This window comes from Trematomus bernacchii, unplaced genomic scaffold (genome assembly GCF_902827165.1).
Source record: "Trematomus bernacchii unplaced genomic scaffold, fTreBer1.1, whole genome shotgun sequence".
NCBI lineage: Eukaryota > Metazoa > Chordata > Actinopteri > Perciformes > Nototheniidae > Trematomus > Trematomus bernacchii.
In genome coordinates, this window is record NW_022987577.1 from 824,022 (window position 1) to 895,674 (window position 71,653).

Sequence of the window (71,653 nt, forward strand, 5' to 3'; positions counted from 1 at the left end):
AAGAAGTCTCAGCTTATCACACCATGATCCTTTTAATAAACTTAATTAATGATGACGGGAATAATGTTCGACAATTATCATTACCTCTAGTATTGCAAATGAGGACAAAATGGCCTGACATTCTCGAGAGCAAAACGTCACAGATTACCCATCATGCCTTGCTGTCAGAGCATAGAGCATGCGCAGTTGAGTTTCCCATTAAGCCCCGCCCCCGATCTCCCGCTCTCGGCTCAGAAGAATGAGGCCCCGTCCACACGGAGATGATACCGATTTCGAACCGAAGTCGATTTAAAAAAAGTCTTCCGTCCACACGGAATCGGCTCAAGAAATGTGTCCGTCCACACGAGACCGCTGGAGACGCTGTAGTACATATGCCGGGCCTGTAAGTGGCGCTGTACTTCCGCCACAAAATACACCAAAAGCAGCGAAGAAGACCCCCCGAGCATGGGCATAAAGAAACAAACAAACAAGGTAGAAGATCTCCATGTCCACTTGTTGCTGATGGTTGTGGTAGAGGAGCACTAACATCTGAAGCATGGTCAGTAGCGTCTGGAGCACGAACGCAACCCTGTGATCCGCCGTTGTTGTTGTTGGGCTCCGTGTGTACGCCCTATACCAGGGGTGCGATCGACTGGTTGGGCACCCCTGGTACACACAGAGCGCCCAGGAAGTGCGCCGGACTCTGTGCCCAATATTCGTTGTGTCCAAACGGCGGTACTACAATTTCCGTGTCAGTCCATGATGTCCCCCGGCCCAGAAAGACTTTTCCCCATTGACTAACATTGGGAAAGAGACGTCTGTAAATCAGTGGATACTTTTTTTTAACTAAATAAAGTGCCCAGTATGAACTATCTGATAGCCCTTATTAGAATCATTCGGTCCTTAAAGTTGTAAAATGCACTAAAAGCCGAATCTAGATTTATTTTCTCTCTCCATTAATTCTAGTGAGCCGAGAGTGGGAGCCCGGGGGCGGGGCTTAAGGGGCAACTCGACTGCGCATGCTCTGAGCGCACATACGGGTACTTCTGTGTAACGGGTAATCTGTGACGCTTCGCTCTCTCAAAGGTTGGGCCATTTTGCCTTCATGCGCCAATGAGCAGCTCTCATAGGAAAGAACGAGTACACACGGAGCCGCAAGCGTTTCATCTCCAGACCTACCGGGGCCGTGACCACAGGGTGTCGGATTCGGGCTCCGTGTCGGCCTCGTGTGGACAAACCGTCTATACGATAAAGAACTTTAGCGGATACAACTGAAATCGTCTCCGTGTGGACGGGGCCTGAATTAAGAGAGAAAAATACATCTGGATTCAGCTTTTAGTGCATTTTACAACTTTAAGGACCTAATGATTCTAATAAAGTCTATTTAAGTGCTGGGTAGTTTATTTAGTTTTGATTTACAGACGTCTCTTTCCCCATGTTAGTCAATGGGAAAAAGTATTTCTGGCTCCAGTGACGTCACGGAAGTTGTAGTACCGCCGTTTGGCCACTACGAATATTTTCCTCAGAGTCCGGAGCACATAATAAACAATAATAAACAATAGCTTGAACTGCCCCCTTGTGGCATAAACATGCATGTGCAGGCAGACAATTAACCTTACGGCTGCTACAAATGCAATATTGATGCTTCCTTTAAATCCTAACCTCCCTTCACTTCTTAAATCCTCCTCCTTGTCTTCCCTCTCCGTCCTGTTTCTCCTGCAGGAGGTCTTGAACATGCTGAAGGAGAGTAAGGCGGACATCTTTGTTGACCCCGTCCTCCACACCGCCTGCGCTCTGGACATCAAACACCAATGTGCCGCCATCCCACCGGGCCGAGGGCGCCGTGAGTCAACAAAACAAACGCACCTCAGCTGAGAATCACATAAAACATATTTATTTACTACGTGAAATAGAAAGAAAAACAGGAAATCAGATATTATTAGTTTGGTTTTAGATGATTTTTAAGGCTAGTTTCTCTGAGATAGAACTGTATTTTTATGTATTTGACCAAAAAAAATAGTATAATCTTCCATGATTTGGACATTTTGCTGTGTTTTTTTTTAATTTAATATTCTTTATTGGGACGACTGTAAGATGGACTTTTATGCAGATGCATCAAGAAAAATGAAGATTGTGTGTGTGTGTGTGTATATGTATATGGAAAGGTACTTTAGTGATCCCAAATTAGCATAGGGTGTAGATCACACAGTGCAGACCCCACCTGAGATGATTTACTTTGCTTCCTCAGAGATGTCGTGCCTGATGGAGGCTCTGCAGGACAAGAGAGTGCGTCTGCAGCCCGAGTGCAAGAAGAGACTCCAGGACCGCATCGACATGTGGAGCTACGCTGCCAAGGTAACTCCACCCGTCTGAACACACTCTGAACACACTCTGAACACACTCTGAACACACCTGGAAACACTCTGAACACACTCTGAACACACCTGGAAACACCTGGAAACACTCTGAACACACTCTGAACACACCTGGAAACACTCTGAACACACTCTGAACACACTCTGAACACACCTGGAAACACTCTGAACACACTCTGAACACACCTGGAAACACTATGAACACACCTGGAAACACTATGAACACACCTGGAAACACTCTGAACACACTCTGAACACACCTGGAAACACTATGAACACACCTGGAAACACTATGAACACACCTGGAAACACTGAACACACCTGGAAACACTCTGAACACACTCTGAACACACCTGGAAACACTCTGAACACACTCTGAACACACCTGGAAACACTATGAACACACCTGGAAACACTATGAACACACCTGGAAACACTCTGAACACACCTGGAAACACTCTGAACACACCTGGAAACACTCTGAACACACCTGGAAACACTCTGAACACACTCTGAACACACCTGGAAACACTATGAACACACCTGGAAACACTATGAACACACTCTGAACACACATGGAAACACTCTGAACACACTCTGAACACACCTGGAAACACTCTGAACACACTCTGAACACACCTGGAAACACTCTGAAAACACTCTGAACACACTCTGAAAACACTCTGAACACACTCTGAACACACCTGGAAACACTCTGAACACACTCTGAACACACCTGGAAACACTCTGAACACACCTGGAAACACTCTGAACACACTCTGGAAACACACCTGGAAACACTCTGAACACACCTGGAAACACTCTGAACACACTCTGAACACACCTGGAAACACTCTGAACACACTCTGGAAACACCTGGAAACACACCTGGAAACACTCTGAACACACTCTGAACACACCTGGAAACACTCTGAACACACCTGGAAACACCTGAAAACACTCTGAACACACCTGGAAACACTCTGAACACACCTGGAAACACTCTGAACACACCTGGAAACACTCTGAACACACTCTGAACACACCTGGAAACACTCTGAACACACTCTGAACACACCTGGAAACACTCTGAACACACTCTGGAAACACTCTGAACACACCTGAAAACACTCTGAACACACCTGGAAACACTCTGAACACACCTGGAAACACCTGAAAACACTCTGAACACACCTGGAAACACTCTGAACACACCTGGAAACACTCTGAACACACCTGAAAACACTCTGAACACACATGGAAACACTCTGAACACACATGGAAACACTCTGAACACACCTGGAAACACTCTGAACACACCTGGAAACACTCTGAACACACCTGAAAACACTCTGAACACACTCTGTTTCCAGGTGTGTTCAGAGTGTTTCCAGGTGTGTTCAGAGTGAAAACACTCTGAACACACCTGGAAACACTCGAAAACACTCTGAACACACCTGAAAACACTCTGAACACACCTGAAAACACTCTGAACACACCTGGAAACACTCTGAACACACCTGGAAACACTCTGAACACACCTGGAAACACTCTGAACACACATGGAAACACTCTGAACACACTCTGAACACACCTGGAAACACTCTGAACACACCTGGAAACACTCTGAACACACTCTGAACACACTCTGAACACACCTGGAAACACTCTGAACACACTCTGAACACACCTGGAAACACTCTGAACACACTCTGAACACACCTGGAAACACTCTGAACACACCTGGAAACACTCTGAACACACCTGGAAACACTCTGAAAACAATTCCGGGGCCTTTTGACGTCACTTAGTCCAAATGGACCAATTGGCACACAGCTATAGAACAATAGGCACACCCTCTGCCAGGGTGGACTCCCGAGCAGCTCAGGAGTCCACCCCGCGGACAGTGAGGTGGATTTCCCGCTGGAGTTCCACACACACACACACACACACACACACACACACACACACACACACACACACACACACACACACACTTGTTACATGTATTGATGTACAGCACTTTGGTGAACTCTGTTGTTTTTAAATGTGCTATATAAATAAAGTTGGATTGGATCCTCCGTCCAATCCTGTCCTAACTTCCCGTCGTCCTCACTTCCTGTCCTCCTCACTTCCTGTCAGGTGGCCCCCGCTGAGGGTTTCTCAGACCTCGCCATGCAGGTGATGACGTCTCCGTCCAAAAACTACATCCTGACGGTGATCGGTGCCGGCGTGGCGCTGCTCTTCGTGATGGGTTTGCTCTGCGGACGCTTCACTAAACGCGTCACTCAGGAGCTGAAGGACAGGTAGACTCCGCCCCCTTTGGGGTCAGGACACGCCCACAGGAGAAACAAACAACCAACCAACAACACCGCTGAAAAATAAGCCCCACCCCCCTCATTTACATACCTCCTCCTCTACATTTCATTTTCTACCATCGCTGGAATGACATTACCCACAATCCTGCAGAACAAAAGTGGGCTTGATCAGCTTTGTAAGCCCCGCCCACTCCTCGAGAGGCCACGCCCACTCCTCGAGAGGCCACGCCCACCTTCTGCAGTTTCACCTGATGCAGTATTACTACGCCCCCTCCTCTCTTTGCAGTGAAATGGGAGGATTGGGAGTAGGGGGCATTCAGATCGTAAGGATTTTAGGGTTCATAGGTCAAAATATGGGGCGCGAAGAAATCATATTAATAAGTGTAAATGTGTAGAAAGTGGGATGGGAAATGCTCATGTATAGAGCGGTTAAATGACTCCAGTATTTTAATGATTAAAGTGTGTGAGTGAGAGAGAAAAGGTGTGTGAGAGAGAGAGAAAGAGTGTGTGTGTGTGTGTGTGAGAGAAAAAGTGTGTGTGTGTGAAACTGTCTTTCCACCATATTGTTCTCGTCTGTCCTGCTTAAGGGTTTTTGGGGGGTTTGTTTTTTGCTCTGGATATATCTTCTTTTTTTTTGGATGTGTGTTAGTTAGATTTGATCGCCATGGGACTGCCAGGCGGGCGGTGCTAACCAACCAGCCCTCCACCGAGCAACAGATACGATAACAAAAAAAATAAGAGGGCGTAGGAGGAAACTAAACACTCCCAGCCGACATCGCCCACAAAAAATGTCTCGTGGATAATTTTTTTTCTGAAACCTGGCAATGCAGTTTTTTCCCAGCCAAATGAACGCACCACGAAATTGAGGACGCTTGTTTCGCTCGCCTTGACTGATTTTTACGTCCGAAGTCATTTCAGTTTCACCCTGAAGAGACAGTGGAGCCGACGCTGGGATTTATTACTTTTACCCTCTGATGGTTTCGTACTGGGAGGGTAAGAAACCTGCAGGATAATAAATAAATAAAGAAATGAAAATATTCTAGATTATTATAGAGATGTGAACATTTGTGTAAAGATGATACTGGAATCATTGCACATTTCTTTTTTTTTTTTATATATCTATAAATATATATATATTGTTTTGTCATAGCCTTATTTATTTGTTTACTAATGTTTTGTTTTTTTATATGATTTGAATGTTCTCTGGTTGCCTTTTCTCCAGTGAGCGAGAGGACGAGGGGGAAAGATCAAAGGTTAGGGCATCAACCTGCCTCTGGGAGATGACTGATTTTTACCGTAGGGCAGTGAACGCCTCTCTGGTGGTTTAGATTTCTGAAAGACGGCAGCTGTTAAACTCTGCACGCTTTGTTCCAGATCAGAGAAGAGAGGCGATGTCCCTTACCTTAAAGGACCTTATTTCGGAAAAAATATGTACATTTTTGTTAAAAGTGGTGCAGGAATGAGTCCTAAACCCTGAAATGAGTCTGCATTTGACCACTTCCTGTCACCTGGTGTGGAAGTCAATGGTTTTTAGAATGTGTTTTTGGTCTAAAATAAGGCAGTGATTATGTTTTTTTTGCGGTACAACAAAAATGAAGCTATCCTGAGTCTTTAACCCTGAATGAGTCGGCATTTTTAGCTCTTCCTGGTTTTGGTCGTTAGCTTAAATCAAGGTCTGTGGTTAACACGAGCTGAAGAGATTTTGTTCTACGACATAAAATACATCAGAAAATACCCCACTGGTGGATTTAAAAACGTTGGTTGCTAACAAGTGTTTAAATGAGACGACTAAACGTCATCACGGCCAACATTAGCAACCTTTAGCTTAGCCACAGTTCCGTTATAGCCCAACATTAGCCGCCTTTAGCTTAGCGGTGGTGACGTGAAGTCATGTGACCGTGCTGTAGTTCCTTTATAGCCCAACATTAGCCACCTTTAGCTTAGCAGTGGTGACGTGAAGTCATGAAGTACCTGTGTGACTTAATCTCGGTACCGAATACAAGACTTTTTGGGTGTAAAGTCTTTCCTATCAGGTCTTTTCTCACTGTGTTATACTTTACGTTTTTTCCGAAAATAAGGCCCCGCGGGAAAAGGGGGTTTTTGCTTCTCTTTAGTGACAGAACTGAGTTGTAGTTTTTGAATCGGTGCATCGATATCTGTAATGTGATGATACTTTGGGGATGACCACTGGTGCGTTCATGCACCGTAAACGCTGATCAGTGATGAGGATATGAACAGAAAAAGGGTTCAGAAAACAGTTCATGCAGCCTTCTGAATATGTGACTATCACAATCGTACTTTTCACCACTTAGCCTGAACATGAGACGTGTTAGAAGTCAATGTTTTCCCCCCAAAATGAACCAAACTGCAGGTGTGAAAGCGACCTGAGAGAAACCAAAACTCAACATGTCTGTCTCATGTCTCAGAAAGTCATTGTTGTTTCTGTCTGCTTCAAGTCAAATGATCTTGGATGTGAGCCGAGGAAAGAGAAGCACGCACAAAACAAAGACCGGGAAACACAAACTGGATAACGTTACTGAATCATTTACTCTCTAGGTCTTTGAGGTCTCTGACTGCTTCTTCTCCGTTTGACGTCTGTATGAACAGAAGGGTTTATTGGCCTGCAGGTTGATGCCGGAGAGAAAAGCGTTTGAGTTTTTCGGGTGGAATCTTCCGTTGGGGTACGGAAGCCCTGAGAGGCAAGTTTGTGATTAAAAAAATATATATATGAGGATAATCTTTCTAAGTTGCTTAAAGAATGAAAAACAATGTGTGAAACTTTTGGGGAAATTATGTTTTGTAGATTTCCTTTTTTCCATTTGCGAAAAACAGATTTTTGTTTAAAATGTAGGTTTTAATATTTGGGTTTCAGTCGTCTAAGTTTGTCTTTAGATGGAATATTTTCCCACAATTTTTCGCCAATTAATTTCTAAACTGATCGAGTGATTTGTCTAGAAATTGCAGATCAAATTCCTCAATTCTGTCTTATTGACATTATGGTAAACAACTGTCTATGTACCTTATCTGTAAAGGAAAACAGGTCGACTAAAACGTCTCTAAGAGAAATGCTGTTTGCAGGTGAAAAAAATGTTCTTTAAAGAATTGTTTTGCCCATTGTCTTGGATCCTAAACGGGTGTAAACGATCCTGGTCCTTACGGTACACAACTCTCTATGTACCTTATCTGTAAAGGAAAATACACAAAGAATTTTTGCTAAATTGTCATTAAGAAAAATGCTGTTTGTAGGTGGAAAAACGTAAAACGATCTCGACAATTCACCTGTTTTCACGAAAGACCCCCAAAAAAAGTAGAAAAATAAAACATATTTTCCCCGTTTCACACATTTAGTTTCCCTCCTGTTCTCCACTCTTAAACACAGGCACATCAAACATATCCAGACTTTATGAAACTGGCCTCTCAGGGCTTCCGTATCGAGGGGTGATGTCGAGCTTTTTGGTCTCGTCGGAAACAGAAATTTGTTTTATAAAAAGCTACTTCACGGTGTCTCTCCTCTCTCTTCTCCAGCACGTGTTCTTTACTGAGTGACGACATACTGTAAACAGTTTCATTTCTTATCTATCTGTTGAAGCTTGCTGTGGTGAGTGCTAACCCCCCCCCCATGCTTGTAAATGACACGTCCTGATTCGTTGATATGCCTTCGCTTGTTTCATTGTTATTTTCGCAATCTTAGGTTATTTCTTTTTTATAAAAGCGTGCCTATTCGCCGTCCCATCGAGGGATTCCTGCTGTAAAGGTGTGTGTGTGTGTGTGTGTGTGTGTGTGTGTGTGTGTGTGTGTGTGTGTGTGTGTGTGTGTGTGTGTGTGTGTGTGTGTGTGTGTGTGTGTGTGTGTGTGTGTGTGTGTGTGTGTGTGTGTGTGTGTGTGTGTGTGTGTGTGTGTGTGTGTGTGTGTGTGTGTGTGTGTGTGTGTGTGTGTGTGTGTGTGTGTGTGTGTGTGTGTGTGTGTGTGTGTGTGTCACACACCCACAGATTCTGGACGGCGAGTGCAAACTTCCTCGTTGTTCTTCTTAGTTTTGTGATGAAGATCTTTTTGTAAAATGTTCCACGGAGCTCCTGATCATCTGATTTATTTTTCTCCCCACTTTGTTGCTTTTATTATTGACTTTGTCTTTTTGTTTTGTTGTTGTGTACAGATGAAAATTGGACAGTTTGTTAATAATAATAATAATAATAAAGTCTGCAAGGTTTCTATCCTGTCGTCCGCTCTGTTGATTTCTCCATCGAGCTTCACTTCACAGAGACCAGTCTGCTCTGATGTTAGCCTCTGCAGGAGGCCCAACAGCGCCTCTTTAAAGAAACTAGTCTAACTATAGTTGGCAGTAGTTTGCTCGTTTATCAAGAACATTCATATTTGTATCGACATTAGTAATTTTATTGCCAATTTTGTGAAGTTAACTACAGAAACTGACAAATATTTAGTGCCTTAAAGGTGGGGTAGGTAAGTTTGAAAAACCGTCTCGAGTGCGCTAGAATTTGAAAATACACAACCGGAGAAAATCTGCCACTTCCTTACCGAGCCCCTCCTCCAACACACACGAACGCGCACATGACCAATGAGGGCACGAGATAAGTTTGTGCCCCGATGGAAGGCTGACAGGCAGGTAGGCCATCCAATCATCTGAGCCGGGCCGGCTCAGATGATTGGTCGTGCTTTTTACAGTACTACGGCTTCCACAGATGACTTTTCTTTATGGATTTTTTGTCAAAGCACTTAAAGTGGACCTATCATGCTATATTTGAATAATATAGTGTAGGACCATACCTATATAAGGCATATTTATACTTTTTTTTTTTTCAAAATACCAAACAGATCATGCATTTTAGCCATGCCTCATTTCGCTCAATTTGACAATTTCTAGCTCTGTTTTTGCAAGGGCAGATTCAGTGAGAACAGCACCATCTACAGGCCTGGCATATGTACTACAGCGTCTCCAGCGCTTTCGAACGGCAATGGCCGTGGCTGTCTCCTCCTGATTGGTGGAGTTGGCCCAATAGCCGTAGCGCCACCGTCCTGACGTCAGGACAGTGTTCAAATCTGGATCAGTTTTTATCAGATCCGTTGCAGCCCCTTTTTTAGAGATTTGGGTATGGAGGAAAATAGAGAGGGTTGTGTTTTCTGACACTTGGTGAGTTCCCTGGAACACCGGGGACACATATTCATGTAGAAAAGACGTACAAAAGTGCATTTTGCATGATAGGTCCCCTTTAAGATATTCATTGCTATCGGGATGTTAAGAGCATTCCATGGAATATAACAAAAAGTGTATCTCGAGCCGGTTTCTCAAACTTACCTACCCCACCTTTAAGAGTAAAATAGTTATTTGATATCATTATTAGTCTTTGACCAGCCATGCTATCAACTATATATTTAAGAGATGGAGCAACATTGTTTTTGGGGATTTTATGGCCTTGTCGACTAAATATCGCATCTTTTAGTGATTGCTTTTTATTAAAGGTATTCTATATCTTCATATCCATCTGTTATGGACTCCTGCCTCGGTGAGTGCAATGGTTTTGTTCCTATTTATTCAACTGTGCAATCATCTTTTTAATAACTCAACACATTCTCCTTCCCTCTCAGATGGGTTTCATCCTCGCCTCCGATATGTCTAACTTCAGAAAACGAGCAACACACACAAATAAATCCAGACGCTGTTATCCTGACTCAGTGCAAAGCTTCCTGAAGGAATTAAAGGACACGTCTGTTAACTACAAATCACATGACACACACACACACACACACACACACACACACACTGTGGTCGTCCTTCCTCCCTGCTGCCAGTGGTTCAGTATATTTAGGAGTGCTATGATAATCATCTTGCATTTCAAATTTGACAATAACAACAATAAGAAGACAATATTTAATTTATATATAATATTTTGTCAGAACAACTCAACACTAGTTTGCTTAACGTTCCCCAAAATTGCACACAAGTTAGCATCTAAGATAACATGTTTGCATTCAACGTCAGGGCCAAAAGTCTCAAACAGAAAAAATAGTTTTGCTCTAAAATCATAAACTCTAATAATGCACAACCTTTCTGAACATATCAAGTTTAAATATAGGATTTGATTTTTTTCCACGTACATTTGGACACGTTTAGCTTGAAAATATTACATTTTCCACATATTGTCTGAGCATTTTCTGATATACAGTGTTTCCTGTATTTTTCACATATTGTGTGAGATTTTTATTAAACTATACAAATAATTGTACATGTTCCGAAATGTTTCCCCAACAATTCTGAAACAGTTTTTCACAATTTTTCTAATATTTTACCTATATTTTCTGTTGTTTTTAGTGTGTGTGTGTGTGTGTGTGCTTGTCTGTGTGCTTGTCTCTCTCTCTCTGTGTGTGTGTGTGTGTGTGTTCCATAACTCCTCACACACACAGGTGAATGTTTTAAGTGAAGCGATCTTACGTCACGGTGTGTGTGTGTGTGCTTGTCTGTGTGTTTGTCTCTCTCTCTCTGTGTGTCTGTGTGTGTGTGTGTGTGTGTGTGTGTGTGTGTGTGTGTGTGTGTGTGTGTGTGTGTGTTGTGTGTGTGTGTGTGTGTGCGCGCGCGTGTGTGTTCCATAACTCCTCACACACAGGTGAATGTTTTAAGTGAAGCGATCTTACGTCACGGTGTGTGTGTGTGTGTGTGTGTGTGTGTGTGTGTGTGTGTGTGTGTGTGTGTGTGTGTGTGTGTGTGTGTGTGTGTGTGTGTGTGTGTGTGTGTGTGTGTGTGTGTGTGTGTGTGTGTGTGTGTGTGTGTGTGTGTGCTTGTCTGTGTGTTTGTCTCTCTCTCTCTCTGTGTGTGTGTGTGTGTGTGTGTGTGTGTGTGTGTGTGTGTGTGTGTGTGTGTGTGTGTGTGTGTGTGTGTGTGTGTGTGTGTGTGTGTGTGTGTGTGCGCGCATGTGTGTTCCATAACTCCTCACACACAGGTGAATGTTTTAAGTGAAGCGATCTTACGTCACGGTGTGTGTGTGTGTGCTTGTCTGTGTGTTTGTCTCTCTCTCTCTGTGTGTCTGTGTGTGTGTGTGTGTGTGTGTGTGTGTGTGTGTGTGTGTGTGTGTGTGTGTGTGTGTGTGTGTGTGTGTGTGTGTGTGTGTGTGTGTGTGTGCGTGTGCGCGCGCGTGTGTGTTCCATAACTCCTCACACACAGGTGAATGTTTTAAGTGAAGCGATCTTACGTCACGGTGTGTGTGTGTGTGTGTGTGTGTGTGTGTGGTGTGTGTGTGTGGTGTGTGTGGTGTGTGTGTGTGTGTGTGTGTGTGTGTGGTGTGTGTGTGTGTGTGTGTGTGTGTGTGTGTGTGTGTGTGTGTGTGTGTGTGTGTGTGTGCTTGTACTGTGTGTTTGTCTCTCTCTCTCTCTCGTGTGTGTGTGTGTGTGTGTGTGTGTGTGTGTGTGTGTGTGTGTGTGTGTGTGTGTGTGTGTGTGTGTGTGTGTGTGTGTGTGTGTGTGTGTGTGTGTGTGTGTGTGTGTGTGTGTGTGTGTGTGTGTGTGTGTGTGTGTGTGCGCGCATGTGTGTTCCATAACTCCTCACACACAGGTGAATGTTTTAAGTGAAGCGATCTTACGTCACGGTGTGTGTTTGTCTCCACATGGACAAACTTTCTGTGTGTTTTCTGTCTTGTACGTGTGTGTGAGAATGTGTGTGTGTGTGTGTGTGTGTGTGGACATACAGCTCAATCACATGTCTGCGTGTGTGTGTAGTGTGTTTTTGAAGCGTGTGTTCTGTCTGGTGTGTGGAGGCTGGCGGATACGTGTTAAATTCTTCAGTCCGACGCACCACAACATGTCTCAAAGTGTCTCAAAACATCCAGAGACGTCCGATTGACAGCTTCAAACATCACACAGTCGGGTCAACATGTTTATTATGTGTTAAACAGAGTCATGTCTGCAACGAGATAAAACGCAAAGCACAGGCACAGAAAATACAAATGGAAATACACTCATATATGAGGGAGACTCTTTTACCAAGAACACATACTACTACTGTTTGAAAATACCCTTATTATGGATTAATGACTCCTAAACATACCTAAAGTACTCAAACTAAAAGTATGGATGTGCAGTAAAGAAATGTGTATATTATATATATGGTGTTTCTTGATTTATAGTCTACTGCTGCAGCAATGTGTATTTTGCATTTAACTGTATCTTACAGGCTGTTGCTGGCTAGTTTATTCTACAGCAATGCATCATATTCTATACGTTTGTGATTTCATACATTTCTCACTTAAAGTCTGGAAGTTCCTTCAATAACATTTTTTAATAAATGCAATAATTTTCACATACTTATCTCAAAATGTCCACACGATACAGATTTTGGTAACACTTTATATTAAGGTACACAAATCAACCATCAACTAGTTGTTAATTAACATGCATATTAGCAGTATATTGGCTCTTTATTAGTCATTATAAAACACTTATTAATGCCTTATTCTACATGACCATATTCTACAAGTAATAAGCCATTAGTTGAGAGTTTTTTCCCAATAACCGTCTAATTAGTGCTTATTTATTGCAAGTAAGGAAGTTGTTGTTCATGAGTTTTGGTCTTAATATGCTCTGCTCAATATGGGCCTAATAAGGCAGTACCACCACAAGAATAGTAATTCTCCCATAATAACACTTAACAAATATGATCTATTCTTATGTAACAAGACATGAAACGGTAAGTGTTAATTGTGTCTAAATAACCCTAATCCACTGTAAGGATTAGTAACATGTATTGTGTTTATGTGATGACATTTGGAGATGTTTAAACACAATGAGAAAATGCGTTAGCATTCGCGCTAACGTTAGCATACACGGTATTGTTAGCATACATGCTAGCGTTAGCCATACTAGCCTGTATACATGCTTATTGCACAGCTAGCATTAGCTATATTTACCTTGTTTACACTTAGTGGTCTTATGTGTTAATCTGTGTATGTTACACTTGCATGAATGAGATCATTAAGTGCCTTGTAACTTCTTGTTTTATAGTTTCACTCAGTTTGAATGTCAGTGGACTGCAAATAAGTCAATAAAGGAGCATGGCTGCTCATTCCCTGGCCCTCAAAAGAGTTTGGCTGGCTGTCTAATCTATGTTCACACTGAGACAGTACAACACATAGAGAGAACAGTACACCTAGTGTGTAAGTACATACAAGCAGGTCGCACAGTATGCTCACAAATACATACAATCTGTTTTTATTAAAAAGTACAGGCTGCATGTGTTCTCAGCCTTGGAGAAACTTGACATGTTTTGGTATGTGTCTGAACTTCTCTTTAGTGATTCATTAATAAAACAGATATTTCAACGTGTGCCTACTTTGTTCTTGTACTGTTGAGGTTCATTTCAGTAGTTGTGTGCTATAATGTATTTACAAAGTGTGAAGAGGAGGCAACTTTAGAATAGGGAACCTGTTCAGGTCAATTAGAGTCAAACTACTAGCTTATTGGTTATGAACAAGACTTCACTTTAAAATAGGGAACATGTTCTGAGATAGAAATACCTAATTTTGAGTTATTTAGACACAATTAACACTTATCGTTTCATGTCTTGTTACATAAGAGATCATATTTGTTAAGTGTTATTATGGGAGAATTACTTTTCTTGTGGTACTGCCTTATTAGGCCCATATTGAGCAGAGCATAGACCAAAACTCATGAACAACAACTTCCTTACTTGCAATAAATAAGCACTAATTAGAGGGTTATTGAGGAAAAAACTCTCAACTAATGGCTTATTACTTGTAGAATATGGTCATGTAGAATAAGGCATTAATAAGTGTTTTATAATGACTAATAAAGAGCCAATATACTGATAATATGCATGTTAATTAACAACTAGTTGATGGTTAATTTGTGTACCTTAAAATAAAGTGTTACCCAGATATTTTTTGGAATATTTAAAAAGTGAAACCCAACAGAACAGATTTTTTATTTTTTTATTTAGCAATATTATATACAGAATCATAATTTTACAGAAACAGTAAATTACCAGAAACACTCAGTGGTTCGACACCCCCTCCCTCGTCAGCTTTATAAATGAAGGTCTGGCTCCTGCTCTCACATTCATTACAAAACCTTCTTTTCGCACCAACCCTGATGAACCTTACCCACCCACCCCCCCCCCCCCCCCCCCCCCCCCCCCCCCCCCCCCCCCCCCCCCCCCCCCCCCCCCCCCCCCCTACATACAAAATTAATGGTGTCTCCCGCTACGAATTACTATTCGTAGTATAAGATCAATGTTTTTGATCTTTTTAAATAAATATTTTGTTTATTAAAAACTCCAAACTCTGGTAAATACTGACAAACATTGAACGCCCCCAAAATGAATGTTTCCTCCCTCTAAAATGTGTACGGAGAGACGAACAGCGTGACCTTGGTGAGGTATCGCCCCAGCAGCTGGTTCCTCTCCAGTTCGCTCATCTCCACTTCGGCCTCCAGAGTGGATGGACCCTCGATGGGTGTCACCAACAAAAGGGTCCCCGTCTGTCTTCCTGAGCGCTGGACGCTGAAATGACCTCGCCCTCGACCGCCAGCCAACCCGAAACGAAGCGTGTCGCCAAGGACTCGAGCCGCCGACACACGGAAGAGGACACGGGGGGCGGCCATGTTGGAAACCACAGACAGGAAGTGGAAGGAGATGGAGTTCGGAGCCTGAGAGCACGACTTGTCTCCGGACATGCAGGGGTTCCTCTCACAGCGCCTGAGGAAACAAGATGAGATAAGATAAGAACATCAGCAGGAGAGGACTCTTTAAAGTAGAGACACTATATACTGATATACACCTGAACATCAGCAGGAGAGGACTCTTTAAAGTAGAGACACTATATACTGATATACACCTGAACATCAGCAGGAGAGAACTCTTTAAAGTAGAGACACTATATACTGATATACACCTGAACATCAGCAGGAGAGGACTCTTTAAAGTAGAGACACTACATACTGATATACACCTGAACATCAGCAGGAGAGGACACTACATACTGATATACACCTGAACATCAGCAGGAGAGGACTCTTTAAAGTAGAGACACTATATACTGATATACACCTGAACATCAGCAGGAGAGGACTCTTTAAAGTAGAGACACTACATACTGATATACACCTGAACATCAGCAGGAGAGGACTCTTTAAAGTAGAGACACTACATACTGATATACACCTGAACATCATCAGGAGAGGACTCCTTAAAGTAGAGACACTACATACTGATATACCCCTGAACATCAGCAGGAGAGGACTCTTTAAAGTAGAGACACTACATACTGATATACACCTGAACATCAGCAGGAGAGGACTCTTTAAAGTAGAGACACTACATACTGATATACACCTGAACATCAGCAGGAGAGGACTCTTTAAAGTAGAGACACTACATACTGATATACACCTGAACATCAGCAGGAGAGGACTCTTTAAAGTAGAGACACTACATACTGATATACACCTGAACATCAGCAGGAGAGGACTCTTTAAAGTGGAGACACTACATACTGATATACACCTAGAAATGAACAGAATATGTCCTCTTTAACCTAATTTCTACTAATTCAGTCACAGCTTTTTACTGTTTGTTTTCAAAGATCCTGTCTGGCAGAATAAACTCTAACCGTGACTTTAAAGCTAACGCTAACCCTGCTTTCCCCCCTGGAGAGTCGGCACACATCGCTGTCTCCCTGCATCACCAAAACATGCAATTAAGTTTCAGCTGTGGGAACAAATCAGACTCCAGAAGCACTTTTGTTAGACACGTTTCTGTTTGGACCGCCATCAGCTGATCGGCTGAATGGAGCCGCTAAACCTCAGCGTCTTGAAGCCAAACCTCAGTCTGACTCTCGGCCATGTTTCTGTCAGAGGAGGGACACTAACTGTGGGGTGGAGAGAGGAAGCGGGCGACATGGAGGTAGAAACCATTGTTTTTTAAAACCTCTCTCCATCGCCCAGTCTTTGTGTTTTGTGGTGAGAAGGTTTGTGGTTTCCCCTCCTTCTTGTTTGCAGTTTCATTGTGTTGTTGAGACGTGTTTTCACACTGTATCACGAGGCGGTTCACTCGGCTAATTCAAACTCATGCTGCTGTCTAAAGTTATTTGCAATGCACACAAATTACAGAGAAGCATCATAGATCACTGGCTCTCTCCAACAATGCTCATTAAGTATTTATAATTTAAAAACCTGCATGTAAGAATAGGAATGGTAAATGTTGGTAATTAAAACAACAAAACCATCCAATCAGAGAGCTAAAAATGATGTTCTGTAAGTAGAACTAGCGTACTGATTTAATTTGGGTTTAATCAGCATTGTTCTTAGAAAGGCGCTGACTGTCACTCGACTCTTTACTATCATGTGATTTTCTTGCATTATTTTGCCTTTTTTTTGGGAATCAACTTTTTATTTGGTCAAGTTTTTTCTTGTTTAACTTTTCTTTGGTGAACTTCTTTGCAACATGCAGCTTTTAGTAAATGCTGCGCATGTTTCCTCAAGTTGCTGAATGTTTCCTAAATGCAGCATGTGTTGTCAAGTTGCTGAAGATGTTTCTTCATGTGGAACATTTGGGTTTTTATATCTGCATTGTTTTTAAAAGTGCAGCTAGTTTCTCATAATGGAAGTTTCTTTGGGCCGTTGCAGCGCGTTTGCTCCTGTCGCCAGTGGCGATTCTAGAGTCTGTGGGGGCCCTAGGCAAAAATTCACTGGGGGCCCCTCGAACCAGCTTTCATCACCATCATCTTTTTTTAAATACGACTATTGGCCAAGACCAAGTCGTTTTTATCGTTTGAGGACCTGGAAAGGGTTATTAATGCCTTTGTGAACTCAAGACTGGACTATTGCAACGCTCTGTATGTGGGTATGGACCAGGCGTCAATTAAACGCCTGCAGCTAGTCCAGAACGCAGCTGCACGTCTACTCACTGGCCACAAAAAGCGTGACCACATCACCCCAATTCTTGCCTCACTACACTGGCTTCCAGTTCGGTTCAGAATTGATTTTAAAATCCTTTTATTTGTTTTTAAAGCACTAAATGGGCTGGCTCCGGCCTATATAGCCGAACTCCTCCAGCGCTACACCCCAGCCAGAGCTTTAAGGTCTGCTGACCAGCTGCTGCTGGTAGTGCCCAAGACCAGGCTCAAAACCCGAGGGCACCGAGCCTTCGCAGCAGCTGGCCCTAGGCTCTGGAACACTCTGCCCCTCCATGTGAGGTCGGCCCAGACCCTAGGGGTTTTTAAATCTACTCTTAAGACTCACTTCTTCTCCCTGGCTTTCTAGTCAGAGCGGAGCACGACTCCTGACTTTTCCCTGTGTTTTTTTTTATTTGTATTTTTTAAATATCTGTTGTAATTTATTGTCTTTTATTGTGATTATAGAAATGTGTTTTTTATGTGATTGTAGTTATTACATGTACAGCACTTTGGCCCGACCAAAAATCGCTTTTAAATGTGCTTTATAAATAAACCTTGATTTGATTTGATTTGATCAGTGGCGCCCCAACACAGAGCGGAGCAAGGCAACGAAACTTAAAATAAGAAGCAGCATTTTACGGCGCGCTATGCATGGGGCCGCCTTGAGGGGGTTTCCCGACATGTCGTTGCAGTAAATGAAAGGGTGTTTCATGTTGTCGTAGCTGTGGACCTTCTCAATCTACCTTCTTTGGGGGCCCCCTTCTGGTCTGGGGCCCCAAGCAGTTGCCTGCCTTGCCTGTTCGCAAGCGGCGCCCCTGCCTGTCGGCTACCGTCCCTTTCAGTTATTTGCAGTCTTACATTTTTCCAATATTGCTCTTTAAACTCTGGCTGGTTTGCATTGCCTTTCTATAGAAGATACTTATCATAAATTCACAAGTGGTTGTTTTTCCTTGTTTCATGTATTTACTCCCACCTTTAAGAGTCTTAAAGAAGAGTGTGTACTATCAGGTAAGTTCATATTGAAACTCCACAATCAGCTCTACTTGATTTAAGATGTTCACGTGTGTTTTAACACCTAACCCTTGATCAAATAATGAAGCCATCCTTCAGGAGTGGTGTGTTGAATGGAAATAAAAATGTATGATTCTTACATCGATGACGTCTTGATGTACGTGGCGTTCTTCATTTGAGGACACTCCACCTTCACACACTGGAAACCTCCGAAAGTGTTCACACACACCTGGTCTGCTGAGCAGTTGTGCATCCGGTTCTCACACTCATCCACGTCTGAGGAGAGGGAAAGAGAGGCGTTTAAGAAACAAATAAACCAAAGAAAGTACTCTGAGGGAAAAGTAGTAAAACCACAGTCTTAAAAATACTCCATTACATGTTGAAGTATTAGTAATAGTAATGTTATATGCTTAAGAATTGAAGTATAATCAGCTAAATGTACAAAAAGTACTCATTATGCAGATTGAGTCTTTCAAACTGGTTGTGTTTTTATATAATATTCAGTTTTTCACAAACAAATACTTTTTATGTTGTAATTCGTCATTATGGAGCAGAGTTTAAATATGTTGTGTACTACTGAGTAGGTTAGAAGTACATTTGTCATATGAACACATCATGTTATTTATGCAAAAGGTAACCCTAACTTTTAAATTAATACATGTGTAAATAAAAAGTACAATATTTACCTCTCAGATTTAGTGGTTTCTTTTTATGTATATTCTTTTTATAATTATTATTTACATGTTTTTATTTTCTTTTGTGTTTTTACTTTGAATATTATTATTTTTTTTATTGATTTATATTTTATATTTTCTAATATTAAACTAGTGCCTCGAGAAAAGACTATTTAAGATCCAATATATTAGGATATAGTCTACAAAACGGTAGGTGTGTTCATTTGATTGAATGAATGTTTTGTAAAAACCAAGCAGCTCATAAACATCAGAGCTCGACACGACACAAACATTGGATGTATTTGTTTGTTTTCTTGTTAGTACTCAATATCTTCACTAAACACTGTTTTAATACTGTTTTATTTTGTCTCTATCAGTACTGTCTCTTGCTATAACTATGTACATTTTCCCTCTGTGGTGATAAAGGAATTCTGATGATTCTTCTAAGTGCTGCTGATACGAAACAATAGTTTTAAAGGTCCCCTCTTGTGCAAAATCCACTTGTTCATGTCTCTTCTACATCAACATGTGTCCCCTCTTCTTCATGTCTCTTCTACATCAACATGTGTCCCCTCTTCTTCATGTCTCTTCTACATCAACATGTGTCCCCTCTTCTTCATGTCTCTTCTACATCAACATGTGTCCCCTCTTCTTCATGTCTCTTCTACATCAACATGTGTCCCCTCTTCTTCATGTCTCTTCTACATCAACATGTGTCCCCTCTTCGTCATGTCTCTTCTACATCAACATGTGTCCCCTCTTCTTCATGTCTCTTCTACTTCAACATGTGTCCCCTCTTCTTCATGTCTCTTCTACATCAACATGTGTCCCCTCTTCTTCATGTCTCTTCTACATCAACATGTGTCCCCTCTTCTTCATGTCTCTTCTACATCAACATGTGTCCCCTCTTCTTCATGTCTCTTCTACATCAACATGTGTCCCCTCTTCTTCATGTCTCTTCTACATCAACATGTGTCCCCTCTTCTTCATGTCTCTTCTACATCAACATGTGTCCCCTCTTCTTCATGTCTCCTCTACATCAACATGTGTCCCCTCTTCTTCATGTCTCTTCTTCATCAACATGTGTCCCCTCTTCTTCATGTCTCTTCTTCATGTCTCTTCTACATCAACATGTGCCCCCTCTTCTTCATGTCTCTTCTACATCAACATGTGTCCCCTCTTCTTCATGTCTCTTCTTCATCAACATGTGTCCCCTCTTCTTCATGTCTCTTCTACATCAACATGTGTCCCCTCTTCTTCATGTCTCTTCTTCATCAACATGTGTCCCCTCTGTGGAAAGAGACTCTGAAAGTTTCAGGAACAAAGATTCTCTCTCTTTTTGTCCTGATCCATTTCTATAAAAACCTGTCTGAAAATGAGCTGATCAGAATTTGGCTACTTTATGATGTCATAACGATGTTTTGTCTTGTGTAACCATTAGCCAATCAGCAACCAAGGTAACCCCCCCCCCCCCCCCACCTTATCACCTGAATCTCCTCCTAGAGCACCAATAGGCGCTTTCACACCGGAGTACTTTTCCCAGGAATAGTTCCGATAGTTCCTGGGATTTTGTGTTCACACCAAAAAGATCTGGAACTAGAACCTTTTTTCGGGAACCTTTTCCCCCCTTTTCAGTCCCTGCTAGAGAGATGGTACTTTCCTAGGGAGAAAAAGGTTCCAGTTTCTGATTGGCTGGGCGAATTGCAAACCACGCCCCGTAAAACTCAGAAAAGTTTTGTGAAGCCGCCATTTTATTTGCTCGCATTAGCATTATTAGCATTAGCATTAGCACAGCGCACCAACGGAGAGAGACTAACTTATGGCAACACAAAAGAAAACATGGGAGCGGTGGAGTGATGAGGAGGTGTCGGCGCTTCTGGCGATTTACTCGGAAGGCTTCAGTAGAAGCTGCTGGGAGTCCCAGCAGCTTCTACTGAAGCCTTCCCCAACTCCGGGGGACTCCGGGACTTCGGGTGGCAGTATATGTCGTGAAGTTGTTTGCGGCCTGCGTCAGCGTCTTCATTTGCGTAATCCTCCCTCAGGGACTTATTCCGGTGTGAACGCGATCTACTAGATTGTTCCGGAACTAAAGATTTCCGGGAACTATTCTTGGGAAAAGTAATTGGTGTGAACGCGCCTATTGTGTTATTTTTAACCAAATCTCTCTCAGAGGGGCGTGGGGAGGGGCTCCTTATTTTCATCTAAAGTAACAGACAGAGAATCAGCACTTTGGAAACAGGGCTGAAACAGAGGGGATTATGGGTAATGCTGCAATGATCTGTTTGGTGTTTCAGCCAATCAGAGACAGGCTCTGTATATATCTGAGACCTATAATATATTGATGAAAAACAGTATAATAGGGGACCTTTAAAGGACATTTCGTCCGGACGCTTGCCACTGTTTCCCCCCCCCCTCCACCTTCAGCCTCATTCAGCTGAGAGACTACAGACAGACTTATCACTTCTGTGACCCCCGGGGTGACCTTTGACCTCTGACCTGTGCAGCTGCGAGTGTCTCTGGACAGGTCGTACCCGGCGGGGCAGAAGCAGTGGAAGCTGCCGGGCGTGTTCACACACTGATGCACACACAGCCGGCCGGGCTGAGCCAGGGGGAACAGGAGGCACTCGTCGATATCTGGAACACACACAGGTTCACAGAAGTTAGATTATTCCATATGGATGTGAAACAGAAGCATTGGTACAAGTACACACATCCTTTACTCAAGTGCAAGTACAGATACTCTGGTCAAAGTAGAAGAGACTAAACTTCTTTACTCAAGTAAAAGTAAAGAAGTATGGTCTCCGAAATGTACTTAAGTCAAAAGTACCCATAACTTTGTGTCCCTAATGTTCTGTACTCACTGTTACATGTCTGATATGTTTAATATGTAATGTAAAGCGCTTGGAGCATTCAGGAAAAGTGCTTGAATAAATGTAATGAAACGCAGATTAAAACTAAAGTAACGAACCTGTTTTGAAAATGTAAGAAGTAGAAAGTACTGAAACACACACAGGTACTTTAGAATATTCCATATGGATGTAAAACAGTATTGGTATTGTAACACGTGTGCACAAGGAACAGATGTAATGTGATGTAAGTGTGACAAATACAACTAATTCTTCAAATAAAATACCATGCATACATCTGTAAAGGCTACAAATATATACACAAATACTTCCACTAAATAAATGTACAAATACATTACAGAAGCACTGTGTTTGTAGAGAAATGTTAATTTATCAAACCTGTAGAAAAAAATGACATCAACAAATACAACTGATTCTTCAACTAAAATACCACAAAAACATCAGGAATTACCACAAATATATACACAAATATTTCCACTAAATAAGAAAATACATTAAATAAAATACATCCACAAATTCCTCCACTAAAATACATCCAGAACAACGACGCACAGCCACTAAAATATACCAAAGAATACCACAAATTGCAGCCAAACTGACATGCAGCACCTCTGTCTGAAACCAGAGCCCAGTCTGCTCTGATTGGTTAGCTGGCTGGCTCTGTTGTGATTGGTTAAAGATGTCCCGCCCCTTAGCCTATCACGTACAATGTGTTGGAGCGCTAGCCAATAAGAGTGTGAGTGTTACGTAGTGATGTCACTGTGTTCCGGAAGTAAACAAAGTCGTTGGATGTATTTCTCACCTGTGCAGATGTTGTTGTCTCGGCCTGAAATGGTGAATCCAACGTCACAGGTGCAGCGGGTGGAGCCCAGGAAGTGAGTGCAGTGAGAGGGACGGACAGAGGACGGGGGGGAGGACGTGGGTGAGGAGGAGGAGGAGGAGGGAGGAGGTAAAGATAGTAAGGACGAAGAGGAGGAGGAGGAGGAGGAGGAGGAGGAGGAAGAGGAGGAGGAAGAGGAGGTGGGAGAGGAAGAGGAAGAAGACAGAGCGGCAGAGACAGGGAAGGAGGAAGGAGAAGCAGGAGAGAAAGAGGCCAGAGAGTTTCCACTGACGTTTAAACCTGAAAACAAGAAAAACAAAAAACATTATTAAGACAATAACAACTTCTAATACACGTTATTTTTTACCTAACTTATGTTTATTAAAATATTTTGCTAACAAGTGTCTAAATGAGACGACTAAACGTCATGACGCCCAACATTAGCCACCTTTAGCTTAGCTGTGGTGACGTGAAGTCATGTGACCGTGCTGTAGTTCCTTTATAGCCCAACATTAGCCACCTTTAGCTTAGCGGTGGTGACGTGAAGTCATGTGACCGTGCTGTAGTTCCTTTATAGCCCAACATTAGCCACCTTTAGCTTAGCGGTGGTGACGTGAAGTCATGTGACCGTGCTGTAGTTCCTTTATAGCCCAACATTAGCCGCCTTTAGCTTAGCGGTGGTGACGTGAAGTCATGTGACCGTGCTGTAGTTCCTTTATAGCCCAACATTAGCCGTCCTTAGCTTAGCGGTGGTTACGTGAAGTCATGTGACCGTGCTGTAGTTCCTTTATAGCCCAACATTAGCCGCCTTTAGCTTAGCGGTGGTGACGTGAAGTCATGTGACCGTGCTGTAGTTCCTTTATAGCCCAACATTAGCCGCCTTTAGCTTAGCGGTGGTGACGTGAAGTCATGTGACCGTGCTGTAGTTCCTTTATAGCCCAACATTAGCCGCCTTTAGCTTAGCGGTGGTGACGTGAAGTCATGTGACCGTGCTGTAGTTCCTTTATAGCCTTTAACGTTAGCTTGTTACTTCTAAAATCATAAAGTGGTGTTAATATGTGGAGATTATCCTGCTGAACTAAACGTGTAAGAATCATAAACGTTTGTTTGACACAGAGATAATTTTCTGACATAATACAAAATCACATGCAGAAATCCCATTGGCTTTTTGTGAAGGGAACTAGGGAGATGCTGCCTTCAGGGTCTGTCACTTTATAACCACTCGTAACACTTTACAGTGTGTTATTGTCTTACGTCTGCACATGGGCTGCTGTCCGCTCCACCTCAGAGAGTCCAGACACACTCGTGTTCGCGGGCCAATCAGCTCGTAGCTTGGTTTGCACAGGAAGTGGACCTCGTGTCCGATGCCAAACACCCGACCCAGTCTCCGCCCGTTAGCGGGGAGTTCTGGTTTGGAGCAGGTTGCTGGAAACGAGAGAGAGAGAGACATTTAGCTTCAGAAACTATTTTGTGAGAATATTTAAAAATATTAAGGAAAACATTTCCTAAAAATATGAGAACAATTACTGAAAGAATATGTAAAATGTCTGGAAAACGGTCGGAAAATTCCTTAAAAATTCCAAATGTCTGTATTTTTTGGGGAAATATACAGAACAAACATGCGAACAACATCCAGAATATGTTAGGGTTATAAATGTCAAATGTACAGTGGGAGTTTAAGTCCATTTATCAAGAGAAGCAGAGAGTTCTCTTCCAGCCAGAGGAGATTTGTTGTACAGTGTTATTGCAGGTATTAAAGGTCCCCTATTATACTGTTTCTCATCAATATATTACAGGTCTCAGATATATACAGACCCTGTCTCTGATTGGCTGAAACACCAAACAGATCATTGCAGCATTACCCATAAGCCCCTCTGTTTCAGCCCTGTTTCCAAAGTGCTGATTCTCTGTCTGTTACTTTAGATGAAAATAAGGAGCCCCTCCCCACGCCCCTCTGAGAGAGATTTGGTTAAAAAGAACTCAATAGCCGCGTTCACACCGGAGTACTTTCACCGTACTTTTTGCGTTTTAGTTCCGTGAGTACCCCTTATGTCGCGTTCACACCAAAAATCGTACTTAATCTCGGGTACTTTTACCCCCATTTTTAGAGCCAGCTCAGAGAGCGTACTTTTCTGTGGGTGAAAAGTGCTCCAAAAGTTCCCCAGTGCTGATTGGCTGGGCGAATTGCAAACCACGCCCGTACAACTCTGAAAATGTTGTGTGGAGACGCCATTGTTTTTCCTCGCTACAAAAACACAACGCTCCGTGCGTTGTGTTTGTTTTTGAAAGCAGTTATGGCAAGCATCAAGAAATGATGAGGAGGTGTCGGCGCTTCTGGAGATCTACGCCGAGGACGCGACCCAAGGAATGCTACTGAAGCCAGTTCGGTAGCTTTCACTCGACCTGGGAATTGTGCACAGCCGGCTAAATATAAAGAAACTCAGGACTACAAACGGCGGATTCAGTGGCCAACGATGACTACCACGACGAAGGTAAAATCAACTACATGCACTGGGGTTTTAATCTGCACAATAATGGTCTCAGATGTACTTTTATTTGCTCAGTAGATCAAGCTAGCCATGCTAGCCATAATAGGCTAACACCGGCCCCGGCTAGCTACATCTAGCTAGCTAGATATTCTCCGCTGTATGAAAACGTTTTGACTTGTGAATAACTGTGCAGTGTTTCTGTAATTTGCTTCACTAACTCATGGCACTAATCGTGTGTTTCAGGCGAGGATGGACAACTCTCGGGATTGGAAACAAGTGAGCTTTGCATTCTAGATCACAGCGCCTCGTCCTCCTTACCAGCAACCAAACGCAAAGGTACACACACTGTAACTTTGTCTTGAAAGAACGTTACGCATCGAACTGATGTTCACAATCATGTTTATTTCATAATATTCATCATATTTTATGTTTAACTTGCCTCAACAACATTAAACAAAGTTCAAGCATACATGAAGCACTCTTCAAAAAGGAACAATCCTCCGTGTTTGAACCTCTTAAATCGCTGCATAGCCGATTTATTTGGACTGGATTATCCCAGAGGCCAAACATTCTTTATAACACAGTTTCAGATTTGTGAAACCTTAATTCTATTTGTGAAAATACAAAAAAGGGAGATTTCAGTGCTTTTTTTACATGTAGACCACATTAGACCAGGTCCTGATCTAAAACCACTATACCTAGACTCATCAAATCTGGACTGGATTATCCCAGAGAGTCAAAAGATTCTTTATAACACAGTTTCAGATTTGTGAAACCTTAATTCTATTTGTGAAAATACAAAAAACACATTCCTAGTATGTTGTAAAACTACATGGCGACTAAACAGATCTTGTATATTGCTTATTTCCCCCTCTTAGGAAAGCGGACACGGGATGCGAATTTCTTTGACACCGCCCAGGCGTTGGAGGACCGGCGTGCCGTGGTGAATGAGTCGCTGCGTGGAGATCAGATGGTGCTGTTCACCAAGGCCCAGGAAACGGAGGACAAGATGCTCACCTCGATGGAGCGCCAGGCAGAAGTGTTCAAGCAGCAGATGGAGCGCCAGCAGCACCAGGATGAAGTGTGGGCGCTGCGCCATGAGGAAGCGTCGGCGCAGCGGCAGGATGAGCGACAAACTGCATTTAATAACAGTTTATTTGGTATAGTTTTTGTAAATACTGACACACGACACACAACGTTGCACTAAGGTGTGTATGCTGCTGAGACTATCCCTACACCTGGGACAGTTTATTTTATATTGTTATTACTGTTATGACTTTATTTTATATATAATGTTTACTGACATGTACAACTGACACTTTATTTACATTTAAAATTGTTCTATTTAATGTTATGTCTTGAGAGTGCAATAAAGAAAACCGACATGGCGATTAAGCTTATTTCTCCTGACACTTTATCTTTAGTGACCTGTGTAGCATCCTATACATCACATGTAAGTGATTATTCTGATACCATCATGTTTCATCGGTTATAAACTGGCAAAGCTTTATTTGTCATTTATTTATCATCAATGTTGCAACCTTGTGGGGGAATGGCAGGGGCACATACACAAATATGATAATTTATATAATTTTAAATATTATTTGACCTAAACTTTTAATTCCCCCCCATTTCACACAACACAACATGGAGTCCACTATGGGCCAAAACTAACATGTATGTTTGCATAGTGTTTATGGCAGACGGATGCAGTGGGTCTCAGGAAGATATATAATAAAGGTGGGTTTGCTGCTGAGACTCCCTACACCTGGGAGTTTATTTTATATTGTTATTACTGTTATTATATAGTACAACTGACACTTTATTTTATATTGACAATGTTTACTGACATGTACAACTGACACTTTAGTTACATTTAAAATATTTCTATTTAATGTTATGTCTTGAGAGTGCAATAAAGAAAACCGACATGGCGATTAAACAGATCCTGTATCAGTTTTTCTTCTTCTTCTCTTGTTTTGTAGCGGGTTGCAAACAACTTTAAGGTGCTTACCGCCACCTACTGTACTTGTAATCTTCCCTCAGGGAAAAGTACTCCGGTGTGAACGCGATCTGTACTAAGTACCCTGGGGTTAAAAGCGCCAGGGCTCTTAGTGCCGGAACTAAGTACAGGAAAGTACTTGGTGTGAACGCGGCTAATGGTGCTCTAGGAGGAGATTCAGGTGATAAGGTGGGAGGGGGGGGGTTACCTTGGTTGCTGATTGGCTAATGGTTACACAAGACAAAACATCGTTATGACATCACAAAGTGGCCAAAATCTGATCAGCTCATTTTCAGACAGGTTTTTATAAAAATGGATCAGGACAAAAAGAGAGAGAATCTTTGTTCCTGAAACTTTCAGAGTCTCTTTCCACAGAGGGGACACATGTTGATGAAGAAGAGACATGAAGAAGAGGGGACACATGTTGATGAAGAAGAGACATGAAGAAGAGGGGACACATGTTGATGTAGAAGAGACATGAAGAAGAGGGGACACATGTTGATGTAGAAGAGACATGAAGAAGAGGGGACACATGATGATGAAGAAGAGACATGAAGAAGAGGGGACACATGTTGATGTAGAAGAGACATGAAGAAGAGGGGACACATGTTGATGAAGAAGAGACATGAAGAAGAGGGGACACGTGTTGATGTAGAAGAGACATGAAGAAGAGGGGACACATGTTGATGAAGAAGAGACATGAAGAAGAGGGGACACATGTTGATGTAGAAGAGACATGAAGAAGAGGGGACACATGTTGATGAAGAAGAGACATGAAGAAGAGGGGACACATGTTGATGTAGAAGAGACATGAAGAAGAGGGGACACATGTTGATGTAGAAGAGACATGAAGAAGAGGGGACACATGTTGATGTAGAAGAGACATGAAGAAGAGGGGACACATGTTGATGTAGAAGAGACATGAAGAAGAGGGGACACATGTTGATGTAGAAGAGACGTGAAGAAGAGGGGACACATGTTGATGGAGAAGAGACATGAAGAAGAGTGGACACATGTTGATGTAGAAGAGACATGAAGAAGAGGGGACACATGTTGATGTAGAAGAGACATGAAGAAGAGGGGACACATGTTGATGGAGAAGAGACATGAAGAAGAGGGGACACATGTTGATGTAGAAGAGACATGAAGAAGAGGGGACACATGTTGATGGAGAAGAGACATGAAGAAGAGGGGACACATGTTGATGTAGAAGAGACATGAAGAAGAGGGGACACATGTTGATGTAGAAGAGACGTGAAGAAGAGGGGACACATGTTGATGTAGAAGAGACATGAAGAAGAGGGGACACATGTTGATGTAGAAGAGACATGAAGAAGAGGGGACACGTGTTGATGTAGAAGAGACATGAAGAAGAGGGGACACATGTTGAAGTAGAGACATGAAAAAGTGGATTTTGCACAATACGTGACCTTTAAATATTTTAACCACATTATATATATGTTTTGTTATTCAGTGCCTCCTCTCACCTCCGGTTTTAAAGATGGCCATGGTGCTGTTGTGCAGAGCGCTCATCTTCTTCCTGAGCGAGCGGAGGCCCTGCTGGTACGAAGCCTCGTGGACCGAGAGCATCTTCTCCACCTGACGCAGGGAGGTCAGGAGGTCGTGGGTGGAGCGGCACTCCTGGTGGGGTGAGAGGAGAGGTTACACACTAATACAGGGGTGTACAAACTTTCTTCCCGAGGGCCACTTACAGAAAGATATACGAAGGGCTGGGCCGCTCACTAGAGGTTTATTGCCTCATAAGTTAAAGGTCTCCTACCATGGAACATGCACTTGTTGATGTCTTTTATACATCAATATGTGTCCCCGGTGTGTCGGGGAACTCACGCAGCGTCAGAAAATAAAACCCTCTCTTTTCCTCCGTACCCAAATCTCTAAAAACGGGGGAACAACGGAGCTGATCCAGATTTGCGTCCGATATGACGTAATATCTGAAATGTGGACCCACGGCCCTATCAGAAAGTTGCTATCAGAAACAATGCCCGACTGTTTTGGACGTAATATGGTCGGTGTTTACATTAGCATCGCTAACACTCAGAGCTAACCTGTACTGGAGAGCATGTGTGTGAAGAAGCAGGAAATAAAAAGGAACTCACCTTGTGGTATAACCGGCAAGAGAGAAAGCCTTTGAGCTCCATACTGTTTCAGAAACAATCCTTGATAATCCATGATATGGCGTTTCATCACGGCAGTATTTAGTTTAGACAGTAGCTGCCGGGTCCCGCATGAGCTCAGACCCCTCCTTTTTATTTTTTCAAATGTGGGTAAATGATGCTTGATACTTGAAAATGCTTTAAGAAAAAAAATGCTCACAGCTCTCCAGAGGGTTTACTTAATTTTGTTAGCAGCTCATTCCTTAAAACAGAAGCTTCAGATTGATTATAATAAGAGGACATATGAAGGGTACATTTTAAGCTTGTTATACAAATAAGTTACTGGGCTTTTTTCTAATCAACTTAGATTTGTTAGAAATTGTTTTAAACTTTAATTGACTGAATTAATTTGAAAAGTGAATTTATTGACACATGAATACTACTGAGTAATATATGTTTACATATATATTTAAGAAATACAATCCAAGAAAAGCACAAGTTTCATTTGTGGGCCGTATTCCATTATACTTTTACAATCTGCTGAGGGCCGATAAAAAATGGCTCGCGGGCGGCATTTGGCCCCCGGGCCGTAGTTTGGACACCCCTGCACTAAAACATTAAATAAACGGAACAGAGGTAGAACACATTATTCAACTAAAACACCACTATAGAAATGCTACAAACACAGTATATCCACAAATACTTCCACTAAATTAACTTTAACTAAAATACATCCACAAATACCACAAATTCTTCCACTAAAATATTAAATATAATATAAAGTGTAAGGGATAATGTGCAGCGAGCCGGGCATTAAAGGTCACCCATCATGCTATTTTTAGGCATATATCATAGGTCTCAGATATATACAAATATATAAAAAACATGTCTACGAAGTGTTTTGCTCAAAATACCAAACAGATCACCCATTGTAGCCTCACCCCTCTATTTCAGCTGTTACTAAAGTGCTGATTCTGGGTCAGTAGCTTTAAAAAAGGGACAGACTGTGTGCTGCGTTAAGGGACAGACTGTGTGCTGCGTTCAGGGACAGACTGTCTGCTGCGTTCAGGGACAGACTGTGTGCTGCGTTCAGGGACAGACTGTCTGCTGCGTTCAGGGACAGACTGTCTGCTGCGTTCAGGGACAGACTGTCTGCTGCATTCAGGGACAGACTGTGTGCTGCGTTCACGGACAGACTGTGTGCTGCGTTCAGGGACAGACTGTCTGCTGCGTTCAGGGACAGACTGTCTGCTGCGTTCAGGGACAGACTGTCTGCTGCGTTCAGGGACAGACTGTCTGCTGCGTTCAGGGACAGACTGTCTGCAGGAGTTTCAGGTGTGAAGTCTATAGATAGAGGTGAGGATTCACTAACACCTGTGAGAGGACCTGACCTCTGACTGACGGCTGTCGGTGTGTGTGTGTGTGTGTGTGTGTGTGTGTGCGTGTGTGCGTGTGTGTGCATGTGTGTGTGTGCGTGTGCATGTGCGCGTGTGTGTGTGCGTGCGTGCGTGAGTGCGTGCGTGTGATTGTCACACATTGGAGGGTTAACTTTAGTTCAGTGTTGGACCACTTTCTGATAACCACAGATAATAAATGTTGTCGATTTAAGTTATTTTAGCAAACAATGGAATGATAATTATTGATGTTAGATAATTATTAGTAACGCTATTATATTATTATGCATTTGAGAGATAAAATAACCATTGGAAAATGATTTTAATAATATTTGAATACAATTATTAACCCTTGACAAAGTCTTACAAACATCTGCTTCATAATGCTTAGGTTTGAAGATACAGAAGGATATATCAAAATGAAAATATGTTGATTTAAACGCTTTTCTTGCACTTCTTCCATCTTCTTTTTATCACAAATATCCGCAATCAAATTAAATGATTTGTATACTGCCGGGTAGCTTGTGAATGTACTCCAGGTGGAACTAAAGTCTGATTTAAAGTGCACCTATTATGCTATTTTTAGGGATATATTATAGGTCTCAGATATATACAAATATATAAAAACATGTCTATGATGTGTTTTGCTCAAAATACAAACAGATCATGCATTTTAGAAATCCCTCACATCCCTCTGTTCCAGCTGTTTAGAGAAACGCGGATTTTGGGTCCCTTGAAAAAAACAAAAGAGGAGGCGGAGCTAATGCCTGATCAGAATTATACCGGAGATAAAGTTAAATTCTGCTGTGATAAAACGCCATCCTGTTCTAAACCACATCAAGGATTATCTCTGAAACAGTATGGAGCTCAAATGCTTTTTCTCTTGCAGGATTATCACAAGGTGAGTTCCTTTTTATTTCCTGCTTCTTTACACATACTCTCTCCAGTACAGGTTAGCTCTGAGTGTTAGCGAGGCTTGCTAATGTAAACAAAGACGAGATTACGTCCAAAACACGTCAGGCATTGTTTCTGATAGCAACTCTCCGTGGGTCTGCCATCCGAAATTACGTCATATCGGCAGCAAATCTGGATCAGCTCCGTTGTTCCCCCGTTTTTAGAGATTTGGGTACGGAGGAAAAGAGAGAGGGTTTTATTTTCTGACGCTGCGTGAGTTCCCTGACACACCGGGGACACATGTTGATGTATACAAGACATCAAAAAGTGCATTTTGCATGATAGGTCCCCTTTAACACTTGATTATATTTCACATCATTCATCCACATCTGTAGAGTAACTAAAGGTATTAAATACATGTAGTGGAGTAAAAGTACACCATTTACCTCTGAACTGTAGAGGAGTAGAAGAACTAAGTAGCAAAACATGGAAATACTCAAGTAAAGTACAAGTACCTCCAAAGTGTACTTAGGTACAGTGCTTGAGTAAATGTACTTCTGCTAAAAGTCCTTATTTTGCATACATTTTAAACTAAATAGCTGCTATAGAAGGAACGCTGCGACCAGGATCCTTTGAATTTCACTATTATTATTATTATTATTATTATTATTAATATAAAAGATTTTAGGTAATATATCAGACATTTAATAATCATTAACCCTAACTTGAAGTTGAAATTAATAATGTAACTAAGTTGGTTATTTATTTTAGAATAATTCCCTCTTCTTGAGGGGTTAGACATACTCGCGTTTCAATACAGAAAATACTAGAATAAGTGCGTTTTTTTGCTTTTTAAACATTTTTCTTCCTGCAAAAACTTTAATTTAATCAAAATGAATTTAAAATGAATTTCTAAACACTTAATTTGACAATACATATTCATTTTTAACTTGTAATCACTGCTCTCAAATGCATTTATCTAATATTTAGACAGAAACATCTGAACTGTGACCTCTCTTAAATTGACATTTTGTGCAAAATCTTATCTTTTTCCTCTTTTGTATCGTAACGCACGGCTTAATATATAATATAACACGACTTGTTTTTGGGACTTAATATATCATTTGGCATTCTTTCTAACTCAAACACCTGATATTACACACTCATGCTTCATTCACTGTCAAAGTCAACTTTATTGTCAACCTTTCAGTGTGTGTGTACAGAGAGAGAGAGAGAGAGAGAGAGAGAGAAATGACGTTTCCCACAATCCTGAATACAAAAACTACAAATATATAAATATGTCACCTAACAGCTAATAGAGTGACATTAGAGAGCGTTGAGACACCTGTCCTCACCTGAGCGTCAGAGAAGTGGACGTGATGAAGACAGAACATCAGCAGGAGCACGGCGGCGCTCTTCATCCTGAACAAAACCTCCATTATTGATCAGACTTTGCTCCAAACTTCTCAGCTGCTGCTCTGCGTCTGAACCGCGGAGTCCTCTGCGCTGCTTCTCCTTCTCTTTTCGAGGGCACTTGCCAAATGTCTCCTCCCCCTCTTCCTCCTCTCCGATATTTAGGAGGAGGAGGAGGCGTCGCCCACATCTGGAACAAACTTTCACTTTTTTTTAGTTTTGATCAATCAGCAATCCCCAGAAATAGACTCTCAAATTAGAAGTCAGAGTCTTTCTAATCATCACAACAAAGCGTCTGCAGGAACTTCTGCTCCAATTATAGCAGCTTTTATTTTGAAATCCCAAACCTGTGAGGGTTGCTTAATGACAGGGCGGCCATCTTTACTGATAACCCCGCCTAGATTCTCCCCCCCCCCCAAGGGAGAGAGAGAGAGAGAAAGAAAGAGTCCCTGAACGCACCGTTTAAAAGAAGTATGATAAAAGCTGAGTGTGAACATGCACTGTGATCTCCTTTCTCTAAATCTTTACAAGTTTTAAAAGAAGCAAATAAAGGCCTTTACTGAACAGGATGTGTGTCTCTACTTTAAAGAGTCCTCTCCTGCTGATGTCCAGGTGTATATCAGTATGTAGTGTCTCTACTTTAAAGAGTCCTCTCCTGCTGATGTTCCAGGTGTATATCAGTATGTAGTGTCTCTACTTTAAAGAGTCCTCTCCTGCTGATGTTCAGGTGTATATCAGTATGTAGTGTCTCTACTTTAAAGAGTCCTCTCCTGCTGATGTTCAGGTGTATATCAGTATGTAGTGTCTCTACTTTAAAGAGTCCTCTCCTGCTGATGTTCAGGTGTATATCAGTATGTAGTGTCTCTACTTTAAAGAGTCCTCTCCTGCTGATGTTCAGGTGTATATCTAGTATGTAGTGTCTCTACTTTAAAGAGTCCTCTCCTGCTGATGTTCAGGTGTATATCAGTATGTAGTGTCTCTACTTTAAAGAGTCCTCTCCTGCTGATGTTGAGGTGTATATCAGTATGTAGTGTCTCTACTTTAAAGAGTCCTCCTCCTGCTGATGTTCAGGTGTATATCAGTATGTAGTGTCTCTACTTTAAAGAGTCCTCTCCTGCTGATGTTCAGGTGTATATCAGTATGTAGTGTCTCTACTTTAAAGAGTCCTCTCCTGCTGATGTTCAGGTGTATATCAGTATGTAGTGTCTCTACTTTAAAGAGTCCTCTCCTGCTGATGTTGAGGTGTATATCAGTATGTAGTGTCTCTACTTTAAAGAGTCCTCTCCTGCTGATGTTCAGGTGTATATTAGTATGTAGTGTCTCTACTTTAAAGAGTCCTCTCCTGCTGATGTTCCTCTGGAGGGAACACAGGGATTTTAGCCTTTGCAGACCATTTACATGCACTAAAACCTATAGAACACACTATAGGAGAGGGAAACACCTGAAAGCATTACTCATGGTTTATTATGTATCAGAAAAGCATTTAGATTTAATTAACAATAAAGCCGAGCAAAAATATTCTCAACACTTCAGACAAATAAGAAAGGAGGATTCTATTTCCAATATCCAACATAAAAAAAAAAAAAAAAAAGTGATCCCAGATGCAGTAGAGTAGAGTATGGGGCATGTGTGCCGTGGTTTGTGGAAATTATAATCTATGTTGGTGAAGCCACTCATTACAAAAGAAAGCTTATTATTTTTACATATTGTATTCTTATTATAACACTTTACCCGTTTTCAGCTTATTTCTTTATTTAGATTAATTTATACTGTAATTTTTATCCTCCGTACTATAGGACAGTGTTATTTATAATGTATTGACATCACTACCAATGTATTTATTTAAATCCATATGTTGAGTTGTTGAGCACATGTCTGAAATGTTTGCACGTTAAATAAAGAATAAGTACTCGCAACTATTAAGATCATCGTACGTTGTAAGTGTTTAGAACATGTTGTTAATTACAATATTTCAGTTTTTAATTTAAAATATACTAAAGGGTTCAGTTCCCAGTGTGCATTGCACATAATAATAACACAATCAAGCCCTCAAATCGAGCTTTGACTTCACTTTAAACAAGGAACATTTGACATTTTTGTTTTATAATTTGCAACATCTGCAGATAGTGCATGTGACGTTACTCAGCCTTCAAAGTATCCCCAAACTCTCTAGGGGGAACCCCATTTTTAAGGGGTGTTACGACCCCCTCCAGTCCACTAGGGGTCTCTGTGTTTGTGTTCTGCTTGCTGGCCAGAGAGGGCAAAAGTACACACATCCTTTCCTCAAGTAGAAGTACAGATACTCGTGTTTAAAAATACTCCGGTAAAAGTAGAAGTACTGACTAAACTTCTTTACTCAAGTAAAAGTAAAGAAGTATGGGCTTTGAAATGTACTTCAGTAAAAAGTACCCATAACTAGCAGCTGTTTTAAAGAGTACCTGACCTCCCTTTATATTAATAGAACAATAATGTCATTGTTAGCTAATGAATGTTTCCATGCTGAACAACGGCAACATGACAACGTTTTCATTGGTCCCTCTTCTTTAGAGAAGACCAGGAAATGATGGATACACGGATCGTGTTCAAATCAATAGGCACGCAATGACTCTAAAGAATAATGATCACGCCACCAAACACACATTCAAACTAAAGGAACCAGCCTGTTTGGGAAATGTGAGAAGTAGAAAGTACAGGTATTTGGGTTCAACATGTAAGAAGTAGAAAGTACAGGTATTTGGGTTCAACATGTGAGAAGTAGAAAGTACAGGTATTTGTGTTCAACATGTAAGAAGTAGAAAGTACAGGTATTTGGGTTCAACATGTAAGAAGTAGAAAGTACAGGTATTTGGGTTCAACATGTAAGAAGTAGAAAGTACAGGTATTTGTGTTCAACATGTAAGAAGTAGAAAGTACAGGTATTTGTGTTCAACATGTGAGAAGTAGAAAGTACAGGTATTTGGGTTCAACATGTAAGAAGTAGAAAGTACAGGTATTTGTGTTCAACATGTAAGAAGTAGAAAGTACAGGTATTTGGGTTCAACATGTAAGAAGAAGAAAGTACAGGTATTTGTGTTCAACATGTAAGAAGTAGAAAGTACAGGTATTTGGGTTCAACATGTAAGAAGTAGAAAAGTACAGGTATTGTGTTCAACATGTAAGAAGTAGAAAGTACAGGTATTTGGGTTCAACATGTAAGAAGTAGAAAGTACAGGTATTTGGGTTCAACATGTAAGAAGTAGAAAGTACAGGTATTTGGGTTCAACATGTGAGAAGTAAAAGTAAAAAGTGGTCAGAAAAATAAGTAGTGGAGTAAAGTACTGATACCAGAAACATGTACTTAAGTACAGTAATGAATACTTCACTACTTCCCACCTCTGTTGCTGGCTCTAATTTGTGTTACAGGTGTTCAAGTCGTTCACCTGATGAGCCACACCTGGGGATAAAAGGCCAACACACCTCCCATACTGCCGGCTCTCATTCTTTTGTTGGCCTCAACTTTGATGTACACACACACACACACACACACACACACACACACACACACACACACACACACACACACACACACACACACACACACACACACCACACACACACACACACACACACACACACACACACACACACACACACACACACACACACACACACACACACACACACACACACATGCACATTTGAACCAAAGACAGGACAGCTAAAGTCCCGATTAAATAATGACTTTCAGAGTTATACAGAGCTGTAATAGTGTGTTGAGGGTTAGATAAGATGGGAAGTCTAAGATAGGACTTAAGAACCATTAGGAACCAAATAGTGCGGTTGGAATGGCTTCTGCAATAGAACAACTTTATAAGTTCTTAAACGTTACAGTTTTACTCAGTCCGGGCATAAAAGGTGTGTCCTCACACACCACCTCGAGGTACCGACAAACTCCCTTCTTTCTATACTACCTCCATTCATCAATTTTACACCATTTAACTTTCCCCTGTTAGTTTCTCCCTTTAGACTTTGATCACAGACCTTAATGAACACACCTCTGAAACCTTGGGATTCAATACCCGTAAAGCACTGCTGCCGTATTTCAGATCAATCGATCACGGCGACCTCCAATATGACCCAGAATTCAGCAACAGAGTTACCTAGGTGCGACTTACCCGCTGTTCTCTCTGGGAGACTGCAGACTCCGTCAGGGATCGATCCTCAGCCAAGGAGACAGGACGCTGGAATCAGTCTGGACTCAGGACTCAAGCTATGTGGGAACAGGTTACATTTCCGTCTCATTTGTCACTTATCCAGCAATAATCAGAAGGGCTACGTGAACTTTAGTTTCCTCTCACAAGTGTGAACAGGTCGTTTTATTTAAAGTTTCACAAGTTATAACACCACACACTATAATGAACTGAGTTTAGCTCAGATATAGATGATATCTGCTCCGTCTAGGTTTGCTCAGATATATATTATATCTGGGGTCTAAGTTACACTACTAGTTAGTATCTTTCTTCCGTCTTCTGCTAGAGCTGCTGAGTTCAACAGGAACTGATTTCCAATGTTCTTCAGTCTCCTTTTATCATCTTCTTTCCCGCGGCCTGTCACGTGGTTTGACACGTGGTTTGTCACATCCTGTGCCTGCAAGCTGGTGCGTTAGAGGTGTCCTTCTTTGTTGCTGTGGTTAAATGTTCACCTCCCGCAAGGAAATACATAACAGATGTTCATCTCCTCGAAAGGGGAAGTGCGTAAGAAGTTCAATCTAAAAGCGGGAGTGCGTAAAAAGTTCATCTCCTCGAAAGAGGAAGTGCGTACTTTGCTACATAGGTCTTTACAAGTACCCATGTAAGGATTTCTGTTATACATCCTGTTTATATTGCTAAAGCGTTAAACTATACGATACATGACTATGGCATTCAGAGTTTTAACACAGTTTTTAACATATTTAAGCTTTATATAATAAAATACATTGTTCCATTTTCTTCCTTTCTTCAACAAAGTGTATCATATCATTTGGTCTCCTGAGGATATCCGTGATCAGAAACCCTGAGTACTGCAGACTGAGAGGCATGAAGGCTTTACACCTTCTCCAACTGTGTCACCCATTTCTTCAGTTTCTTCGCCAGCTCTGTGGGAGAGAGAGATAGACACCATATTAGTATTGTTATTGGTGGAGAAATTCTACGGTTAAAGGGCCCTACTGTGCTTTTTGTGTGTAAATGGTCTGCAAAGGCAACAGTACTTAATAATAATAATAATAATAATAATTATTATTATTATTATTATTATTTATTATATTTTTCAACAAAAAACAAAAACAGTAGGACAAACGGTCAGACAGAAAAAACAACAAATAAATTAGGGGCCGAAGGCCTTGGCAAACAGATGGGACTTGAGGGCCCTTTTAAAGGCGTCAAGCGTGGGGATGTTGCGGATCACCGCAGGGAGAGCAGAGGGTGGGGGCTGCCACACTGAAGGCTCTGTCCCCGAAGGGTCGCAGGTTGGTGCAGGCGGTGGTGAGCAGGCCAGTGTCTGAAGGTGAGGAGGAGGATTTTACATGATATGCGTGACTTGACCGGCAGCCAGTGGAGGTGGATGAGGGCGGGAGTGATGTGCTGCCACGGCCTTGTATGCGTGAGTACCCTAGCAGCACAGTTTTGGACGTACTGGAGCCTGTCCAGGGCTTTGTTGGGTACCCCGAACAGGACACCATTGCAGTAGTCCAAACGGGAGGTGACAAACGCATGGACTAAGGTTTCTTCTACAGGAGTCTGGCAATGTTCTTTAAACGAAAAAAGCAGATTTGGTGACGGACGTGATGTGGGAGTAGAAGGAAAGGGTGGAGTCAAAGATGACACCCAGGTTGCAGACTTCAGGAGCAGCGCCTTGGGTGCCACAACCATGAGCTCTGTTTTCTTGCTGTTAAGGTTGAGGACATTTGATGACATCCAGGTTTTTATTTCGTGCAGGCAGTTGACAAGGGACTGAGGGGGGAGCTGGGAGGATGGAGTAGTGCTGAGATAGATTTGGGTATCATCAGCATAGCAGTGGAAGTTGAGTCCATGATGGCGGATGATCTGGCCGAGGGGGAGCATGTAAATGGTGAACAGGAGGGGGCCAAGCACAGAGCCCTGGGGGACACCGTGATTGACTGGGACTGGGGGGGGATTTGAGCCATTGATGGTAACAAACTGTTCCCTGTTATGGAGGTACTTACAATAAACTTAGTAAATACAGTACTCATTCCACCACTGCAACTATCACGCTATGCACTATTATAACTATGCAATGATTCGCTCAACAGCCAATCAGAGTTAATACATTTTTTAAGGTTTATTTGCTGACAGTGCGGGACTCACCGCAAAAAACATGGCCAACAGAAGCTCAAATTTGCAAATCGATGATAATCTGCTTGGTGGGTCAGGGCCTTAAAGTCTGTCCTTTGTAAGACAGTCTAGCAGATACCTGTTTTACCTAAAGGTGCACATGGTGATGGCGGTAAGTTACCTCCAGCAGACGGTCTATGGTAGGGATCGTAGGCCCGGCAGGCGTTGATCAGAAGTTCTAGTTCTTTGGGACAGTCGTCAAGCCGCTCCTGGTATTTGTCTACGAACACTTTCTGTTTGACTTCTTCAGCTGTCTTCAAACCTGAAAGACAATCGCAAACGCAATAAGGACAAAAGAAGAAGCCTAAATTGTAGTTTTAGTCATCCTAGCAGCACCATTTTAGTCCGAACCTTTGGATGGATTGCCATTCTGTTCAGACATTCTTGTTCCCCGTTCTTCATCAACTTTTCTGACATTTACAGACCAAAACAATGTATCTCGAAAATAAGTTAATTGTACAAGAAGAGCTAGATGCAGCTGTGCTTTGATTTCATATATTTAAAGTCGTTTTTAACTTCTAGTCATTTCTGTATGTGATTTAGATTAGTGGTCCCCAACCCCTGGTCCACGGCCCAGTACCGGTCCGTAGGTCATTTGGTACCAGGCCGCACAGAAAGATTGAATGCAAAAATATTTTATTGATTATCAGTCTGAAAGATGTTTTATTTAGAAAAATAACCGGATACATCCGTCTGTGCATCTGTGTCTCTTGACACATTACCATCGGTCAAGACGCTCGTCACAGTCTCATGATAGTTCTCTCTGCTGAGTGTGTTTGTCTGCCGGACAGCGGTGCTTATGGTTACTGCAAATGTTGTTTATTTTCTCCGTAAAAAAGTGCCGAAGAGGCATTCCGGTGCGCTCCGGCAGCACTACAGCCCTGTATCCCCCTATACTTTGAATGGCGGTCCGTGTAAATCTGGTCTTACATGAAACCGGTCCGTGGCGCAAAAAAAGGTTGGGGACCGCTGATTTATATGACAGCATTTAATCTTTTTCTGTAACGGCGATCAACCATGAGGTCCTTTTTTTTTTAGAAGTTGCAATTACATCTAGAGTTGGAGAGTCCTGGCTGTTGTGTTCTGCAGATACATACCGTCAAAAGGTTTGCGTCCAGTTGCAACTTCCCAGAGGACGATTCCAAGGCTGAAGGGCAACATTTCAAAGTTATCGTACAGCAGTGAAAACAAACATGCAATGTCTGAATTAACCTGATGTCCAGAGTGACGGTATCTGACCTGTAAACCTCACACTCTTTGCTGTAGTTGTTAATGTGTTCCAGCAACTCAGGAGAGGAGTAGGTGAAGGACCTGTTCACCCCGCCCCTCGTTGGCTTTCTCAGAGACGTCTCAGTTTGTGAAAACTCAAAGCCTCCCAGCTGAAAACCACACCAAGACTTTATTAGTTTCCCCCAACGCCAATCATTGGACAGTCAGCAATCCCAGCATGCACCAGTGTCCGTACCTTGACTGTGTAGCCGTCAGCTACCAGAAAATTGCTGCTGTTGATGCATCCATGAACTTTAGATTTATCTTCAGACTGGTGCAGTCTAAAAATGACACAGATGTTATCATCATGAAGGTACATTTTATCTTTTAAATTGAATTGAATTGAATTCCTTTATTGTCATTGTACAGGTACAATGACATTTAAAAAGCAGTCAGTGCATAACAAGCAATAATGAACAGGGCATAAAATAAATGATTGTGTTATTCTAACCGGTAAAGTCCCAGCGCTGCGTCGCGGCACATACGAGCTTTCTGGTTCCAGCTCAGTGTGCAACCAGAGTCTAGAACCTCCCGCAGACTTCCCTTCTCACAGTACTCCATGATGATGAGAAACTGAGGTTTAGGTCCTGCAGGAAGTCACAAGGCAACCTCACATTATTGTCATTTTAAAGGAGTGGTGCAGGAATTATGTATTTTTGTAGGTAGGTTGGACCAATAAATGCAATTGCCAGAAGAAAAAAGCTAATGTTAGGCTATAAAGGAACTACAGCACGGTCACATGACTTCACGTCACCACCGCTAAGCTAAAGGCGGCTAATGTTAGGCTATAAAGGAACTACAGAACGGTCACATGACTTCACGTCACCACCGCTAAGCTAAAGGCGGCTAATGTTAGGCTATAAAGGAACTACAGAACGGTCACATGACTTCACGTCACCACCGCTAAGCTAAAGGCAGCTAATGTTCACAGGGATGACGTGTATTACTCTTATTTAGTCATATTTTAGTTTTAGGACATTCTCCAGTGGGGTATTTACTGATGTATTTTGTGTCTAAGAACCAAAGTCTCTTCAGCTTGTGTTAACCACAGACCTTGACTTTAAGACAAGGAAATCAGACAAGCTACAATGCTGACTCATTTCCGGGTTTGAGGACTCATTGCTGCACCACTCTATATTCAGAATTGTATATGCTACAGTCCACTCACCCGTCTCATCCTTGAAACAGATGCCAAACATTCGCAGGATGTTGGGCGACTGAAACGCTTTCATGGTTTCCACATCCTTTTCGAAACATCTTTTCACCTCCCTATATGTCAGTGGCATTGAGGAAGAAGAAAAAAAAAGGAACGGTAACAGACATGCTGTATCTCCTCCAGCTTGTCTTAAAGGTGAATAAATCCACCAAAAGAACCAAATGATGAATGCAATTAGGAAAAAGGAAATTGGTATTGTCGTGAAATGTGCACAGACCTTATGTTGGTGGTCGCAGGGTCAGTGTATCTCTTGATGGCCACTGGGAAACTACGGTACTCTCCTCTGTAGACCTCTGAGGTTGGCGTTGTCCTGAAGGGCTTCTTGGTCAGGCCGTCAACATGCTCGTATTTAAGATCCTGCTGTTTGATGATCTGGATGCCCACATCGTAGGGCTTCTCCACTGTGAAAACATGGTTCATAGTTTGGGTCAGGATTTGTAATGTAAGTCCATTATTCTATCTCTTTTAGCTCTGGTTTTGGTTTCCTCCAACTACTAAGGCAATATAAATGTATTTATATAGTAGGTTTCAACAACAAGGCAATTCAGTTCTACAGTGAGGGCCTCAGGGCCTTCTAAAAAGAATAATATTTTAAAACATAAAAGTTTATATTTTAGTTTTAACAAAATAACTTTTTTTATTGTATTTAAAATAACATTTCCAAAGAAATATATCTTTCGAATCTGCCTGTTCAGTTTCTGTTGGAATGTGAAGGGTTAAATGCCGTCTCTGCGAGTTATGTGAAGACGGGAGAGCTTGTTGGTCCCTCTGTACATTCACAGAGGGCCCGCTGTAGTAACTCAATGAGAGAGTAATGTCAAATGACAGTACAATTGACCAATCATATCTTCCCTCTAAATGGGTGGGCTTTATTTTCGCGGACTTTATGACAAGTTCCGCCCGCTGTGAAGTTTATGCATGTGTATAAAGTGGTGCAGTGACGCGTCCTAAAACCCGGAAGTAAGCTGCGCATGGCTTCCCTCGATAAAAAAGCAATGGGATTTCTCCATAGGGTTTTGGAAAATAGCTCCAAATAAGGTCTGTGGAAAACGAACCTGTTAGATAAATGCACGTTTTGTTCAGCAGGATAATATCCACATGTCTACCCTACTTTTATAATTTTCGAATCATAAATCTAATCGATAGATTTATGATCAATAGATGTATAATTAGCATAAGTTCGTTCATGATGTCAGTGATAGTGATTTCATCGTTGCGAAATTATTAACCGAGTCATTTTCAAGATTGAGTTACAATGATAAATTGGAGTGGCAAAGGATCAGCTGCATGACCCGCCATCAAGTGCTTCATCCAAAAGGACCGGAGGATGGACTTTGTGTTGAAGTGATTTGATCATCAAAGGTAGGCCTAAGTCATTTTCAATGTGGGCCGCCGTGCAGACGCAATTCATTTGTAATTGTTACTTGGCTGTGGGTGCCCTGTCATGAGAGGTGTTTATATAAATGGTGTTGTTTTGTGTGGTAGAGGGTCGCTGTCATTGATGTGTTTTGCACCCCGGGCCGTTGTTTTGATATTCCGCTATACGCTGTGACGTAATAACTATTTTTTTTTTTTCGAGGCAAGGGGGCGGTCAGAGGGCCTAGGTATAAAAGTCACGGCTCGCCACTGGTTCTGACGTATTGATTATTATGTATATGATATGTATGTATATGCTCTACTCACAGACTTTCAAGACCTTAATAATGTCTTCCTGCAACTTGTGTGCTAGCTTCTGCTGCTCCTCCATATACTGCAGTAGAACTGAGGAACAAACAAACACGTATAAAGCAAAACAGACAACAATAATGCACCAATTTCCTGCCCTGATTTCACACAATATCTTACAGAGGGATGTCATTTTATGTCACTTTGTGATGGCACACTGTATTTTTGGGTTTTGCAACCATTACCCAATAACCAACCAAGGTAACCCCCCCCCCCCCCACCTTATCACCTGAATCTCCTCCTAGAGCAACATTGTGTTTTTTTAAACTAACCATCTCTCAGAGGGGCGTGGCCAGCAGCAGCTCATTAGCATTTAAAGCTACAGACACATAATCAGCACTTTTGGAACAGGGCTGAAACAGAGGGGATTATGGGATGCTGCAATTATCTGTTTGGTGTTTCAGCCAATCAGAGACAGGTTCTGTATATATCTGAGACCTATAATATATTGTTCATAAAGAGGATAATAGGGGACCTTTAAACTTCAAATTAAATAAAGTGGGCTATTAAGCTAGCGAATGTTAGCTTTCTATCTAACTAGCAAATGTTAGCTATCTAACAAGCTGGCTAGCAACGATAACTATACCTATCAAGATGGCAAGCAAACATTAGTTATGTGCTTTACAAGCTAGCTTAAATTAACTACCTATCTAACAAGCAGGTTATCGTATGTTAGCTATTGTGTCTACCGTTCATGCCGTTCAAGGGCCATTTACATTTTTTCAACATCCTCAGAGGGCCGTACAAATTATTGACCTCTGCTTAAAAATACTAAAATCACAGCCCATTCATTTGGCCTTTCTTTCATGCTGTGCAAAGAAAAAGCAACCTCTCAATCCAGATATCTTACCATGACTCGCACATGCACATGCACAGTGTGGCATGACCACCAAAACAGAAAGATATGGACACAAGATGTGTGCAAATGTATTTAGTTTCCTATCCATGTAAACATGATTTAAGTGGGGGGTGGACCTAACCTCCTCTAGGGGGGTCCGGGGGGCATGCTCCCCCGGGAAGATTTTTTTTTAAATGTTGAAGTTAAAAGCATCAATCTGGTGCACTTTGAGAGCAACATTAAGAGATCTATGGAAACATCTCTCAACACCCATATGAAACAGAACTGTAAGCAGATTTCTGTTTCTTTATGGATATTTTACAAATCACTCCCTTTCAAGCTGTATTCTTGTTTATTAATAACAACTTTTTTTAACTGTCATTTAGTATTTTATACCTGTTTACTTTATTCTCTTATTTTTTTATGATCATATAAAGATGTGCCTTTACCTCACTGGTTGTAGAAAAAGCTTCTTATATTCGTTAGCATAGCTAGCTAACCAGATGCTAATAACAACAAAGTTATTGACTGTATGATCAGTATGACAGATGAGCAGATCGCCACTGGGCTTACAACTAAAGACAGAGCCACGCACAAACTGCGGCGTTCTGGTGCTCTCCGGCATAACTGCAACCCTATGGAGCTCATTTCCTGCCATAACTCCACAAACAAACTAAACAGGTTTTACAAAGGCCTCATGATTCACTAACAAACACAATGTGGTTTGCAAATACAAAACACCATCTACAAACTAATGCATTTAGTTTTGCAAAGAAAAAACGTAGATCTATCAGCTCGCTTAACGGAACTTTGACGCTGGTATCAGTTTTGTTTACCACCAATCACGGGAGTATTGTGTATAGAAAGTATTGAGTTATATTTCTCGCGCTACGTAACATCCATGAAGGCAACATGACAGAGGGAGGCCTGTCACTCAGGATGCCAAACTACTCTTTGGTAAGCCCCGCCCCCCCCCCCAAGCAACATCAGGGCCAAAAGTTTGAAAGCGAAAAAAAAGATCTGAAAGCGAAAAAAAAAGATCTGAGAGTGAAAAACGATCTGAAGGTGAAAAGCAATGTGAAACCTGAAAAAACAAGATTTGAAACTGAAAAAAGAATTGTTTTGAATCTGAAAACGTAAAATCTGCAACTGAAAAAAATAAGGATTCAAATATCAAAATATGTATAAAAGTGAAATATGAAAATAAATATTTTATTTAAAAAAATTGCTGAACTGAATCAAAATAATATTCAACCTGAAAAATGATTTCAAATACTTATTTTTGGTTTGAATACTTCATTGTATTTTTCAAAGTTCAGGATAAAAACGTGAACTTTCAAATAAATTCAAAACTTCAAAACTTATGACCCTGAAATAGCTCCATAGAAACACCTGTCATCAGGCTGGCAAGGGCTGTTCCATGCTCTGCTCAACCTCCCGCCTTCCGGATGGACTCAGTAGCGCCCCCTGCTGCCGTGGAGCATGTGTGAGTGAGCATGTGTGAGTGTGTATGATCCAGCCACGGCGGAATATTACTGCCAAAAGTCACGTGAGTGAGTCACGTGACTTTTGGCAGTAATATTCCGCCATGAGAAGAAAAAGTTTTGTACTTGTAAAAAAAAGTGTTGTAGTTGTAAAAAAAATGTGTGTACTTGTAAAACCTAAGCTGAATTTGTCTCTGAAACATGATTTATTAGAAAAATGTTATGTGTTTGTTTGATAGATACGTTTTTTCTTTACAAAACTAAATGCATTAGTTTGTAGATGGTGTTTTGTATTTGCAAACCACATTGTGTTTGTTAGTGAATCATGAGGCATTAGTAAAACCTGTTTAGTTTGTTTGTGGAGTTATGGCAGGAAATTAGCTCCATACACCCTGTCAGACGAGACATATACCACGTGATGACACGTTAGGCTCGTGTTGTGTTCAAGGACCCTGACCTTGGCCAGGGAAAACAGGCACTCGCTTGTTTAATTTTTTTGCGGTCTAGATTTCTTTAATTTTTTTCTTTTTTGCGTGTGTTTATAAATTACCTCGAGGGCCGTACCAAATGGTCTGGCGGGCCGTATACGGCCCGGGGGCCGGAGGTTCCCCACCCCTGCTTTAAAATCTCAAAGTATTGCCTTAAATTGCCAAATATGTTTTATATGAATAAACTATTCACTTATTAGTAATCTAAATGGTTAGTTTGTTACCTGGAAGAAGTGTTATTACCTAATGAAAGTACATTTAGAACATCTTACAAACGTTTATTTGGCAAGCTAAAGTTGATAAAGCTAATGATGCTATGCAAAGTAATTGCAATTACGCTCTAACTGGAAGTTCGAACACAAATCAAGGTTCTGAAACTCTACAAAGCCACCATCAGTTTGCCCTCACGTATCTTCAGCTCGCTGTCATCCTGCTTCCTGTCCTGCTCGTCCTCTTTCTCCCTGGTGGATTGTTCAAACCCCTTCAGCAGGACGTTGCCTTGCTCCACCTGCAGAGATCCTGAAAGGACCTGGAAGGCGTCGTTGAGCAGGTCGTTCAAGGTGTTGAACTCGTCTTCGTGGCTGCCGGACTTCAGCACTCGCATCATAAAAGATGCCCCGCAGTATTTCTCCATGACCTCCTTCGCTGATTGCAGAGTGATGGAGAGTTCCTCGAGGCATCGTTCTACGTCTGCAGAGGTTTGTCCCTTCTTTCTCTGCTGGAGAATTGACTCCACCAGACGCTCCAGAGCTTTGACGCGATCGCAAACACGATGGCATCGCTTCTTGTTGGCCTTCACCTTCTCCATCAGGGAGTAGATCTGGGAGGCGATGGACACGATGAGTTCAATGTTGTCCATGAGCAGCTGGAAAGAGGGGGGAAATCGATTAAAGGTCAACTATTATACTATATTTTAACAATATATTATAGGCAGGGGTGCACATAACTGGTACGCACAACACACTCTCACTCCCTAAACGTCCAGGAGCGACGCTTGGTCAGGGTCCCGTGCAGTTGGGACGCTCCGAGGCTCCTTCAGCTTCATAAAGGGACACAAATAGCTTTCAACTGATTGCAATGTATTCCCATCTGCGGCGGGATTTGACGCTCATGGAAGCACGGCATTCGTTTGTGTCGGCGGCATTTAAAGGCAATGTGAGCGTCCATTCCCATTGGATAACGGAGGATTTTACACCCGGAAGTAAGTATTCCCCTTACTGTCGATTGATTTTACAGTGATATCTCCACTACTCATCAACTCAAAAACACCAGATTATCCTTGTTAATTACACAACATTGATTGGTTTAAATTGTGTGCAATGCTTTTGTGTTTTTCCCCTTTGATTCGGAGAAACAAATATTTTTTCGGAGTTTAGGATGGCAGAAGACACTACACTACCCAGAATCCACAGCTATCGTTTGGGACTACACCATGTGCTTTGTTTGACAAACCCCGTGAGTAGTTCTCAAGCTCTGTGATTGGATGTTGGAGTGGCAGAGCGGCGTCAAACAGCACTTTGAAATGGAATGAAACCCATCGACGGCACACTATCCAAATCAAGACTCGAACGTGTCCTGACGTACATTTATACTGTCTATTTGATTGCACTTTCACAGTTACATTTGAGTGACACATGAACTGTGTTGGCTTTAAGATCCATTTCCCTTCATTTTGATTTAAATGTCTTTTTTGTATTGTTCCTTTGTTTTTGATACCACACTATTTGCATTATCAAGGTGTAAAGCAAGCTGCTAGATTAAAATACAATTACAATTCTTAATGTAATGTAACCCTAACCCTTGCACAGAAAGGACTCTTGCCTGGACTTCGATCATTGAACCCCAGCGGGCGTTTACTTTTAAGTTCATTTTCTGTTTTACTTTTCTATTTATGGTTTATTCCTATATCAATATGCAACGAACAGAGGTTCAACACTCTTTCCCTGTGCCTTTCCTGTGGCCTCCTCGTGCCCTGGTCAAAACCAGATGCATTACTGGTGCTCTGCTCCCACCACCACCTGTCTCCAGTATATACAATTACACCAGGTGCCCCAATACACCTTCAAAATAAAAGCATAAAACTACTTTTACTAACTTATAATAAGACTAAATAATATTACATTTACTTTATAGTAAAACAACATATATATATATATAGCTGAGCACCTTCTGGCATCCCATCTCTGAGACGTTTATGACTCGCGCATGCGCAATGCAAATTGGGGAGCCTTCTAAACGTCAAGTGTCCTATTTGGGCTGCCGTTGTCACTACCCGATCTGCCGCCCTGCCCTATCTGCAGTGCGCATGTGCGAGATGGTCCGCCATATTGCACAACTCCGTACGGCAACCCAACTAGGACATTTGACACAGTGGCTTTTGGCAAAGCACACAAAGAAAACTCCAAAAACCGAGAGAGATGAGTTATTGTTATTACAACGAACAACTCTTTTTATTGGGTTCTTTTATTTGGGGTTAAGTACATTGTCAGAATAAGTGAGAAATGGATTTAACTTCTGTTAGACAGCTATCATACTGAATAAATATTTACTGTGAATGTATGCAAACATGTATGGCATATAGCTGTCTAACAGAAGTTAAATCCCAAATAAAAGAACCCAATAAAAAGAGTTGTTAAATAATAGTGAAGTCACGTTGTAATAACAAGAACTCATCTCTCTCGGTTTTTGGAGTTTTCTTTGTGTGCTTTGCCAAACGCCACTGTGTCAAGTGTCCTAGTTGGGTTGCCGTACGGAGTTGTCCAATATGGCGGACCATCTCGCACATGCGCACTGCAGATAGGGCAGAGATGCTAATCGGGCAGAGATGCTAATCGGGCAGAGATGCTAATCGGGCAGAGATGCTAATCGGGCATCAATCGGGCAGAGATGCTAATCGGGTAGAGATGCTAATCGGGCAGAGATGCTAATCGGGCAGAGATGCTAATCGGGCAGAGATGCTAATCGGGCAGAGATGCTAATCGGGCAGAGATGCTAATCGGGCAGAGATGCTAATCGGGCAGAGATGCTAATCGGGCAGAGATGCTAATCGGACAGAGATGCTAATCGGGCAGAGATGCTAATCGGCAGAGATGCTAATCGGGTAGTCACAGGCACTTTTAGGCCCCATTTGCATCTGCATGAAAAGACTGATCAATCAATGTCGTAAGTGATTACATTTCATTGTTAACATGTTGTAGTTCTTATATCAAGGCTTATTTGATGGAAATATGTTTAAGAAATTAAGAAAAATGTAATGTTATATTGTATACATTTACAATGCAACTAAGGGTGTTTGAATAGACAACACAAGATTAAAACGTTTTGCATTCTGTGTAGGAGGCTGTGGCTCAGTGGTTAGTGTGCTGAACTTCGAATGAGGGGGTAGCAAGTTCAAGTCCCACTGCAGTCAGCATGTCGTTGTGTCCCTGGGCAAGACACTTCACCCCAAATTGCTCCTGTGGGCAGCGGCGCCGCCAGGGATTTTGGGCCCCATGAAAAGATATCACATTGGTTATTTTTTTCTTATTGTTCTAAAATAGTTTGGGCCCCTGTCAGTCACGGGCCCTTAGAATCGCCCTAACCTTTCACCCCCTTAAAGCGCCCCTGCCTGTGGGGATTGCCCACAGTATTGAGTATGTAAGTCGCTTTGGATAAAAGCGTCTAACAAGTAACAAGTAACATGTAATATGTATTGTACAGTTTTCACTCCATGTCATGGTGAAGGAGTTACCAGTAAAGTTTCTCAACTTCAACAACGACTTTTTTTCTTCATTTTGAGTGGAGTTTAGCTTCGTGTTAAGTCTGCGGCTCTTACATCCGTTTTCAACAAGTTCACCCAGCGAGGAAAGTTCCCCTTCAGCAAACGTGCAAAAACCAGTCTGTAGTGAATAAGTACGGCTGCACAGAAACGACTGTAAACATGCTGAATCTGCAGAAGACTGAACAAGAACCAGAGGACAGAAGCAGAGCCGTCTGCAGAGGAGTTTACATGTTGATAAGATTTATAACAACATCAGTATTTACCTTTTAGTTGATGTAAAGTTTCTCGTCTGAGGGATTTAGCCTGTTGTGTGTCAAAATGAAACTAACTTCTGTCAGCTCCTCCCTCGGCTGCTTCCTGTTATTCTCTGAGTGTTAGTCCTTCCTCTAAGTGTGCCATATGTATTTTACCCCTATGAGCAGGAGTTTTAATCACAGCAGGAGGCGCAGAATAGATGAGATCTGAAGGATTCATGATTAAATATATTGAATATCTGTCAACACCCACTGAGAAATGTAAAATAAAACTTGTTTTCTCACTGCTGTTTCTCCAGTGCTGATCATGCAAAAGGGACTTCAGTACTTAAAGAGGACATGTTATGCTCATGTTCAGGTGTATATCAGTATGTAGTGTCTCTACTTTAAAGAGTCCTCTCCTGCTGATGTTCAGGTGTATATCAGTATGTAGTGTCTCTACTTTAAAGAGTCCTCTCCTGCTGATGTTCAGGTGTATATCAGTATGTAGTGTCTCTACTTTAAAGAGTCCTCTCCTGCTGATGTTCAGGTGTATATCAGTATGTAGTGTCTCTACTTTAAAGAGTCCTCTCCTGCTGATGTTCAGGTGTATATCAGTATGTAGTGTCTCTACTTTAAAGAGTCCTCTCCTGCTGATGTTCAGGTGTATATCAGTATGTAGTGTCTCTACTTTAAAGAGTCCTCTCCTGCTGATGTTCAGGTGTATATCAGTATGTAGTGTCTCTACTTTAAAGAGTCCTCTCCTGCTGATGTTCAGGTGTATATCAGTATGTAGTGTCTCTACTTTAAAGAGTCCTCTCCTGCTGATGTTCAGGTGTATATCAGTATGTAGTGTCTCTACTTTAAAGAGTCCTCTCCTGCTGATGTTCAGGTGTATATCAGTATGTAGTGTCTCTACTTTAAAGAGTCCTCTCCTGCTGATGTTCAGGTGTATATCAGTATGTAGTGCATCTACTTTAAAGAGTCCTCTCCTGCTCATGTTCAGGTGTATATCAGTATGTAGTGTCTCTACTTTAAAGAGTCCTCTCCTGCTGATGTTCAGGTGTATATCAGTATGTAGTGTCTCTACTTTAAAGAGTCCTCTCCTGCTGATGTCCAGGTGTATATCAGTATGTAGTGTCTCTACTTTAAAGAGTCCTCTCCTGCTGATGTTCAGGTGTATATCAGTATGTAGTGTCTCTACTTTAAAGAGTCCTCTCCTGCTGATGTCCAGGTGTATATCAGTATGTAGTGTCTCTACTTTAAAGAGTCCTCTCCTGCTGATGTCCAGGTGTATATCAGTATGTAGTGTCTCTACTTTAAAGAGTCCTCTCCTGCTGATGTTCAGGTGTATATCAGTATGTAGTGTCTCTACTTTAAAGAGTCCTCTCCTGCTGATGTTCAGGTGTATATCAGTATGTAGTGTCTCTACTTTAAAGAGTCCTCTCCTGCTGATGTCCAGGTGTATATCAGTATGTAGTGTCTCTACTTTAAAGAGTCCTCTCCTGCTGATGTTCAGGTGTATATCAGTATGTAGTGTCTCTACTTTAAAGAGTCCTCTCCTGCTGATGTTCAGGTGTATATCAGTATGTAGTGTCTCTACTTTAAAGAGTCCTCTCCTGCTGATGTTCAGGTGTATATCAGTATGTAGTGTCTCTACTTTAAAGAGTCCTCTCCTGCTGATGTTCAGGTGTATATCAGTATGTAGTGTCTCTACTTTAAAGAGTCCTCTCCTGCTGATGTTCAGGTGTATATCAGTATGTAGTGTCTCTACTTTAAAGAGTCCTCTCCTGCTCATGTTCAGGTGTATATCAGTATGTAGTGTCTCTACTTTAAAGAGTCCTCTCCTGCTGATGTTCAGGTGTATATCAGTATGTAGTGTCTCTACTTTAAAGAGTCCTCTCCTGCTGATCTTCCTCTGGAGGGAACACAGGGATGTTATCCTTTGCAGACCATTGACATGCACTAAAACCTATAGAACACACTATAGGAGAGGGATAACTCCTGAAAGGGATATATGGCCTCATTAAATCTACTAAGCACGTGTATTCAAGGTGTACTATGATTCAGAAATGTATTTAAAGGGAAGATATGTAATAAACAATATAGCTGAGTAAAGGAATAAAGCAAACATATTATTATCACGTTAAAGAAACTGAGAGGCTTCTAGTTAAAGCATTAGTTTGGTTGAGTGATGTTTTGATGCAGCACGCCTGACGTCCACTGGAGGGCGCTGCAAGCTTTCATTTCCACCTTTGTGTTGCAGGAAATAAAAATAAATAAAAATGTAAATGCCTTCAGAGTATTTCTTAACATGTGTTTTGTGGAAATGATAACCCATGTTGGTGAAGCCTCTCGTTACAACAGGAAGCGTTGATCCTTGGAAAACCACAGCAACGTCCTTTCAGACGGTTTCTCTTTTTTTCTCACTTTATGGTTTGTTTGTTTCTTCTTACTGTAGGTTGTAAAAGGTTGTAAAAACTCGTACTGAAACAGAAAGCTTTCATGGAGACGTTCCTGTATCCTTCTTATATAAACAGTAGTAGAATAAGAGTGCCATCATGTACTAAGACTGCATTAATAATAGTTAAAGGGGACCTATCATGCAAAATGCACTTTTGTACGTCTTTTCTACATGAATATGTGTCCCCGGTGTTCCAGGGAACTCACCAAGTGTCAGAAAACACAACCCTCTCTATTTTCCTCCATACCCAAATCTCTAAAAAAGGGGCTGCAACGGATCTGATAAAAACTGATCCAGATTTGAACACTGTCCTGACGTCAGGACAGTGGCGCTACGGCTATTGGGCCAACTCCACCAATCAGGAGGAGACAGCCACGGCCATTGCCGTTCGAAAGCGCTGGAGACGCTGTAGTACATATGCCAGGCCTGTAGGTGGTGCTGTTCTCACTGAATCAGCCCTTGCTAAAACAGAGCTACAAATGTCAAATTGAGCGAAATGAGGCATGGCTAAAATGCATGATCTGTTTGGTATTTTGAAAAGAAAAAAGTATAAATATGCCTTATATAGGTATGGTCCTACACTATATTATTCAAATATAGCATGATAGGTCCACTTTAAGTAAACGTTTGCAAGTTAATGTTCTCAAAGTAAGAAAAGTATAATAATTAAATCCAGAAAAGTGTGCCCCTGTGAATGTTTTCTTGCGTCACTACTCATGTGGAAAGACATCTTCCTATGAAGTCATTATGAGACAGGTCATTCTTTTGAGGAACTAAGTCATTATTATAACACTTTACAGGACCTGTTTTCAGCTCATTTTTCCATCACAGGATTACTTAGATGTATTTATGCTGTCATTGTTATCCTCCGTACTATGGGACTGTTATTTATAATTGATTGACATCCCTTTTACCTGCTTCACTCCCCCTCTCCTCTATCTCATGAATACATGGTGATCCCTCCTCCACCTGCACCCCTCTCAGCGGAGGGTAGATGGTACGACCCACTGCTATACTCACCCCCCTCTCTCTCTCTCTCTCTCTCTCTCTCTCTCTCTCTCTCTCTCTCTCAGTGAGGAGCATCAGTCGTCAGGTTTTATCCTCTTCTTCCTCTTCCTCTTCCTCTTCCTCTTCTTGTCATGACCCATTTCATCAGGAGCGACTGCCACAGAGACAGCCGTGAGTACCACACACACACACACACACACACACACACACACACACACACACACACACACACACACACACACACACACACACACACACACACACACACACACACACACACACACACACACACACACACACACACCTGAAGATGTTCATGTTTTGATGGTGCAAAGTGACAGTTAATATTATGTGTGGAAAAGTGAGGCTGTGTGTTTGTTGCACGTGTGACTTTGACTGTGTGTGTGTGTGTGTGTGTGTGTGTGTGTGTGTGTGTGTGTGTGTGTGTGTGTGTGTGTGTGTGTGTGTGTGTGTGTGTGTGTGTGTGTTTGCAGCAGATTGAAAGCGTCTCCAACTTTGAAAAAATGTGTAATGCAAAAATACTTGTCTTAATATAAGTAATAAAATGGGGGTCTTTGGTCCTTTTTGAGTTATTCTGTTTTTGGTCTTCTTATGTTATTTTTTTAAATATTTAGAGAGACAGCAGCTGGTATTGGTTCTTTATTGTGACTTTTAATATCTAAGACGCTGTAAGAAACCTTTCCACTGTTAAATATCTCAGTAAATATAATAAGAATCATCTTAAAGTCCATTCCCAGCATGCATTGCATTACATTGACTTTGCTGGAGATGGACATGTACCTTAAAATGCTCTCTGTTTCTCTCTCTGAGGAAACAGAGCTGGTCACCCTTCAGCCCCCACTCTCATTACTTATGAGTTCAAGGTTGTGTTTATTCATCCATAAAATCATGGAAATGTCAGCGCTCGCATCCTCAGAAGCAACATCAGTGTTTCAGTTTCTAACATTTCAGCCGAGGCAGCGATCAGCAGGGCGTGAAGAAACGAGCCTGAACCTCTCGTATGTTATTTCACTTCTGCAGGAACTGAACATTTAGGAGATTTACCGAGATGTGCTCACTGTTTTCATGAGAATGTAGATGTTTGCTGAAGTTTACATTGCATGATCCTTCAGGTGTATATCAGTATGTAGTGTCTCTACTTTAAAGAGTCCTCTCCTGCTGATGTTCAGGTGTATATCAGTATGTAGTGTCTCTACTTTAAAGAGTCCTCTCCTGCTGATGTTCAGGTGTATATCAGTATGTAGTGTCTCTACTTTAAAGAGTCCTCTCCTGCTGATGTTCAGGTGTATATCAGTATGTAGTGTCTCTACTTTAAAGAGTCCTCTCCTGCTGATGTTCAGGTGTATATCAGTATGTAGTGTCTCTACTTTAAAGAGTCCTCTCCTGCTGATGTTCAGGTGTATATCAGTATGTAGTGTCTCTACTTTAAAGAGTCCTCTCCTGCTGATGTTCAGGTGTATATCAGTATGTAGTGTCTCTACTTTAAAGAGTCCTCTCCTGCTGATGTTCAGGTGTATATCAGTATGTAGTGTCTCTACTTTAAAGAGTCCTCTCCTGCTGATGTTCAGGTGTATATCAGTATGTAGTGTCTCTACTTTAAAGAGTCCTCTCCTGCTGATGTTCAGGTGTATATCAGTATGTAGTGTCTCTACTTTAAAGAGTCCTCTCCTGCTGATGTTCAGGTGTATATCAGTATGTAGTGTCTCTACTTTAAAGAGTCCTCTCCTGCTGATGTTCAGGTGTATATCAGTATGTAGTGTCTCTACTTTAAAGAGTCCTCTCCTCCTGATGTTCAGGTGTATATCAGTATGTAGTGTCTCTACTTTAAAGAGTCCTCTCCTGCTGATGTTCAGGTGTATATCAGTAAGTAGTGTCTCTACTTTAAAGAGTCCTCTCCTGCTGATGTCCAGGTGTATATCAGTATGTAGTGTCTCTACTTTAAAGAGTCCTCTCCTGCTGATGTTCAGGTGTATATCAGTATGTAGTGTCTCTACTTTAAAGAGTCCTCTCCTGCTGATGTTCAGGTGTATATCAGTATGTAGTGTCTCTACTTTAAAGAGTCCTCTCCTGCTGATGTTCAGGTGTATATCAGTATGTGGTGTCTCTACTTTAAAGAGTCCTCTCCTGCTGATGTTCAGGTGTATATCAGTATGTAGTGTCTCTACTTTAAAGAGTCCTCTCCTGCTGATGTTCAGGTGTATATCAGTATGTAGTGTCTCTACTTTAAAGAGTCCTCTCCTGCTGATGTTCAGGTGTATATCAGTATGTAGTGTCTCTACTTTAAAGAGTCCTCTCCTGCTGATGTTCAGGTGTATATCAGTATGTAGTGTCTCTACTTTAAAGAGTCCTCTCCTGCTGATGTTCAGGTGTATATCAGTATGTAGTGTCTCTACTTTAAAGAGTCCTCTCCTGCTGATGTTCAGGTGTATATCAATATGTAGTGTCTCTACTTTAAAGAGTCCTCTCCTGCTGATGTTCAGGTGTATATCAGTATGTAGTGTCTCTACTTTAAAGAGTCCTCTCCTGCTGATGTTCCTCTGGAGGGAACACAGGGATTTTAGCCTTTGCAGACCATTTACATGCACTAAAACCTATAGAACACACTATAGGAGAGGGAAACACCTGAAAGCATTACTCATGGTTTATTATGTATCAGAAAAGCATTTAGATTTAATTAACAATAAAGCCGAGCAAAAATATTCTCAACACTTCAGACAAATAAGAAAGGAGGATTCTATTTCCAATATCCAACATAAAAAAAAAAAAAAAAAGTGATCCCAGATGCAGTAGAGTAGAGTATGGGGCATGTGTGCCGTGGTTTGTGGAAATTATAATCTATGTTGGTGAAGCCACTCATTACAAAAGAAAGCTTATTATTTTTACATATTGTATTCTTATTATAACACTTTACCCGTTTTCAGCTTATTTCTTTATTTAGATTAATTTATACTGTAATTTTTATCCTCCGTACTATAGGACAGTGTTATTTATAATGTATTGACATCACTACCAATGTATTTATTTAAATCCATATGTTGAGTTGTTGAGCACATGTCTGAAATGTTTGCACGTTAAATAAAGAATAAGTACTCGCAACTATTAAGATCATCGTACGTTGTAAGTGTTTAGAACATGTTGTTAATTACAATATTTCAGTTTTTAATTTAAAATATACCAAAGGGTTCAGTTCCCAGTGTGCATTGCACGTAATAATAACACAATCAAGCCCTCAAATCGAGCTTTGACTTCACTTTAAACAAGGAACATTTGACATTTTTGTTTTATAATTTGCAACATCTGCAGATAGTGCATGTGACGTTACTCAGCCTTCAAAGTATCCCCAAACTCTCTAGGGCAGGGGTGGGCATTTTACGGCCCGTGGGCCACATCCGGCCCGTTGGCCGGCCTTGGCCGGCCCGTGTGAGGTTGATCATAAATTATAACATAATAAAAAAAAACAGCAACCTTTTCAAAATAAAAGCAACACAGCTGTATTGCTTGCATGGCGTAAATACTTTTCTAACTGTGTTGCTTTTATTTTGAAAAGGGCGCTGCTGTTTTTTAAATTTATTTACGTAAACGCGCATGCCGTAACAGCTACGAGTGATGCTGGCCGGCTAGTCCTCGAAATGTCCGCTAAGGGCAAAAAAAGAAAGATCGATACTGAATGCCGCGTTTTCAACAAGACATGGACCGCTAAGTATTTATTTACAGAAGTGAAAGGTAAAGCTGTGTGTTTAGTTTGTGGTGCGCAGGTCGCTGTGTTCAAGGAGTACAATTTGAGTCGCCACTATGCTACCAAACACGCAGATAAATACAAGAACCTGTCTGAGGAAGAGCGGGCAAAGGGGTCGGATGCTTTGCTAGCTAAGCTGCAAAGCCAACAACACATTTCCACAAAACATTCCACATCCAGAGATGCAGCTGTCAAGACGAGTTATGTCTTAAAAGTAAACCGTTTTCGGACGGAGAGTTCATTAAGGAGTGTTTGTTGGACTCTGCCGCACTATGCCCGGAGAAAAAGGAGGCATTTGAGAAAGTGCCGCTCTCCCGACGCACTGTTACGAGGAGAATTGAGGACATCGCGGGAAATCTGGAGCTTCAGCTGCAGAACAGAGCGGTCAACTTTGACTTTTTTTCCTTGGCTTTGGATGAGAGCTGCTATGTACGTGACACTGCCCAGCTACTCATCTTCCTACGCTTCCCTCAAGCCAAATGGAGGACAACATTCTCACGCACTTGCCAACACTGAAGGAAGCCACACCATCAGCTGATCACCTCCAGAGGTACTCATCCATGTTAGAAGCACTGCATGGTGAGTTTTCAAGGCGATTTAAAGACTTCAAAACAGTTGAGAATGAAATGAACATGATCTTTTCCCCATTTACATGCCATGTGGATGATGCACCCAGTGATGTTCAGCTTGAACTCATTGACCTGCAGTCTGACACACTTCTGTCAGAGCACTTTAGGTCAGTCTCACTGCCTGAGTTTTACTCTTCCCTGAAAGAGGAGAACTTTCCACACATCAGGAGACGTGCTCAGAAGATGATGGTCCTCTTTGGATCTACCTACATATGTGAACAGACATTCTCAGTGATGAAGTTCAACAAATCCAGATACAGATCCTCTATCACTGATGATCACCTCTCAGCTGTCCTTCGCATATCCACCTCAGACATTGAACCAGATTTCCGTGCACTTGTTCAAGCCCAAGACAGACTGGATTTTTCTCACTGAACAAGTAAAATTAACTGAAAAACAAAAATCAAAAGCACTCATTTCTTTTTGTATAAAGCTGATTCATTTCTTATCTTTAACATACTGTAAAACATCTTTTCAGTATTGGTATATTGAGCAGAATTAAGTTCAACTTATTTTTGATTCGGCCCCCCAACACAGCTCGAGTTTCTGAAGTGGCCCCTTGTAAAAAATAATTGCCCACCCCAGCTCTAGGGGGAACCCCATTTTTAAGGGGTGTTACGACCCCCTCCAGTCCACTAGGGGTCTCTGTGTTTGTGTTCTGCTTGCTGGCCAGAGATGGCAAAAGTACACACATCCTTTACTCAAGTAGAAGTACAGATACTCGTGTTTAAAAATACTCTGGTAAAAGTAGAAGTACTGACTAAACTTCTTTACTCAAGTCAAAGTAAAGAGGGCTTTGAAATGTACTTCAGTAAAAAGTACCCATAACTAGCAGCTGTTTTAAAGAGTACCTGACCTCCCTTTATATTAATAGAACAATAATGTCATTGTTAGCTAATGAATGTTTCCATGCTGAACAACGGCAACATGACAACGTTTTCATTGGTCCCTCTTCTTTAGAGAAGACCAGGAAATGATGGATACACGGATCGTGTTCAAATCAATAGGCACGCAATGACTCTAAATAATAATGATCACGCCACCAAACACACATTCAAACTAAAGGAACCAGCCTGTTTGGAAAATGTGAGAAGTAGAAAGTACAGGTATTTGGGTTCAACATGTAAGAAGTAGAAAGTACAGGTATTTGTGTTCAACATGTAAGAAGTAGAAAGTACAGGTATTTGGGTTCAACATGTAAGAAGTAGAAAGTACAGGTATTTGGGTTCAACATGTAAGAAGTAGAAAGTACAGGTATTTGTGTTCAACATGTAAGAAGTAGAAAGTACAGGTATTTGTGTTCAACATGTAAGAAGTAGAAAGTACAGGTATTTGGGTTCAACATGTAAGAAGTAGAAAGTACAGGTATTTGGGTTCAACATGTGAGAAGTAGAAAGTACAGGTATTTGTGTTCAACATGTAAGAAGTAGAAAGTACAGGTATTTGTGTTCAACATGTGAGAAGTAGAAAGTACAGGTATTTGGGTTCAACATGTAAGAAGTAGAAAGTACAGGTATTTGGGTTCAACATGTAAGAAGTAGAAAGTACAGGTATTTGTGTTCAACATGTAAGAAGTAGAAAGTACAGGTATTTGGGTTCAACATGTAAGAAGTAGAAAGTACAGGTATTTGTGTTCAACATGTAAGAAGTAGAAAGTACAGGTATTTGGGTTCAACATGTAAGAAGTAGAAAGTACAGGTATTTGTGTTCAACATGTAAGAAGTAGAAAGTACAGGTATTTGGGTTCAACATGTAAGAAGTAGAAAGTACAGGTATTTGTGTTCAACATGTAAGAAGTAGAAAGTACAGGTATTTGGGTTCAACATGTAAGAAGTAGAAAGTACAGGTATTTGTGTTCAACATGTAAGAAGTAGAAAGTACAGGTATTTGGGTTCAACATGTAAGAAGTAGAAAGTACAGGTATTTGGGTTCAACATGTAAGAAGTAGAAAGTACAGGTATTTGTGTTCAACATGTGAGAAGTAGAAAGTACAGGTATTTGGGTTCAACATGTAAGAAGTAGAAAGTACAGGTATTTGTGTTCAACATGTAAGAAGTAGAAAGTACAGGTATTTGGGTTCAAAGTGTAAGAAGTAGAAAGTACAGGTATTTGTGTTCAACATGTAAGAAGTAGAAAGTACAGGTATTTGTGTTCAAAATGTAAGAAGTAGAAAGTACAGGTATTTGGGTTCAACATGTAAGAAGTAGAAAGTACAGGTATTTGTGTTCAACATGTGAGAAGTAGAAAGTACAGGTATTTGTGTTCAACATGTAAGAAGTAGAAAGTACAGGTATTTGGGTTCAACATGTAAGAAGTAGAAAGTACAGGTATTGGGTTCAACATGTAAGAAGTAGAAAGTACAGGTATTTGTGTTCAACATGTAAGAAGTAGAAAGTACAGGTATTTGTGTTCAACATGTAAGAAGTAGAAAGTACAGGTATTTGGGTTCAACATGTAAGAAGTAGAAAGTACAGGTATTTGTGTTCAACATGTAAGAAGTAGAAAGTACAGGTATTTGGGTTCAAAGTGTAAGAAGTAGAAAGTACAGGTATTTGGGTTCAACATGTAAGAAGTAGAAAGTACAGGTATTTGTGTTCAACATGTAAGAAGTAGAAAGTACAGGTATTTGTGTTCAACATGTGAGAAGTAGAAAGTACAGGTATTGTGTTCAACATGTAAGAAAGTAATGAGAGAAAGTACAGGTATTTGTGTTCAACATGTAAGAAGTAGAAAGTACAGGTATTTGGGTTCAACATTGTAAGAAGTAGAAAGTACAGGTATTTGGGTTCAACATGTAAGAAGTAGAAAGTACAGTATTTGTGTTCAACATGTAAGAAGTAGAAAGTACAGGTATTTGTGTTCAAAATGTGAGAAAGTAGAAAGTACAGGTATTTGGGTTCAACATGTAAGAAGTAGAAAGTACAGGTATTTGTGTTCAAAATGTGAGAAGTAGAAAGTACAGGTATTTGTGTTCAACATGTAAGAAGTAGAAAGTACAGGTATTTGTGTTCAACATGTGAGAAGTAGAAAGTACAGGTATTTGGGTTCAACATGTAAGAAGTAGAAAGTACAGGTATTTGTGTTCAACATGTAAGAAGTAGAAAGTACAGGTATTTGTGTTCAACATGTAAGAAGTAGAAAGTACAGGTATTTGGGTTCAAAGTGTAAGAAGTAGAAAGTACAGGTATTTGGGTTCAACATGTAAGAAGTAGAAAGTACAGGTATTTGTGTTCAACATGTAAGAAGTAGAAAGTACAGGTATTTGTGTTCAACATGTGAGAAGTAGAAAGTACAGGTATTTGGGTTCAACATGTAAGAAGTAGAAAGTACAGGTATTTGTGTTCAACATGTGAGAAGTAGAAAGTACAGGTATTTGTGTTCAACATGTAAGAAGTAGAAAGTACAGGTATTTGGGTTCAACATGTAAGAAGTAGAAAGTACAGGTATTTGGGTTCAACATGTAAGAAGTAGAAAGTACAGGTATTTGTGTTCAACATGTAAGAAGTAGAAAGTACAGGTATTTGTGTTCAAAATGTGAGAAGTAGAAAGTACAGGTATTTGGGTTCAACATGTAAGAAGTAGAAAGTACAGGTATTTGTGTTCAAAATGTGAGAAGTAGAAAGTACAGGTATTTGTGTTCAACATGTAAGAAGTAGAAAGTACAGGTATTTGTGTTCAACATGTGAGAAGTAGAAAGTACAGGTATTTGGGTTCAACATGTAAGAAGTAGAAAGTACAGGTATTTGTGTTCAACATGTAAGAAGTAGAAAGTACAGGTATTTGGGTTCAACATGTAAGAAGTAGAAAGTACAGGTATTTGGGTTCAACATGTGAGAAGTCAAAGTAAAAAGTGGTCAGAAAAATAAGTAGTGGAGTAAAGTACTGATACCAGAAACATGTACTTAAGTACAGTAATGAAGTACTTGTACTTCACTACTTCCCACCTCTGTTGCTGGCTCTAATTTGTGTTACAGGTGTTCAAGTCGTTCACCTGATGAGCCACACCTGGGGATAAAAGGCCAACACACCTCCCATACTGCCGGCTCTCATTCTTTTGTTGGCCTCAACTTTGATGTACACACACACACACACACACACACACACACACACACACACACACACACACACACACACACACACACACACACACACACACACACACACACACACACACACACACACACACACACACACACACACACACACACACACACACACACTACTTGCAGTCTCATGCACATTTGAACCAAAGACAGGACAGCTAAAGTCCCGATTAAATAATGACTTTCAGAGTTATACAGAGCTGTAATAGTGTGTTGAGGGTTAGATAAGATGGGAAGTCTAAGATAGGACTTAAGAACCATTAGGAACCAAATAGTGCGGTTGGAATGGCTTCTGCAATAGAACAACTTTATAAGTTCTTAAACGTTACAGTTTTACTCAGTCCGGGCATAAAAGGTGTGTCCTCACACACCACCACGAGGTACCGACAAACTCCCTTCTTTCTATACTACCTCCATTCATCAATTTTACACCATTTAACTTTCCCCTGTTAGTTTCTCCCTTTAGACTTTGATCACAGACCTTAATGAACACACCTCTGAAACCTTGGGATTCAATACCCGTAAAGCACTGCTGCCGTATTTCAGATCAATCGATCACGGCGACCTCCAATATGACCCAGAATTCAGCAACAGAGTTACCTAGGTGCGACTTACCCGCTGTTCTCTCTGGGAGACTGCAGACTCCGTCAGGGATCGATCCTCAGCCAAGGAGACAGGACGCTGGAATCAGTCTGGACTCAGGACTCAAGCTATGTGGGAACAGGTTACATTTCCGTCTCATTTGTCACTTATCCAGCAATAATCAGAAGGGCTACATGAACTTTAGTTTCCTCTCACAAGTGTGAACAGGTCGTTTTATTTAAAGTTTCACAAGTTATAACACCACACACTATAATGAACTGCGTTTAGCTCAGATATAGATGATATCTGCTCCGTCTAGGTTTGCTCAGATATATATTATATCTGGGGTCTAAGTTACACTACTAGTTAGTATCTTTCTTCCGTCTTCTGCTAGAGCTGCTGAGTTCAACAGGAACTGATTTCCAATGTTCTTCAGTCTCCTTTTATCATCTTCTTTCCCGCGGCCTGTCACGTGATTTGACACGTGGTTTGTCACATCCTGTGCCTGCAAGCTGGTGCGTTAGAGGTGTCCTTCTTTGTTGCTGTGGTTAAATGTTCACCTCCCGCAAGGAAATACATAACAGATGTTCATCTCCTCGAAAGGGGAAGTGCGTAAGAAGTTCAATCTAAAAGCGGGAGTGCGTAAAAAGTTCATCTCCTGGAAAGAGGAAGTGCGTACTTTGCTACATAGGTCTTTACAAGTACCCATGTAAGGATTTCTGTTATACATCCTGTTTATATTGCTAAAGCATTAAACTATACGATACATGACTATGGCATTCAGAGTTTAACACAGTTTTTAACATATTTAAGCTTTATATAATAAAATACATTGTTCCATTTTCTTCCTTTCTTCAACAAAGTGTATCATATCATTTGGTCTCCTGAGGATATCCGTGATCAGAAACCCTGAGTACTGCAGACTGAGAGGCATGAAGGCTTTACACCTTCTCCAACTGTGTCACCCATTTCTTCAGTTTCTTCGCCAGCTCTGTGGGAGAGAGAGATAGACACCATATTAGTATTGTTATTGGTGGAGATATTCTACGGTTAAAGGGCCCTACTGTGCTTTTTGTGTGTAAATGGTCTGCAAAGGCAACAGTACTTAATAATAATAATAATAATAATTATTATTATTATTATTATTATTATTTATTATATTTTTCAACAAAAAACAAAAACAGTAAGACAAACGGTCAGACAGAAAAAACAACAAATAAATTAGGGGCCGAAGGCCTTGGCAAACAGATGGGACTTGAGGGCCCTTTTAAAGGCGTCAAGCGTGGGGATGTTGCGGATCACCGCAGGGAGAGCAGAGGGTGGGGGCTGCCACACTGAAGGCTCTGTCCCCGAAGGGTCGCAGGTTGGTGCAGGCAGTGGTGAGCAGGCCAGTGTCTGAAGGTGAGGAGGAGGATTTTACATGATATGCGTGACTTGACCGGCAGTCAGTGGAGGTGGATGAGGGCGGGAGTGATGTGCTGCCACGGCCTTGTATGCGTGAGTACCCTAGCAGCACAGTTTTGGACGTACTGGAGCCTGTCCAGGGCTTTGTTGGGTACCCCGAACAGGACACCATTGCAGTAGTCCAAACGGGAGGTGACAAACGCATGGACTAAGGTTTCTGCTACAGGAGTCTGGCAATGTTCTTTAAACGAAAAAAGCAGATTTGGTGACGGACGTGATGTGGGAGTAGAAGGAAAGGGTGGAGTCAAAGATGACACCCAGGTTGCAGACTTCAGGAGCAGCGCCTTGGGTGCCACAACCATGAGCTCTGTTTTCTTGCTGTTAAGGTTGAGGACATTTGATGACATCCAGGTTTTTATTTCGTGCAGGCAGTTGACAAGGGACTGAGGGGGGAGCTGGGAGGATGGAGTAGTGCTGAGATAGATTTGGGTATCATCAGCATAGCAGTGGAAGTTGAGTCCATGATGGCGGATGATCTGGCCGAGGGGGAGCATGTAAATGGTGAACAGGAGGGGGCCAAGCACAGAGCCCTGGGGGACACCGTGATTGACTGGGACTGGGGGGGGATTTGAGCCATTGATGGTAACAAACTGTTCCCTGTTATGGAGGTACTTACAATAAACTTAGTAAATACAGTACTCATTCCACCACTGCAACTATCACGCTATGCACTATTATAACTATGCAATGATTCGCTCAACAGCCAATCAGAGTTAATACATTTTTTAAGGTTTATTTGCTGACAGTGCGGGACTCACCGCAAAAAACATGGCCAACAGAAGCTCAAATTTGCAAATCGATGATAATCTGCTTGGTGGGTCAGGGCCTTAAAGTCTGTCCTTTGTAAGACAGTCTAGCAGATACCTGTTTTACCTAAAGGTGCACATGGTGATGGCGGTAAGTTACCTCCAGCAGACGGTCTCTGGAAGGGATCGTAGGCCCGGCAGGCGTTGATCAGAAGTTCTAGTTCTTTGGGACAGTCGTCAAGCCGCTCCTGGTATTTGTCTACGAACACTTTCTGTTCGACTTCTTTAGCTGTCTTCAAACCTGAAAGACAATCGCAAACGCAATAAGGACAAAAGAAGAAGCCTAAATTGTAGTTTTAGTCATCCTAGCAGCACCATTTTAGTCTGAAACTTTGGATGGATTGCCATTCTGTTCAGACATTCCTGTTCCCCGTTCTTCATCAACTTTTCTGACATTTACAGACCAAAACAATGTATCTCGAAAATAAGTTAATTGTACAAAAAGAGTTAGGTGCAGCTGTGCTTTGATTTCATATATTTAAAGTCGTTTTTAACTTCTAGTCATTTCTGTATGTGATTTAGATTAGTGGTCCCCAACCCCTGGTCCACGGCCCAGTACCGGTCCGTGGGTCATTTGGTACCAGGCCGCACAGAAAGATTGAATGCAAAAATATTTTATTGATTATCAGTCTGAAAGATGTTTTATTTAGAAAAATAACCGGATACATCCGTCTGTGCGTCTGTGTCTCTTGACACATTACCATCGGTCAAGACGCTCGTCACAGTCTCATGATAGTTCTCTCTGCTGAGTGTGTTTGTCTGCCGGACAGCGGTGCTTATGGTTACTGCAAATGTTGTTTATTTTCTCAGTAAAAAAGTGCCGAAGAGGCATTCCGGTGCGCTCCGGCAGCACTACAGCCCTGTATCCCCCTATACTTTGAATGGCGGTCCGTGTAAATCTGGTTTTACATGAAACCGGTCCGTGGCGCAAAAAAAGGTTGGGGACCGCTGATTTATATGACAGCATTTAATCTTTTTCTGTAACGGCGATCAACCATGAGGTCCTTTTTTTTTAGAAGTTGCAATTACATCTAGAGTTGGAGAGTCCTGGCTGTTGTGTTCTGCAGATACATACCGTCAAAAGGTTTGCGTCCAGTTGCAACTTCCCAGAGGACGATTCCAAGGCTGAAGGGCAACATTTCAAAGTTATCGTACAGCAGTGAAAACAAACATGCAATGTCTGAATTAACCTGATGTCCAGAGTGACGGTATCTGACCTGTAAACCTCACACTCTTTGCTGTAGTTGTTAATGTGTTCCAGCAACTCAGGAGAGGAGTAGGTGAAGGACCTGTTCACCCCGCCCTTCGTTGGCTTTCTCAGAGACGTCTCAGTTTGTGAAAACTCAAAGCCTCCCAGCTGAAAACCACACCAAGACTTTATTAGTTTCCCCCAACGCCAATCATTGGACAGTCAGCAATCCCAGCATGCACCAGTGTCCGTACCTTGACTGTGTAGCCGTCAGCTACCAGAAAATTGCTGCTGTTGATGCATCCATGAACTTTAGATTTATCTTCAGACTGGTGCAGTCTAAAAATGACACAGATGTTATCATCATGAAGGGACATTTTATCTTTTAAATTGAATTGAATTGAATTCCTTTATTGTCATTGTACAGGTACAATGACATTTAAAAAGCAGTCAGTGCATAACAAGCAATAATGAACAGGGCATAAAATAAATGATTGTGTTATTCTAACCGGTAAAGTCCCTGCGCTGCGTCGCGGCACATACGAGCTTTCTGGTTCCAGCTCAGTGTGCAACCAGAGTCTAGAACCTCCCGCAGACTTCCCTTCTCACAGTACTCCATGATGATGAGAAACTGAGGTTTAGGTCCTGCAGGAAGTCACAAGGCAACCTCACATTATTGTCATTTTAAAGGAGTGGTGCAGGAATTATGTATTTTTGTAGGTAGGTTGGACCAATAAATGCAATTGCCAGAAGAAAAAAGCTAACGATAGGCTATAAAGGAACTACAGCACGGTCACATGACTTCACATCACCACCGCTAAGCTAAAGGCGGCTAATGTTGGGCTATAAAGGAACTACAGCACGGTCACATGACTTCACGTCACCACCGCTAAGCTAAAGGAGGCTAATGTTGGGCTATAAAGGAACTACAGCACGGTCACATGACTTCACATCACCACCGCTAAGCTAAAGGCGGCTAATGTTGGGCTATAAAGGAACTACAGCACGGTCACATGACTTCACAGTCACCACTGCTAAGCTAAAGGAGGCTAATGTTGAGGCTATAAAGGAACTACAGCACGGTCACATGACTTCACGTCACCACCGCTAAGCTAAAGGTGGCTAATGTTGGGCTATAAAGGACTACAGCACGGTCACATGACTTCACAGTCACCACTGCTAAGCTAAAGGAGGCTAATGTTGAGGCTATAAAGGAACTACAGCACGGTCACATGACTTCACGTCACCACCGCTAAGCTAAAGGTGGCTAATGTTGGGCTATAAAGGAACTACAGCACGGTCACATGACTTCACAGTCACCACCGCTAAGCTAAAGGAGGCTAATGTTGGGCTATAAAGGAACTACAGCACGGTCACATGACTTCACGTCACCACCGCTAAGCTAAAGGAGGCTAATGTTGGGCTATAAAGGAACTACAGCACGGTCACATGACTTCACGTCACCACCGCTAAGCTAAAGGTGGCTAATGTTGGCTATAAAGGAACTACAGCACGGTCACATGACTTCACGCCACCACCGCTAAGCTAAAGGAGGCTAATGTTGAGCTATAAAGGAACTACAGCACGGTCACATGACTTCACGTCACCACTGCTAAGCTAAAGGCAGCTAATGTTCACAGGGATGACGTGTATTACTCTTATTTAGTCATATTTTAGTTTTAGGACATTCTCCAGTGGACTTGCACATGTAGGACTTACTCCCACCTCTGGTATTTACTGATGTATTTTGTGTCTAAGAACCAAAGTCTCTTCAGCTTGTGTTAACCACAGACCTTGACTTTAAGACAAGAAAATCAGACAAGGTACAATGCTGACTCATTTCCGGGTTTGAGGACTCATTGCTGCACCACTCTATATTCAGAATTGTATATGCTACAGTCCACTCACCCGTCTCGTCCTTGAAACAGATGCCAAACATTCGCAGGATGTTGGGCGACTGAAACGCTTTCATGGTTTCCACATCCTTTTCGAAACATCTTTTCACCTCCCTATATGTCAGTGGCATTGAGGAAGAAGAAAAAAAAAGGAACGGTAACAGACATGCTGTATCTCCTCCAGCTTGTCTTAAAGGTGAATAAATCCACCAAAAGAACCAAATGATGAATGCAATTAGGAAAAAGGAAATTGGTATTGTCGTGAAATGTGCACAGACCTTATGTTGGTGGTCGCAGGGTCAGTGTATCTCTTGATGGCCACTGGGAAACTACGGTACTCTCCTCTGTAGACCTCTGAGGTTGGCGTTGTCCTGAAGGGCTTCTTGGTCAGGCCGTCAACATGCTCGTATTTAAGATCCTGCTGTTTGATGATCTGGATGCCCTCATCGTAGGGCTTCTCCACTGTGAAAACATGGTTCATAGTTTGGGTCAGGATTTGTAATGTAAGTCCATTATTCTATCTCTTTTAGCTCTGGTTTTGGTTTCCTCCAACTACTAAGGCAATATAAATGTATTTATATAGTAGGTTTCAACAACAAGGCAATTCAGTTCAATTGAGGGCCTAAGTTATTCTAAAAAATAATATTTTAAAACATAAAAAAGTTATATTTTAGTTTTAACAAAATAACTTTTTTTAAATTGTATTTAAAATAACATTTCCAAATAAATACATTTTTCGAATCTGCCTGTTCAGTTTCTGTTGGAATGTGAAGGGTTAAATGCCGTCTCTGCGAGTTATGTGAAGACGGGAGAGCTTGTTGGTCCCTCTGTACATTCACAGAGGGCCAGCTATAGTAACTCAATGAGAGAGTAATGTCAAATGACAGTACAATTGACCAATCATATCTTCCCTCTAAATGGGTGGGCTTTATTTTCGCGGACTTTATGACAAGTTCCGCCCGCTGTGAAGTTTATGCATGTGTATAAAGTGGTGCAGTGACGCGTCCTAAAACCCGGAAGTAAGCTGCGCATGGGTTCCCTCGATAAAAAAGCAATGGGATTTCTCCATAGGATTTTGGAAAATAGCTCCAAATAAGGTCTGTGGAAAACGAACCTGTTAGATAAATGCACGTTTTGTTCAGCCGGATAATATCCACATGTCTACCCTACTTTTATAATTTTCGAATCATAAATCTAATCGATAGATTTATGATCAATAGATGTATAATTAGCATAAGTTCGTTCATGATGTCAGTGATAGTGATTTCATCGTTGCGAAATTATTAACCGAGTCATTTTCAAGATTGAGTTACAATGATAAATTGGAGTGGCAAAGGATCAGCTGCATGACCCGCCATCAAGTGCTTCATCCAAAAGGACCGGAGGATGGACTTTGTGTTGAAGTGATTTGATCATCAAAGGTAGGCCTAAGTCATTTTCAATGTGGGCCGCCGTGCAGACGCAATTCATTTGTAATTGTTACTTGGCTGTGGGTGCCCTGTCATGAGAGGTGTTTATATAAATGGTGTTGTTTTGTGTGGTAGAGGGTCGCTGTCATTGATGTGTTTTGCACCCCGGGCCGTTGTTTTGATATTCCGCTATACGCTGTGACGTAATAACTATTTTTTTTTTTTCGAGGCAAGGGGGGTGTCAGAGGGCCTAGGTATAAAAGTCACGGCTCGCCACTGGTCTGACGTATTGATTATTATGTATATGATATGTATGTATATGCTCTACTCACAGACTTTCAAGACCTTAATAATGTCTTCCTGCAACTTGTGTGCTAGCTTCTGCTGCTCCTCCATATACTGCAGTAGAACTGAGGAACAAACAAACACGTATAAAGCAAAACAGACAACAATAATGCACCAATTTCCTGCCCTGATTTCACACAATATCTTACAGAGGGATGTCATTTTATGTCACTTTGTGATGGCACACTGTATTTTTGGGTTTTGCAACCATTACCCAATAACCAACCAAGGTAACCCCCCCCCCCCCCCCACCTTATCACCTGAATCTCCTCCTAGAGCAACATTGTGTTTTTTTAAACTAACCATCTCTCAGAGGGGCGTGGCCAGCAGCAGCTCATTAGCATTTAAAGCTACAGACACATAATCAGCACTTTTGGAACAGGGCTGAAACAGAGGGGATTATGGGATGCTGCAATTATCTGTTTGGTGTTTCAGCCAATCAGAGACAGGTTCTGTATATATCTGAGACCTATAATATATTGTTCATAAAGAGGATAATAGGGGACCTTTAAACTTCAAATTAAATAAAGTGGGCTATTAAGCTAGCGAATGTTAGCTTTCTATCTAACTAGCAAATGTTAGCTATCTAACAAGCTGGTTAGCAACGATAACTATACCTATCAAGATGGCAAGCAAACATTAGTTATGTGCTTTACAAGCTAGCTTAAATTAACTACCTATCTAACAAGCAGGTTATCGTATGTTAGCTATTGTGTCTACCGTTCATGCCGTTCAAGGGCCATTTACATTTTTTCAACATCCTCAGAGGGCCGTACAAATTATTGACCTCTGCTTAAAAATACTAAAATCACAGCCCATTCATTTGGCCTTTCTTTCATGTTGTGCAAAGAAAAAGCAACCTCTCAATCCAGATATCTTACCATGACTCGCACATGCACATGCACAGTGTGGCATGACCACCAAAACAGAAAGATATGGACACAAGATGTGTGCAAATGTATTTAGTTTCCTATCCATGTAAACATGCTTTAAGTGGGGGGTGGACCTAACCTCCTCTAGGGGGGTCCGGGGGGCATGCTCCCCCGGGAAGATTTTTTTTTAAATGTTGAAGTTAAAAGCATCAATCTGGTGCACTTTGAGAGCAACATTAAGAGATCTATGGAAACATCTCTCAACACCCATATGAAACAGAACTGTAAGCAGATTTCTGTTTCTTTATGGATATTTTACAAATCACTCCCTTTCAAGCTGTATTCTTGTTTATTAATAACAACTTTTTTTAACTGTCATTTAGTATTTTATACCTGTTTACTTTATTCTCTTGTGTTTTTATGATCATATAAAGATGTGCCTTTACCTCACTGGTTGTAGAAAAAGCTTCTTATATTCGTTAGCA

At 41.5% G+C, this 71,653-nt stretch overlaps 4 protein-coding genes across 6 annotated transcripts in view; 1 reads left to right on the forward strand and 3 right to left on the reverse strand.

The window, feature by feature from the left end:
- LOC117479838 (Golgi apparatus protein 1-like) overlaps window positions 1–8,013 on the forward strand; it is a 56,648-nt gene extending 48,635 nt beyond the window's left edge. For both annotated transcript variants that reach the window (XM_034126929.1, XM_034126930.1), the window contains 3 exons: window positions 1,702–1,822; window positions 2,228–2,334; window positions 4,497–8,013. In XM_034126929.1, the coding sequence (XP_033982820.1) occupies window positions 1,702–1,822; window positions 2,228–2,334; window positions 4,497–4,664 (396 nt within the window). In that variant the 3' untranslated portion in view covers window positions 4,665–8,013. The remainder of the gene's footprint in view (window positions 1–1,701; window positions 1,823–2,227; window positions 2,335–4,496) is intronic.
- A 6,856-nt stretch (window positions 8,014–14,869) lies between these two features.
- Window positions 14,870–37,653, reverse strand: LOC117479840 (fibulin-7-like). 2 transcript variants are annotated; one of them, XM_034126934.1, is made up of 8 exons: window positions 37,416–37,653; window positions 33,204–33,270; window positions 28,934–29,087; window positions 24,210–24,380; window positions 22,938–23,255; window positions 21,765–21,902; window positions 18,735–18,870; window positions 14,870–15,386 (listed from the first exon to the last, which is right to left on the reverse strand). In XM_034126934.1, the coding sequence occupies exons 2-8, from the start codon at window positions 33,267–33,269 to the stop codon at window positions 15,026–15,028; spliced, it is 1,344 nt and encodes a 447-aa protein (XP_033982825.1). In that variant the 5' UTR covers window position 33,270; window positions 37,416–37,653; the 3' UTR covers window positions 14,870–15,025. The 2 variants fall into 2 exon arrangements, with proteins under 2 accessions (XP_033982825.1, XP_033982824.1); XM_034126933.1 differs by lacking the exon at window positions 37,416–37,653 and having other exon boundaries at window positions 33,204–33,456.
- A 439-nt stretch (window positions 37,654–38,092) lies between these two features.
- On the reverse strand, window positions 38,093–50,766 carry LOC117479839 (mixed lineage kinase domain-like protein). The gene is made up of 11 exons (XM_034126931.1): window positions 50,676–50,766; window positions 47,061–47,517; window positions 43,801–43,878; window positions 42,335–42,518; window positions 42,070–42,170; window positions 41,353–41,488; window positions 41,098–41,182; window positions 40,872–41,011; window positions 40,730–40,779; window positions 39,754–39,894; window positions 38,093–38,374 (listed from the first exon to the last, which is right to left on the reverse strand). Exons 2-11 carry the CDS (start codon window positions 47,509–47,511, stop codon window positions 38,325–38,327), a joined length of 1,416 nt encoding a protein of 471 aa, XP_033982822.1. The 5' UTR covers window positions 47,512–47,517; window positions 50,676–50,766; the 3' UTR covers window positions 38,093–38,324.
- Window positions 50,767–63,388: 12,622 nt separating this feature from the next.
- The window catches only part of LOC117479817 (mixed lineage kinase domain-like protein), a 13,774-nt gene continuing 5,509 nt past the window's right edge, over window positions 63,389–71,653 (reverse strand). The window contains exons 3-11 of the mRNA XM_034126908.1: window positions 70,284–70,361; window positions 68,821–69,004; window positions 68,556–68,656; window positions 67,157–67,292; window positions 66,902–66,986; window positions 66,676–66,815; window positions 66,534–66,583; window positions 65,559–65,699; window positions 63,389–64,179 (exon numbers count right to left, since the gene is read on the reverse strand). Coding sequence (XP_033982799.1) covers window positions 64,130–64,179; window positions 65,559–65,699; window positions 66,534–66,583; window positions 66,676–66,815; window positions 66,902–66,986; window positions 67,157–67,292; window positions 68,556–68,656; window positions 68,821–69,004; window positions 70,284–70,361 — 965 coding nt within the window. The 3' untranslated portion in view covers window positions 63,389–64,129. The remainder of the gene's footprint in view (window positions 64,180–65,558; window positions 65,700–66,533; window positions 66,584–66,675; window positions 66,816–66,901; window positions 66,987–67,156; window positions 67,293–68,555; window positions 68,657–68,820; window positions 69,005–70,283; window positions 70,362–71,653) is intronic.

What these genes read in the sequence shown, in the direction of transcription:
- LOC117479840 (XM_034126933.1), bottom strand. Translation starts at nt 33,287, where the DNA reads ATGGAGGTTTTGTTCAGGATGAAGAGCGCCGCCGTGCTCCTGCTGATG. An exon ending in TCCACTTCTCTGACGCTCAG is followed by an intron (nt 29,088 to 33,203) that starts GTGAGGACAGGT and finishes TCACCCCACCAG; the next exon opens with GAGTGCCGCTCCACCCACGA. An exon ending in AGACACTCGCAGCTGCACAG is followed by an intron (nt 18,871 to 21,764) that starts GTCAGAGGTCAA and finishes CCCTCTCCTCAG; the next exon opens with ACGTGGATGAGTGTGAGAAC.
- LOC117479839 (XM_034126931.1), bottom strand. Translation starts at nt 47,511, where the DNA reads ATGGACAACATTGAACTCATCGTGTCCATCGCCTCCCAGATCTACTCC. An exon ending in TATTAAGGTCTTGAAAGTCT is followed by an intron (nt 42,519 to 43,800) that starts GTGAGTAGAGCA and finishes ATGTTTTCACAG; the next exon opens with TGGAGAAGCCCTACGATGTG. An exon ending in CCTGCGACCACCAACATAAG is followed by an intron (nt 42,171 to 42,334) that starts GTCTGTGCACAT and finishes ACTGACATATAG; the next exon opens with GGAGGTGAAAAGATGTTTCG.